The sequence below is a fragment of the Diceros bicornis genome, chromosome 21, assembly GCF_020826845.1.
Source record: "Diceros bicornis minor isolate mBicDic1 chromosome 21, mDicBic1.mat.cur, whole genome shotgun sequence".
Lineage (NCBI taxonomy): Eukaryota > Metazoa > Chordata > Mammalia > Perissodactyla > Rhinocerotidae > Diceros > Diceros bicornis.
In genome coordinates this window covers 33413688-33481393 of record NC_080760.1, presented here as the reverse complement: position 1 = coordinate 33481393, position 67706 = coordinate 33413688, and the positions used below count along the sequence as shown (strand labels likewise).

Below are 67706 nucleotides of genomic sequence, written 5' to 3'. Positions count from 1 at the left end.
GAGTGCCAATATGAACTGAAATGAATTCTCAGATCTTGCAAGTGTAATACATTGTTCTTCAGAATTCACAAAGGTAATTAGTGTATATCTGAATAAACCAAGAATCTTCACGTTTTATAAGAAAATATCATTACCCTCATTTTCTAAAGGAGAAAACAGATCTCAGATTAAGTGACTTGACCACAATCACAGAATTATTATTGCAAAGCCACCCCCAACCTTCATCTGTGTGATTTTAAGGCACAGGTATTTCTCATGATAGTACATTGCATCTTCTTCCAGGAGAGAAAAGATCCCAGAAAACCCATATTACCTGTAGAGAGTTTGTGACACTGGAGTTTGAAAACTTAGACTCTCCAACCTGCAACTAGCCTGAGGTAGAAGCACCCCAAATTGCTGGATGTGTCACAGCATTTTTTCCCTTTACTAATCTAAAAATCTATAATTGTTAAGTTACATTGTTTAGAAAGAACTATCACTTCTAACTCTACCTGGTTATGCTTTATAACCTATATGCCACCATAAGAAAACTACTGTATATTTTATCAATATTAATCATTTTCAGTTGTGGACTTGGTTTATTTAGGTGCATACTCATTACCCCTGTGAATTCTGAAAGACAAAGTATTGTACTTTGAAGATTGGAAAATCCAGTTCAACTTGACGGCTCAAGGTTATAGAGGTGAAATGTAGCTTGATCAACATAGAAATCAGAACATATCATACTCTTAACTATCAGTGTCCTGAGGGGAAAATCTTCATGGCAACATGGAGAAAAATGTATGACTGGATAAGGAGTTGCTTGCTTCAAGGAGTACATATAGAACAGTGCAAATTAAATTAATTTCCCAGGCAATTTAATAATCATATGGAAAAGTTATTTTGTTGTTCTTTAATTTTTTTATGCTGACTTTTCATTACCTCCTTTTCTCTTCCATCTTCTTTTTATATAAGCTAAATTGGAATCACCAAGGTTTTATGGGTTTTGTGTTTTTAAATTTAGACTATCACTTAAGACTAGGAAACCTTAAGCACATATTCACTCCATATTTTTAAAAGTCCATTCCTTGACCCTGGGGGATTTTTATTTGAGTCTCAACAATGTCTTGGTTCTTTATCTAATGTACACCTTTACTTTTCTCTTGTGACAATGACAAGATATAGCTGTTTATTACTTTTCAAGGTTTAAAAGTAGAAGCTAAACAGTCAGAAACACTCAGGGAATGAGAATAGATTACTGCAAATTATCCTTTATCTCCCTTTGGTGAATGAGTCAGAGACTTGTCTCATTCAAATCTTTGGGCCTTGTATCTAGACGCATATTTTGAGGATGGGAAGCTAGCAATAAAGTGTTTTCTGGGACCCAGTTCCATTGCCTTCATGGCACGGACAGGCTTTTTGTTGTCATTGTTTTGTACCTGAGTAACAACACCCTCTCCTCCCTTATTTCCCTGGTAATCTTCTTCTATAATTGGGCAAGTATTTCACAAGAATCTGATGTTCGTCCTGGGAATATTAATATTCTCATTCCTATTTTCTAAAATAGGTTATCTATAGACAAATTCATCAGAATCTCTATCTCTTTATAATTCATTGATCCTGGAGAACCTAAAATGTGACAATTTGAGAGGCTGATTGTGAAAGTGGGAGAAAAAGGAGAAAGACATCCTATAAAGTGACTCAAAGTTATTACAGACTTTTAAGATTGCCCTTAAGGCAAAACATTTTTCCACAATTATGGCCTCATTCCCTGCTTCTGTCCCAGAGGACTGAATGAACTTGGGAGTGTTAGAAGCTCCAACTCTCACGTAGAGGAGGCCTGAGGAAGGCAGACACAATCAAAAAGGGAGGAGCGAGATATCTATGGATAGCGAGGTGGAGCCTGGGAATAAGTGATATCTAACTAGCCATTGAACTTGAGCAAGCCGGAGTCCACTCTGATCCACTGTGTTCTCAACTATAAAATAAAGATGTTAAAGTTGCAAACCTCTCAAGTCCCTTCCGTCTCTTGCACTCACTCTTTCCACGGACTCCCAGTGATTTTAATCAAACTGTCAGCTGCACCCTTAATTTGCTTTACTTTATTAAGAGTTAAAAACATTTTCAAGGAAGAACTTCTAGTAAGGAGATTTCCTACTGGTTAGTGACAACAATTATTCAGGAATTTTTCTGCTCAACGTTCATATAAAGGAAGAATACAATGTTGTTTAAGCCAAAATTAACTTGAGCCTGTCAGTTTGTTTGTTTGTTTTTATTCCGCTAGCAGAGACTGCTAGAAGAAAGAAAAGAGAATGCTCCATAAGCAGAACTAATTCAGAAGCTAGAGTTTAGAGTAGTGAATAGGCAAAGGGTAAGGCCCTCAAAATCCTGGGAAGGTGCGGAACTCCCACGACACCGACACCAACACTGGGGGCTTGGGGGTACGGTAGAATGCATTTGAATCTCAAAGGACAGAATGACTTCCGCTGACATCTAGGTAGTGAGCAGATAAATGTAATATATTTTTAAAATAATCTGATGTGTGCTATATCTTGGCTTGGAGGAGTATGTTTTTTAATTTTTAATATTTGTTATTGTGTTTACCTTTTCTTCTTATTTTATCATAAGGTAACTGGCATATTAGCAAGATCTCAGACTTTAGAATTAGCTATCCTTCGATTTGCATTTCAGCATTGTTGATTTTTTATACTTTGGAGACCCAGTTTCTTCATTTCTAAAATGAACATAAAAGTACTATCTACTTTGCATGGTAGCTGTGAGGATCTAAAAATAAGAAATGCAAAATGCATAACATATAGTAGGTCCTAAAAAACTTGATGCTTTTAAAACATATTCACAAGTGTTTACTGGGTTAAGGTATGTGAAGGTACCACCTTCCCCAACAAGGCACTTGAGTAGGTTATGGAGAGATTTTGAGTAGAATCAGACAATTTTGAAATGAGAAAGAAAAACACAGACAGAGCTCTTGATATCTTATTTTGGCTTCTGTGCCTGCTGTAAGAGCTTCTACGGACACCCTAGTCCGTGATACAAGTCTTGGATTGATTCAAGCCTAGAAATGGGTTTTTCCCAGAGAGGCTGGCATCCAGAAGCTATGGGGAGAGGTGCCACATAAATACTTTACTAGTTTGATGAGCTCCCCAAAAAGCACCATGTGGGCCAAATATGTCATAGGACCTGTCTGTCCCCCTTAACAGGAATTTTTAAAACATTGTGTACAACCATCAAAATAGTTCAAATCGGTTTTTCACTGGGTTATCTCTCAGAGACCATTATGGAAGTCTGCTAAAATACCGCAAATATTATCTGTTCAGCCACACTTTGCTTCTGCTTTAAATTAACAATAATCTTGGGTTTCACTTCATTAGAATGTTCTGAATAGAGATAAATTAATTAAAGGATTTAGCAACCCAAATCAGTGTGCCCATACTTCAAAAGGATAGCACTTTTTTTTTATATCTCCAATATCTCATTAGGTCAAATCGAGGCAAATAATTCAACTCAATTTGTCTCCTTTCAGCTTCAGGTCTTCTAAGATAGTAAAAGCTCACACCTATACAGATCAGGTTTCATGTAAATTTATTGAACTATCAAACTCCTTGCAAACTACACTATAATGAGTGCCTGAGTACATAATACCTTTAATTTATACAAAGGCTGCCTTCAGAAGGCCTTTAACAGTTTCACAAAGATTATTAGTCCTCAGAACAATCTTTTGAAGGTGAGGGGGAGAATAAATTACCGAGGTTCAGGGTAGCCTTGAAAGAAATACCTTCTCATTAAAAGTAAGTTCCGTAAAATGATGCAGCTGCTGTGGCAAGCAGTTTGTGATTCCACAATAAGCTAAATATAAAATTACCATGTGACTAGCAATTCCATTCTTGGTTCTATACCACAAAAAACTGAAAACAGGTGTTCAAATGAAAATTTGTATGCATATTTGTAGCAGCACTATTCACAATAGCCAAAAAGTGGATCCAAATGTCCATCAACTGATGAATGGATAAATAAAATATGGTATATCCATATGATGGAATATTGTTCAGCCCCAAAAGGAATGAATATGCTGATATGTGCTACAATATGGACGGACCTTGAAATCATTATGCTAAGTGAAAGAAGCCACACACAAAGCCACAGAGTGTATGAATCCACTTATATCCAGAATTAGCAAATCCATAGATATGGAAAGCAGATAATGTTTGCCAGGGTCTAGCCAGAGGGAGAAATGGGATGTGACTGCTTAATGGGTATGGGGTTTCATTTTGAGGTGATGAAAACATTCCGGAACTAGATAGTCATGATGGTTGCACAACATTGTGAATGTACTAAACATCACTAATGGTAAATTTTATGTCTTTTACTACAATTGTTTTTAAAAGATATTTTTTGAGTAAGTTCGAGTCTCATGTTTCTGAAAGGTATAACTACAAGCCTGCCTGAAATTTAAGGGGGAAACTTCAGACAGCCTCATGGTTCCCTTCAGACCTGGTGTTCCAGAGAAATAAATGAAGCCCAATTTAAATAATTTCCCCAATTCCATGAAGTGTTCTTTCTCCTTCCAGGCCTAAAGTTCTCCTGAGTGAGTTTTTAAATAAAGCATTCCCTGACCTCCCCAACTCCCAGTCCAATTTAGGTGCTTATATAATACCTAAATATAGGTGTTATACAATACCTATATTAATAGCACCATATTACATCAAAACTGTTTGCTGGCTTATCTCCCTTCCCCACCAGAATCTGAGTTCCTTGAGTCTTGCAACTTTTTCTGTGATCCTTGCCCTCAGCCTTGGAACATGGAAGGGATTTCAGAAATCACTGTACCTCATGTATTAAAATGACAACTATTCACTGCTCCCAAATTATGAACCTGTTAATGCACTAAATAATCCTTCATAAAACGGTATGTCCGTTTCCCTTCCACTAAACTGAAACCAGATCTTTGCAGGGCAATGGCACACAAGAAAACAGTGCCTTTAGAAATGGCTGTCATTATACTATTTACTGCCTGGTGAATAAATGTGTTAGGAGCAAGATGAGATTTTTGTGACTTTTATTGATCTTTCTTTAATTGTTAATTCTGTGAAAATGAATCAACTATTGGCTAAACTGAATAAACTCAAACTACTCCCAGGCTATTGATGCTCATAAAATGTCTCAAATTTAATGCCATGACTAGAGTAAGCATCAATAAGAACAGTTTTGTGATGGGCTGGGGAGAATAAAAGCTATGATGGGATAAAATCTATGTTAATGTCTTGACATCAATGTAGAATGAGAAGGTGAAAATGGAGGTGGGAAAAAGGGAGCTTAGTTAAAAGAATTAAGACAATCATTTTCTTTACATGGAGGTGGCATGGCTTTTATTGGTGTAACAAAAGATTGGCCAACACAAAATATTGGTCTTTATTTTTAGTTATTGCTCTCTAAGGCCTTCTATTCAACTATCCTAAAGCCAAAAGTCATCATTTTTGGCAGACTTCATTGGACTTAATTGCTTTACAGTTAATGAGCCAATAAAATGAGTTAACGTATTCAGTTCCTAGGCAACTATATTGCAAACAATTTGTCTTCGATGGTATACTAGAAATAGATTAAATTATCTTGTTGTTGTTTTTGTTGTTAGCTGTTAGAAAGCTCAGGGTTCGATATTCAACCCACTGGTTGCAAATATTCAAGACTTAATATTTCAAGTGTTGACCCTACCCTGGTGTCAACTGTTCATCCTTGTTTTATTTGTCTTCATCCCACTTTATCATTTGTATCTTTTTTCTGCCTTTACATTGTGTATATTTTTGTAGGTTGCCATAAATATTTTTAAAATAAGGTATTCTATTATACATGAATAGAGGAGACTCCACTATATCTTAAATGAATGAGTGAATAAACAAATAGCTGTACTAAATTTTTCTTTCTTTCCTCTTTCCTTCCCTTCTTCCTTCCCTTATTTTGTACTAAGAATATGGAGGAAATCTCAAGGATAGTCAATATTTAAGATAGGAGAGCCATAAAGAGCAGAAGCATAAAACAAGTCACAATAGTATGCAAGCGTTAATATCTTCCACATTCTTTAAGATAAAAATCAAAGAGGAGATTTTTCCTAACATAAAATTCTCATTAAAGATGTGGAAACCTGCATTTCCCTCAGTTCCTCAGATGTGATTGCTTCAATTTCTGTAGAATTCCTCTACCCCTTTGAGTCTCCTAAACAAGTATACAGAAACTATGAGCACACATATATTATCCCAAAATACTTAGCCAATTACCTTAATGAACTTACAGATTTGTTTAAAAATAACTGATGTGTGGCTAAATTCAACCATTTGCTATCCCTTACTACTATGTTATGTGTGGAGACCTGTCTGTGGACTTCTACAAAAAGGAATGCTTTCCCCCATTCTAATATTGGGAAGAGTGAAGGGATTAGAAGGAGGGTGTATAAGAGAACTAAAATTCTCCTTTATAATAATAGGAAATCATAGTGTCTAAAATCAAGAAAAGAAAGAAGCATATTTACATTATTTAGAAGATAAAAGAATTGAAAATGGTCTCCTTTGGGGTGGCAAGGGGATACCATTAGGGCACTGATCATATTTAAGACCTTTAGATTTTATTATTTTTTATGTATTATGCGCGTGTATTACTATAATAAAAGTTAAATTTAAAAATATTCTTTTGGGCCAGCCCCATGGCCTAGTGGTTAAGTTCGGTGAGCTCTGCTTCGGCAGGCCATGTTCGGTTCCTGGGCACGGACCTACACCTCTCATTGGCAGCCATGCTCTGGCAGCTACCCACATACAAAATAGAGGAAGATTGGTGCAGATGTTAGCTCAGGGTGAATCTTCCTCAGCAAAAAAAAAAATATATATATATATTCTTTAATGGCTACCCTTGCTCTTAAGTGTCAAGTCGAAAATCAAAAGCATAGCTTGCAAGGCCTGTCATCATTGGGCCATCTCTGCTTACAGCTCCAGCCAAAACTCTTGACATCTTACCTCTTCCTTCTAAGTCTGAATATATTGAGCTTTTTTCACCTCCTCCTAGTCGATGATGACTTTGCTCACCTCTGGGACTTCCCATGACCAGCTGCTTCTGCCTCAGACCGCCTGCTCCTCCTCTTCCCTCCTCCAACCTTCTCTTGTCTATGCTTCCAGAAGGCTTCCTCTCCCATCATACGCAGGTTAAATGTGCTTCCTACTTACTCCCTTAGCGCTCTGAATTTTCCCTGCCACAGCATTTTCACATTGTGTTATAATATCTGATTGAATTACCTGCCCCCTCATCTGGAGTGTAAATGCCACGACAGCTAGAACTCCATATTTCATGTTCATTGTCCTATATTCAGCACCAGCAATATGCTTATTTCAAAGCTGATGCTCAACACATACCTAGAAGAGTGCCTGACACTCCGGAGGAACAAAAATAAAGTTGAATGAAAGAAAGGAAGAAAGGGAGGGAAGGAGGGAGAGAGAGAAAGGGAGAGTGAGGGGAGAGAAAGAATGTTTGGACTGTTAAGATTCATGCTGTTAATTGAACTTAACCCAAGGCAAAATTATAAGATACAAGGAATTTAAATATAGTATGTTTCCTTTTTTTCTTTTTCTATTCCCTTCCCCTCTTTAACTGTTCACTATAGCACACGCTAAAGCTCAGTGGTTTCAGAGCACCACTTAAGCTAACTCACACTAAAGAGTTGGTGACAACATTGTTGCAAAGGGTGGTTCTAAAAGCATTAGCTGGAGACAGCAACGCTTCACTGGAAGAATCTTAAAGATCATTTTGAGGTCAGTCCTTCACTTTAGAAATGAAGGCATGAAGCTTTTATGAAACTGAAACCCAGAGATGTCAATGACTCACCAGATATCACACAGCAAGTTCAGCTCAGAGCTGACATCGACAGCTGGATCTTCTGACTCCCCAAACGCCAGGTGTTACCTCCTGGAAGTAACACCGCCTACTTAGGGAGAGTGACATCTTGGGAAGCAGGATGAGGGTGATGTTTCCAAAGTCAGATAGGCAAGTTTTCTTGCTGTCTTGTCTGTCTATCTGTCTTTCTTTCTTCCTTTCTTCCTTTCTCTCCTTCTCTCCTTCTCTCCTTCTCTCTTTCTCCTTCTCTCCTTCTCTCTCTCTCTCTCTTTCTTTCTTTCTTTCTCTTTCCTTCCCTCCCTCCCTCCCTCCCTCCTTCCTTCCTTCCTTCCTTTCTCTCTTTCTCTCTCTCTTTCTTTCTTTTTTTCTTCCTTCCTTCCCCCCTCCCTCCCTCTCTCCCTTCCTTCCTTCCTTCCTTCCTTCCTCAAATTTCAACAGCCTCAAGTAACACCCACCTCAGAGAGTTATTGTGGGTTTAATGAACTATTGGCTGTGACAACACCTGGTAAATTGTAAACTGTAAACCACTTGAAAAACTGTAAGTTTCAGGGTAAACGGTAAACCTTAAAGCCAGCACAAATGCTGGTAGATTCCAGAGGACATGGGCTGTGTTCTCAGCAACCTGACAATCCAACCTCGAAATCCCGAGCTATTTCTTGGCATAACAATCCCTCTCCGAATCCTGTAGAAGTTTAGAGAGACTGACATCCTCAGTACCAACTTAGAAGCAATTTTTGTAGAAACTCGATTTCAGGCTATTTTTTGACAGTTTACTAAACTTCCCTGATGTAAAAATTTAAGAGATAATGAACGATCTATTGTGTTTTGCTGGGACACTTTAGGAAATTATTTCATCCCCACTCCTTTAGTTGCTGAAAAATGAAGTGGCTTCTCTGACCGAATCAGATAAGCAGCAGGTTCCACAGGCATTAGGACATCCTTAATGGAGAGTGAGCATGGGGAAATGTTTTCAACAAACTTTTCCTGTGGAATTCAAGAGTGGGTTCAGGAGGGGTTCCTGTTAGATCAGTTTCTCTCCAATATGCTTTCGTTCATCTCCTTTGGCATAGGAATGGGTCCCCACGAAAGGCATGTGTGAAACATTTAAGCATCAAATGATGTCTCTGGAGTCCTTTGCCCCTAGTTTGTTTCTGATGATATCCACAGTTGCAATTAGACAATGCACCAACCTGAACCATCATCCCAAGAGGTTATTGGGGTTCAAGTGTGTCAGTTAGGATGCTTCGGGTGCAAGGAACTGAATACCCAAATAAAAGTGGCTTAAACAATTAGGTTTTATTATTGTTGTTGCCTCACACATCAAGACTAGCCATGGGCAGGCAGTCTCTGGGTTGGCTCGGCAGCTCAATGATGCCGTCAAAGACACTGCTTCTTTTCATATCTTTCTATCTTTCCATCCTCAAAGTGTCATATATCTCCCACCTCAGGCACAGCGTGGCTGCAGCAGGTGCAAGCTTTACAGTCTCATGTGACAATGTTCCTAACCAAGAAAGGAAGAAGTAAGGAGGAAGAGAGTTTACCTCTTATCTTTCCTTTTGTAAGAAAAGAAAATGTTTCTCAGATACCCCTCAGCAAACTTCCCGTTATGTTTTATTGGTCAGAACCGGATTCCATAGCCATCCTGAGCTCCAAGAGGGCTGGGAAACTGAAACTGTCATTCTCAGTCTCTGTCTTGGAATTGGGCATTTCTGATACACAAGAAGGATGAGCAAATGTTTGTTGGGTAGGCTGTTACCATAATGAACACTACTTGAGAATGATCTAAGCACTTCATATACATTCATCCATTAGACCTTCACAACAAGCCCATGGAGCAGGTGCTATTATTATCATTTTGCAGAGAAGCAAACTAAACTTCAGAGATGTTAAGAAACATAGTGAGGCGGTGAAGGAGCCAACATTGCAACTCCATCGCCTGACTCCAGAGGCTGCCCTCTTGATTACATATTGCGCGGCTCTCAGTCGGCAGTGTATGCCACAGCAGGCAATCCACCAGGCTGCTTCTAGAATCTAACACATAAAAGGCCTGAGTGATGCTTGTCTCCCTCTGAAGTGCAAATGTGACATTTTCCCTGGCTGCAGTCGTGGTTTGGGTGAGAAGAGCAGAGAGGCATCCAAGAGTGAAAAGAATTGCTTCCTGTCATCATCAAGGCTGCAACAGGTTGGGCCATGATTAGGGCAAGGGCTGGGACCGGGAGAGTCCACTTCCTTGCCAGGGGCCAGTGATAAACAGCCAGCAGTGCTACCACAGGTATCAGAAAGTCTGGGCAAGTGGGGGTGAGTGATTGAAGGGTCCAGTTACAAGCAGGCAGGATTCTAATAGAAGAGAGCTTCTAAGTTAGAGGAATGTTTTAGAGGCCACTCTCAGTCTTCCTCTCATTTTCAAATGAGAAAAATGAGGCCCGCATAGTGTGGAGTAATGTGTCCAAGATCACCCAACTGGTTTATGTAGAATGTGAAACACAAAATGAGGGCTTTTTTTCAAGTGGACACAAATAAGTTGGGGGCATGTCCTCAATGAAGCCTTCTTTGTCTGACCCTTGCAAAAAGCATCCCTAGCACTTCATACAAGCTTCTGTTATAATATTGAATTTATTCACTTGTGCAGGGGTCTCCTCCATTACTTTGGGAGGGTCTCAATAGCCAGACCACACCCAACCTGAAGGCGAATCTTGACAGCTCCACTTGCTAGCTGAGTGACCCATGGCAAGTTGAATAACCTCTCCAATACTCATTCTCCTCCTCTATAAAACAAGGAAAGCAACAGTTCCAACCTCACAATGTCGTTGGGACAATTAAGTTTTGAATGCACACAGCACTGTGTGCCAGGCAGACTCGGGGGTTGATAAATAGCAGTTACTGTTCATATTATATCTCCCTGGGCCTACTCCCAAGTCTGGTAAATCAATTTATCAATCAACAGAGGAGACTCGGAGTAATAGAGCCAGATGGCAGAGTGTTAAAGAGACATAAAGCTGCAATGAAGGAAGAGGTACAGGAAAGGTCTAAGTCCAAAAGGGTAGTAAGATCATGTAGAACTGAAGATACGAAAGAAAGAAACACACAGAAAGTAGAAGAGCCTTCACCACTCACTCAGTCTCCCAAACTCACTTTGGGATTCTTCAGTGGGCTCCTTAAGATTTAGATAAAACAGGTACCATCACTAGCTTCTTTAGTCAGACCTAAAGAATTTAAAGGAATTTACTTTAGGTCATATTGCTGGTAAGTGGCAGAGCCAGGACTAAATAAGAAGGCCAAATGATTCCAAAAATATGTTCCACACGCCTGCAAATCATTGTGAGGATTAAACAAGCTCACAGAGTTCTGGGCACAATGCCTGGCACAGGAGTGGTGGCTCATGTCATTGCTAGTTTCATTGTCATTATATTCCACGGGTCCTTCCCACTCTGGTCCCAGCAGAGAAAGATGGTCACGCTATTGCTCCTAAGGAAGAGGCGGAGCCTCTTGTTCATCAGAACCATCATCAGGAAGCAGCGAGAGGTACACGGCCCCCTGAGAAGCAGCACCCGACTTGAGCTGCTATAAGAGGTACGCACCCATCTCAGAGTTCTATTGTCCAGCACTTGCTTCAGGTGAAACCAGAGGCCGCCAGACCCAGAAGTAGGCAGAGTGGCATAGGTTCAACCCCAAACCTACCCATATTTCTAGTCTTCCTCCAACCCTTATTAATAACATGGCCAAGAGGCAGGAGAGACGGTGGCGGTGGTGGCAGTAGCAACAACGAGAGAGAAAGCAGCTGGCATTGCAGGGCCTTGTGCCAGGCCCGAGGCCGGGAGGGACTCCAGCAATGATTACAGCAGTAAATAAACAGAGCTGACGGCTGCACCAGGGCCCTGTACCCTGCCAGGGAAGGGACCAGGGGAGATGGGATTCTTGTAATTACTATGGTGCAGGCTCAGTCGTCATGGGTTTGCCCACATCAGACTCTGATCTGTCCCCAGGCTGGGAGCTCCTGAAGCACCTGTTACAGCAGAAGTAGTTTGGCAAGCCAAACAAAATGTGGATTCATCCAGGCCACCTGTAAAGGGCTTTAATGCCTAACAATCTGTGCAACGCGCCTGTCATAATTAATTTGGCACCCTTTCACTAGTAGGTGCCGAACAAGTATCATATAGCAAAAGCCCATTTCCTGCTAACATGGTTTTTCTCCCCATAATTAAAGCTGTGAGAAATTGTGTCATTTGAAAAACCTTAACACCATATTTTCCTCACTAAACTGCTTTTTTAGTTTCTCTTCTCTTGGCCCTCTCTATCCGCTATCGGTATGAACATCTTACTTTCTTTGGCTTATCCAGTTACTGCTTCCCTGTTGCATCATTTAGGTTATAATTATTTGCTCATTTTCTCCTCCAGCTGGCAGTAGTTTGGTCCCTTCCACCTCCTATTTCTTTAAAATGTCACACTGTTGCTCTAGCTTATCTCCTTCTTGGAAAGAAGGGAAATGTAGCCATTGTAGGCACATCCCCACATCCTTTAGAAAAGTGACCCTGCTGTCTTTCCATGTGCCACAGCCGACAGAACCAGCATCCAGCAAGCTAACAACAAACAGCTGAGTGCCGTTGCAAAGAAAAAATGGGAAAACAATCTGGCTTCTGCTACTTTAAAAGAAGGGGAGGGGTGAGGGATATCATATGAGAGCAGAATTCACATTATAAGGGGAAACAAAGCAAAATATTTGATAACAACAGTGTCCCATGTATCGAGCTGTCATTGTATCTCCCTATTGACAGCTAATACCCCAGGCCAACTCCACAATTAGGGCTTCCAAAAATAAGAGACTTTTGAAACAAAGAGTTTCTTATTCTGTTTTAGCATCCATCACTCCTGAAAGACACAGTGATGCAAAGTTTATCACTGAAAGATAGGAAAAAGAAGTAGTGACCAAAAACTTTACAATAACTGGTGGACATTTTTTTTTGTCTGAAAAAGTGAAAAACAATGCATCCACTTTCAGAAGTTGTCGTTTTAAGTTTCTTTCTTTTGATTCCCAATAGAGTACATTATCAGTATAATCGAATTATTCACATGAATACTAACCAATGTCAGCTTCTCTGTATTCTGTAAGGAATTGAGCTTACAAAATAAACCATCTTGAGTATTTTCTAGACAGAAAATCACAACAATTTATAAATATTGACTTTAAAAATATATTTGAGAATGACCACTCCAACATTTATTTAAGTAGAATCTTTTTCAAAGAACAGATCAGAAGGAATTCTACCAACTCTTTCTTGGGAATTTCTATAACTTTGAGGAAAAGACATATAGGAAATCTATTTTACAGATATAATTTAAGAAATCACTCTGTATATTTATATGCCAAGAGCTCATATGCAGAACTTCTCAAGAAATCCAGTGGTCAGATATCAGAATGCTGCCAACTGCTCATTGACAATGTCCTGTAAGTTGGACATAATAATACTTCAGTTTTACAGAGGGAAGAAATTAAGTACCGAAGGGCTTGGATAATTCATTTATATTCACTTACATTCATTTCCAACTATAGCAGGGAAAAAAAAAGTTAAGGACAAACTAAATTTCGTCCAGTTAACCCTTAAATCCTCATACACATAAAACAACTTGTATTTGTTTTAAGAGAAAGACAACGTCCATTCTGTTCTCCTTTGTCTTCAAGAACTAGTTTTTATTGTTAATTAAATGTTAAAATTACATACAATTTATAAATTAATTTTTATTTTTACAGATAATGACCATTATAAATATTGCTTAGATCTGCAACTATTTTTTATTAACTCGATTTTCTGCACTAAGAGGGCAACATTTTTAGGGTAGAGGTAGATACTCTAATTCAACATGAACCATTTTAACTCCTAAAAACTTAACAAAGGAATTGCACTAATTAGGAGTCTTTTGGGTACAAGTCATAAAAGTCCAACTCAATTGACTTAGGCAAAAGGAGATTTTATTAGGAGGATATTAGAGTATTTTCATATATCTAAATGACAGCAAGGGCTGGAGTTTTATACAGGTCGACCCCAGGGACAAGGAAGATCAGCTCTCTCCCTCTCCTTTCGTCCCCTCGGTGGTTCAGTTTGAGCCTCCTTCATTAGAGCTCACACTTTCTCACATGGCGGGCATCGGCAGCTTCCAAGCCCCGCTGACCCACGGCTTCTACCATCAGGAAATACTCATCCACTCCCTTAGTTCTAGTTCAAAGACTCCCAGGAGAAGCTGATCAACCTGCCTTGATCTGCCTGACTATACCCATGGGGGGATGGAGAGTGGGACACTTGCGGGGGGTGGGGGGCGTGGATACTGAATAGCTAACTGGACAGACAAACCAAGAATAATCAAGAAATACAAAATCATGCACAGATTCTGAAAGTTCAGGTAATGCCAGAAAATTAAGGTGGCACAAGACAAAATGCTAGAAATTGGCATTAAAGCATTCTTCAATACATTTTATTTTTACTTCCCAGCCGAAACAATGAATAAATAACGTTAAAATTTGGTAATACATCATTTTCTATCTTCCCCCTCTTAGATGTTTTCTGTCGCTTCCCCGTGGCATCTAAGTTTTTGGCCCACAAATTGACCCTAAAATCTTATGCAAGGCATCCATGATGTTAGTGTCAGAATTGTTTTGGAGATGTCTATGTTATTTTTAGGGTTCAGATCTTCAAGTGTGCATTTCCTTATTCCAGATTCACAGCATTATCTTCTGAGCTTTGAGATTTTGATGCAATTTCCAGTTCATACTCCTTTTTCAATTGCTGCATTTTCATGTTTAAATCCAGTAAAGTTCTGGCCAGCTGGCGATTTTGGAAACGCATTTCCAGCTAAAAGTTAGAAAAAGAATAAGGATTTTTGTTAGCCTGAGATATGGATCAAATGAAACCGCTCTCTGCACAGGAAAAAATAAGGAGTTTATAAGAAAGGAAAATAAGACATCAAGAAAGATGTACTTCTCATCTTATTCTCCGGTTCTGACTGTTTGGCCTGGATATAAAACAGACTTTCTATATGACAAAATCCAGATAGACACATAGCTTTTGAAATGGCCTTGAAATGAAAACAAAAATAGCTGATGCACAAAGCTGTCCATATGAAAAATTCTTGTGCATGGAAGGCTGTTTTCAAGCAATGGCATGTGATCTGTGATGAAATCATTTATCTTTATGAGCTTTCTGAGCTACAGGATAACTGCCTGGGCCACCTGAGCATTAGGGACCGGGGCCTACTTACTTGATTACTTGTCATTTCAAGTTTTTAGGATTTTAAATGGTCTCCCAGTTGAGCAAAAGTATTTAACGACACCTTAGAGGCACATGTACAGTTATGTGTACTTACATAATCTAACAATTTTCACTCTAGAGTGAAATCTCTTATACACCAAGGCTGATTTATTCCCTCCTCCAGTGGGAAATTGTGAAGGTCTTCATGTATTAAAAAAATAGATCTCTAGGGCAGTTTACCTAAGAGGCAGTCCACCAAAGCTTAGTCCAACATAACCTTTGTATTATAGTTGAAAACTAATACTCAACTATTTGCAAATTTCTTCAATTAGGACCTTGTTTAATGCACTTCACGAGGACCCTATTCTCCCTGCTTAAGACCCTTCAACTCACCAAAGAAAACACCCCGGGATGAACCAGGGTGTTCTGTGGTAGAAAGCAAATATTGATGATCCCCTCCCAGTTTGCAAAATAAAGTCATTGGATAAAATTTTCTTTCAGTTTTCCTCTGACACATTTTTCTTCATTCTTTAGCACCTGGAACTACTTCTCTGATAGCAAGAATTAGCAAGGAATAAGTAAATGAGCATCCAGCAAACAAACATTGACAGTAACAACACAACAACCAACCTAAAAAGCCCCCTCGCCTTGCCTACAGGAAGCTTCAGCTCTCCAGGGCGGCACAGACGCTCTATAATCCTGCCCTGCTTTTCTGGCGTCACTTCCTGGCACTCTCCGTGCCAGCCCCCACTGCAGCTGGTCGGAAACCTTGCCTGCTCCTAAATAAACACACCGTGCTGGGCCACGTCTCCTTCTGCCCCCTCTGCTTAAGAAGCCCTTTGCCACTCCTCTTCCTGCTGAACCCAAATGCCAACTCCACTTAGAAGCCCCTTCCCTGTTGCCCCTTATCTGTGCTCCCACAACATTCTGTACGTGTGCCTCTCTTAGCACACAGACTGCACTAGACTGATGATTGATAGCAGAGTTTGTTTCGTACTCATAATTGTATCCCCAACTATGGGTCACTGCCTGGGCACACAATAAGGCAGGTTCTCTGTGTGTTTGTTAAAAGACTGAGTGAATGAATGAATGTATGAATTGATGAATATCCATTCTGTCCTCTCATGCAAAGAGTCGACGAGTAAAATTATTGATGATGGTTCACCATCTAAGTAAATAAGTATGTGTAATTCACACCTATTTAGGAAATTCAAACACTAACGGTCCCCTAACTTTTCTTTCATCATGGATCCCTTTGAGAATCTGATGAAAGCTATGCACCCTCTCTGAAAAAATGCACTTATACACATACAAAATTTTGCATGCAATTTTAGATATATAGAACTCCTGAAATCCATTCACAGTCCCTAGAAATCAATGCATCCCACTAAGAAGACCAATTCAAACAACAAATAATAGCATAAATGATATAAACAGCAACACCTCTAAATTAATTAAACCTGTTCATTATTGTTCCTTACACAAGTACCACCCTAACGCATGACTCATGTACATATGTGTATTATTGTATGCCAATTTCTATAGAAATCTGGTTAACGGCCCATTATCAGAAACTTCCTCTTCTAGTGGTGATGATGTTAAGCTAAAGCAGTCACACCTTTTGCCTCTTCCTCATGCCCCGTCACACACGTTGGTGAAATGGTTGGCCAAGATGTTAACCACACTCTAGAGCCCAGGAACCCAGCCTCTGTGCATGTGTGAAATTCTCTGGCTCCTTTCCAGAAAAACCTTGATCTTGGTACCGATGTATTTGTCATTTTTTTGGTACAATCAGTCTCCAAGGTCTTAATAATAATTATCATCATAATAAGAGCCACTGAATAGTGCCTATGTTCTAGGCACTTTATATAACATTATCTCATTTAATCTTTACGGTAATCCTATAAGATTATTATCTCCATTTTACAGATGAGTAAACTGAAACTCAAACTTGCTAATTAACATTCCCAAAGTGGTAGAGCCAGCAAATGTTCGCAGAGCCTTTAATTGTTAACACTGGGATTTGAACTCTCATCTGTTTGGAATTTTATTCTCCACTTCCTCCCCACCCCCCATAGGTATTACTTGCCTAAAACTCCTACTGGTAAAGCGCCTTGTTAGAATGCTAAGGTTGGAAGGTGTCTCAGAGTTTAATCAACATAATCTCTCTATTTGAATTAAATATGAGTCAACTGAGGTGCGAGAGAGGTAGTGACATCCCACGTCAGCAGCACAGAGATGGCTGAGCCAGGTCTCAGGCTTCCAGTTTGCCCTGCTGGCCCCCAGCACACCCCTCCAGGCATGTATCTCGACTAATGAGGTGTCTCGCCATCCAACTGCTCAGGTGCTAGAAGAAAACCACGTGTTTCCTCAATATGCTTGGGTCGGAGATAACTCATCCCTTGTCAAATTCAAATTAACATGGATAAAATTAGATTTATTACCTTAATACCCTTCTTAAACTCAGAAACAAGATAAATATTCTGTTAAGGTTCTTAAGTCAGACAATTTTCTGATGGTTGAATCAGTTCTAAAGTAAGTTAATATTTTATTAGTATTCAGTGCAAAAGAGCAGAATTTTCCAAGTCAAGACTCCAATACACACGTTCATAGGCAGCACCATTTTAAAGTTTGAATTGCTCTTATTCATTTAATCCTTTTCAAATTTTGTCTTTTTGGAAATTGTTTAAATTAAAACAGTAATCTATAATATTTACCTACGCATTCCCTCCTGTTTAACATTCGGACCTGACCTGCATAACGTTTAAAAGCTACAAAATATCCTATGGTACAAAATATCTGATTATTTCCTGTTTTCTGAATTCTTACCAAGGAGAAAGATGAGACTAAAATTTTCGGCATAAAAGAAATGGTTGCTGATGGACTTGCTCCATCAAACCTATGAGTTTATTTCACTGCAATTTCCTCCTCCACGCCCCATACACACACATACAGTTCCCTATAGTGTAGAAAGATACAGAACAAGTTGGGGAGGGAGTCTTGGGCGTGTCACTAGTAGACTCAGTCCTCCACAGTTGCCAGCACCCCGGATGCTCAAGGACCCCTTCCCTCCCAGATGCTGCTGGGGAGCTGGTGGCTTCGGCACCCCCTCGGGACGCAGACCGGCCTTCCCGGGGAGATCGACGGCCCAGCTCCTTCTCGCTGCCTGCCCGCATACTCTCCCTCCCTGGGAACAGCTCCCCTCGGCCTCCCGAGTCCTGGAGTGGGCCACGTGGCCCCGGCTCTGGAGCCCAGGAGAGGACCTAGGAGAGGGCAGCCCCGGGAGCCGGCCGCCCAGCGCGCGCGCTCACCAGCTCGGCGCGCAGCCGGCCCGGGGCGCTCTCGACGCGCGCCCGGCTCCGCTCCTCCCGCGCCGCCGCCTCCCGCGAGCGCCTCGACCCCCGCGCGGCACCGCCCGCTGGAAGGCGCTCGCCAGCCGCCGCCTGAGGTTTTCCAGCAGCGGGCTGGCGTCGGGGGCCTCCTCCTGGACGTGCACGCTCCTGCTGCCCCCGGGGAAGCCGCGCGCGGGGCGAGGGGCTGGGGGCCAAAGCCCCGCTCTGCCTGGGACTCCGTGGGACCCGCGGGAGGGTCTCTGTCGGCGGCGGCGGGAGTCCCCCGGGCCCATCGCGGAGATGCCGGGTCCCAGCCTTTCAGGCATGTGTTGCTAACGGCTTATTTCCCAGAGCGAGAATTAGGGCGGGTGAGGGTGGGAGCGGAGGTAACTGACGACACCGGCGGGACCCCTGCCAAGTGGCACGCCGCTATTGCTCCGCCCTAGAGGCGCTCCGTTTCTCCCAGCCTCATCTCCGTCCTTCTTCCCCTCTTTAGCAACAAACGAAGGAGGTGGTTCCCATAACTCTGAGAAGTTTCCACTGGATCACGTTTTCTTGCACCTAGGAGTGTCATTCTAAGGGGAAGACGGGTCCATCCGGGTAGGTGGAGGTTGAGGTAGGGATGGGGGGTTTGAGATCTAAGGTAGACTATTTTGTCACAAATATTTGTCCGGTTGCCTTGATTATTTAATACTTTATCGCTTTAAAATAACTTTTTTTGACTTTCTGCTGTCAGGCACTGTGACAGGTGCTGGGGATATAAAGTCTAATTAAGCCCCTTACCTCTCCCAAGTATTCCCCCAGTCAAGTGGCAGAAGCTTGGCTCTGTTCATGAGTTAGAAAAACTGGTTTTTCCGTAAGCCCAACAAGGCAGAAGGCACTAGGCATTCTGAAACTCATGCTCCTTTCTTTACTTGACTCCTTCCTACCACTTTCACATTTGTGGAGTTAAAATGAAAAATAAAAATTCCCCTTACCCCAAAGTGTGTTATTTTGTAATTCCCAATTCAGTGTGATCATGTGCCAGTATTACTTGTATATCCTCTATCAATAAACATAATCATCTGCCTCTTTGTGATCTAATGAAGAGTTTCTAAAAAGGAATAAACAATCAAAACTTTTGTGTGATCATAGAATGCAATTACCTCCACCGCAAAAAAAGTGGCAGAGATGTTCATTCAGTACTCTCATCTTAGAGCTGTTCATTTACCAATTGTAAATTGATAAAGATTTACAAGTCACCTGCAATGTTGCAGATCCGTGATAGGCATTGAAGGCAATAAGAGCTACTTTTCATTAGTGCTTACTATGTGCCAGGCATTTTTCCTATATTAACCCATTTTATCTTCATAACAACCCTGTGAGGTAGGTGCTGTTAGTTTCTGCTTTGTAATGATGAGGAAACTAAGGTAGAGGTTAAGCCATATGCCAAAGATCACAAAACTGATAAGTGACTGCCTGACGATTTGCACCTGGGAAGTCAAGTGCTCTGAACCACTGGGACATACCCTGGATACACACTACCTCCCAAAGAGAAAAAGTCGCTCAGTTTGCATGTTGCATGAATGAGTGTTCAAACTCCCTACGCTCATAAAATTCAGCTCTGCTGAAATGGCTTAAGGCTCCATTGGATAAAGCGGAATACAGGTTAACAGGCCTCTGCAGCTAGTCTGCCGAATTCAACATCTTACAATAGTTTACAACCTAAGCACAAATACCTATCATTGAATATTGTTTCATAAAGATTCTCTAGAAACCTTTGAAGATGTGTTCTATTGTTAGAAATTATGAAAACACATATGGCCTACCAGGAACCAACAGAGTATAAATGTACGGTTTTTTGTTTGTTTTTTCTCTAATGGTTGATGGGGCTTGAAAACCAGCACTAGTCAATGTGCAGTATAAATGTTTAAAATGAGTTTTCTGCCATGATTTTTCACTTGTGTTTCCATATCATTTACTTCAACAAGAATTTCAGTTAATTCACGAAATAGCGAAGGGTGCATGTTCAGTGTTAAGCATTGTACCACGTGAGGGAGATAAAAAGGCACAGTTTTTGCCATCCAGAAGCTTAGAGCCTAGAGGAGCAAATTCATTCATTCGTTCATAAAGCAATATTTATTTAATGTCTTATGGCTTGCAATTGGCACTGGTGGTTGGTGGGAGGCCTCAGTTCCTCTCCAGGTGGATCCTTAACTTGGACTGCTTGAGTGCCTTCATGATATAGTAGCCAGCCTCCCTCAGAACAAGACAGAGAGAGAGAGAGAGAAAGAGCCAAATGGAAGCTCTTTGTATGTGCTCTGAACTACATTTTTTTTTTTTTTGGTGTTGAAGATTAGCCCTGAGCTAACATCTGTTGCCAATCCTCCTCTTTTTGCTGAGGAAGATTGGTGCTGGGCTAACATCTGTGCCGATCTTCCTCCACTTTATATGGGACGCTGCCACAGCATGGCTTGATAAGCAGTGTGTAGGTCTGCGCCTGGGATCCAAACCTGCAAACCCCGGGCCACCAAAGCAGAGTGCATGAACTTAACCACTGAGCCACTGGGCCGGGCCCTCTGAATTACATTTTTATGACCTAGTCTTGGAAGTCACATAGCATCACTTCCATCATATTCTGTTCATTAGAATCCAGTCTCTAAGTCTAGACCACATTCGAGGGGAGGGGAATTAGGCTCCACCTTTTAAATTAAGGAGTATCAAAAAATTTGCAGACGTATTTTAAAACTACCCAGGGAAAAAAATGATACCTTACATATATGTAAAAAATGATTCGAATGACTGCTGACTTCCTGTCAGAAAAAAATGAAGGCCAGAAGATATTAGGACAATAAATTTTTAGATTCAGAAAGAAAATTTTAACACAGATTTCTATATGCAGCAAAAATATTCCTCAAAGGCAAAATATAAATGTTTCGACATAAAAGAAAATTAGGAGAATTTGTTACCAGCCAACCTACACTATCAGAAATCCTAAAGGAAACACCTCAGTGAATTACATGATTCAATGACGGGTCATGTCATCAGCCCCAAATCCAACAAGCTGACATGCCTGAGCCCAGAAGTCTCAGTTAACTTGCTCAAACCATGCTATACCTGGACTCATGTGGTCTGTGTATGTCCGTTTCTCCTTTTAGCTTCTTGAGGACAGTGTCTGGGTATTAATCACCTTTTCATCATCTCCAGAAACTAGCACAATGCTGGCATGAAATAAACACTTAATAAATGTTGGTTAAATTAATAAATTGATCGATACAGCAGGGGAGAAGGCAATTGACATTCATAGAGCACCTCTTAAGTACTAGATAGATAAAGATATGAATATGGACATAGACATAGACACAAGTCCAGATGCAGCTATAAATGTATTTATAGATATAGACATAAATATAGATATAGATACAGATATAGATAGGTATACTATTTATTTAATCTTCACAAAAATCCTGTTAGGTTTTTTTTTTTCCAGATGGGAACCTAAGGTTCAAAGAAGGTAAGACACTTACCTAAGGTCGTATAGTAGACAAAGATATGGCTGAGGTGGGATTTGATTCCAGATTATATGACTCCAAGAGTTATGCTCTTTCCCCTATACCACACTAGGCAATATGTAGTTGCAGAATCATTGACAATCTGCTAAAAGAGGTTAAAACTTAGAATTTCCTTTATTCTAGTTATCTAGACCAATTCTTTACTAGCCCAAGTGCCATCCTGCTCCTACTCTTTACATTTAGCAAGGCCACCTTCTCTCAGGCCTTTTGAACCCCAGAAAGAGGTTGAATGCACAGATCATACTCCTAATTCATGCAGAACAGCAGCAAAACAAAAGTCTGAAATTCCTTATGCAAAAGCCTAATCTCTCTAGATCCTCTTACATAATTCATAAGCATTTATTAGCTCTCATGGTTTCTATTTGCAAGAATTTGGGAACAGCTCAGGTTATGATCCAGGACTTTAATGAGATTATAGTCCAATGCCAATCAAAACTGCAGTGACCTGGAGCTGGATGTGGCTGGAGCTGGAGGATCTGTTTGCAAGTGAATCCCTCACATGGTTAGATATCTCTAACAAAATATGTACAAGATCTTTGTGAGGAAAACTCTGCTGAAAGAAATCAAAACCAAACTAAATGGAGAGATATTCCATGTTCATGGATAGAAAGACTCAATATTGTCAAGACGTCAGTTCTTTTCAGTGCAATTCCAACCAAAATCTCAGCAAGTTTTTTTGTGGATATCAACAAACCAATTCTAAAGTTTTTGTGGAGAAGCAAAATAGACCCACATAAACATAGTCAACTGATCTTTGACAAAGGAGCCAAGGCAACAAAAGGGGAGAAAAGATAGTCTTTTCAACAAATAGTCTTGGAACAACTGGACATCCACATGCAAAAAAATGAATCTAGACCCAGACATAGTTACACCCTTCACAAAAATTAATTCAGAATGGATAATAGACCTTCATTATCATAGACCTAAGTGATCAAAACTATGAAACTCCTAGAAGATAACGTGAGAAGGCTACCTCTCAATCGTTTTGAACACTAAAAGGAAGTTGAATGCACAGATCATATTCGTAATTCATACGGAACAACAGCCAAACACAAATCTGAAAATCCTTATGCAAAAGCCTAATCTCCTCTCTAAATCCCTTAAATAAATTCGTCAGTCAATATCTACCTTTGTTGCAACTAATTTCTTTTTTTTTTTTTCCTGCCTGTTCACTTTTCCCTGGGAAACCTGGATCTCAACTCTTTTATGTGTTCTTTGGCTATGCTTTGGGATCTTAGATCTTTTGCTTCCTCTTCAGCCATCCACTCTGAACAAGTATTCTTTTAAACAATGGGTTCTGTGTGTTCCCTACTGCAAACAGAATGTCTCTGATTGCTTTGTGCAAAGAGAAACAAAGCCTTCTCCAGGCTTCAGAGAAAGGAGATTTTTTTTCTTATAAAAAGATAAATATTGTAATTTTTTCAATGAGCAGCTTCATGGTTTGAGCCATTCGAGAGTCTGTGGGGAACTTGGTCATGTTGTTTTTTGGCTAACAAATAGTTGGCAAAAATTCCTTTTTGGTGGTGGAATGTCCAAAATGTAGTCATTGTCTTTCTAACTTAATTTGCCAGAACTCTGAGGTCAAAATGGTGGTTTCAAATTCTGGCTTCACTCTTGATGGCCTGTGACCTTGTGTAAACTCTCTGGGTCAATTTGTTCTCAAGTAAAATAGAATAATCTTTTCCTCCTCACTCAGTTGCTGAGTAGCTTGACTAAAGCACCCAGGAGTGCACTGAACCAGGTAGTCCCTTCATAAATGTGGTTCCTGCTTCTCACATAAGGATGTGATTGGGGTTCTTGCCATGGAGACACATTTCTGAACATTGCATTAGTGAACATCACAGTGCTACGTGTGTAAAAGATACAGGAGAATTGGTATTAGGATTGCAAGGGAAACTGAGTCAGGTCTGAACTACAATAGTAAAACCTAGGCTGAAAAATGCCCATTCCAGTGGGTTGGATGACCATTTTAAATTGTCAGTAATCACATGGAACCAGTATAATCATCTCAATCACATCCTTTAAGTACGTAAGGTGAGTTGTATTACTGTTCAAAATATTCTCTGCCCCTTGCATTGGGAAGAATATATTTCTCCACTCCACTGACTACAGGCTTGGCCGTAGGACTTGCTTAAGCCAATGAACTGTGAGCAAAGGGACACGTGTGATTTCTCAGTGAAATATTTACGCATCACACAATCCACCCTCCTCTCTTTTCCAGCAGTGTCTCGGGGAGGCACTCCTTCACACTGGGTCCTGGAATGCAGATATCATGGAGCAGAGGAGAAGCTGGCCTGTCATGGGGAATGGGGTGGGGTGTAGTTTGAGTGAGAAATAACCATATGTAGTAATCCAAGGAGATTAGCATGTTTGCTTTCTTGAAAGCCCTTTATAAATATCCAATTTTCTCTTTAGTTCCTTCTCCTAAAAGTAGAGTGCAGAAGTAGGCATCCAGAGGACTGAGAGTGGGGCTGGCCCAGTGGCATAGTGGTTAAGTTTGTGCACTCTGCTTTGGGGGCCTGGAGTTCGCAGGTTCGGATCCTGGGTGTGAACCTACACACTGCTCGTCAAGCCATGCTGTGGCGGTGTCCCATATGCAGAACGGAGGAAGGTGGGCACAGATGTTAGCTAAGGGCTGATCTTCCTCACCAAAAAAAAAAAAAACAGAGGACTGAGAGTTCTGGTAAATTGAAGTTTTACTGAATCATTTCTGTGAAGAGATGTACAGAAGCTTATTTGCCTCAAACAAGAAATATCTAGTTGTTGGAAGGTACAAAAAATTTCTAGTAACTGTCCAAATGCATTTGCTCTTTTATTAGATGAATTTAAATGAATTATGAAAGTCATACATGAAATGTAGATAACAGTAACTGTTTTTTATTGACAGAATATACAAAGGCATATGCAGGATACCGTATAATTTTAGACTGTCAGTTTACAGTCTGAGAAGAACATCACAGCTTCATTTCCACACCAGATATAAAAAGGGATGTGTTTCTTTTAATATGGTTTTGACTGTTTATCTTGTCTTCATGCTCTGTATCTTGAAGACATTTCAATTACAGCCTTCTTCTAAGATTCAACTAAATATGACACTAGAAAAGCATAGAAACAAGACAACTTATGGCAGTTTTCTGCAGGGCCTTTTGTGTACTGTGATATTGGAGTTTTGAGAAATAGAATAAATGTCAAATTTGTCCAAACAGCAACTTTGATACTGACTCCAATAAATATATTTATATTTTAACATAAGGTACACAAGTTAGCTATTTCCTTTGGCAATTTCAATTCTAAGAACAGTTATAAGTATTTAGGAAGCAATATCTGCTAGAGAACATTATTACCTCCTTTAAGATTGCACTTTCTTTTCAGTAAAATTAAAATATTACCCAGTCAATCAGTATATGTTGGTTGAACTGCACTTAGTGCAATGCACTATTTAAAGAATACCCAACCAGCGAAATATGTTAACAAATGCATTCCTTTTGTGATTGATGACACAGATTTAAATTGAACTGGTGGTTAGTGCCAGAAACATTTTTAGTACTTGAGGTAGGCAGCCTCTAAACTGGCCCCCGCTTCTGAGATTAGGTAACAAGAAGACTGTGAGTTTTGTTTTGCTCACGCTTTCTTGCTTTCTTGCTCATTTGTTCTGAAGGAAGCCAACTGCTATGCCATGAGCTAACCAATGGAGAGGCCCACATGGCAAGAAATAGAGGGAGGCCACTGGACAGCAGCCAGTGAGGAACTGAAGCCCTCAGTCTAGTAGCCCATGAGGAATAGAATCTCAGCACAACCATGTGAGCGAGGTCAGTGAGAATCCTCCCCCAGTCAAGCCTTCAGATAACACTGCAGCCTCATCCAACACCTTGATTGCATCCGCATGAGAGACCTTGAGGCAGAGGACCCAGCTAAGCTACAGCAGATGCCTGAACACAGAAATTTTGAAATAAAAAATGTTTGTTATTTTAAGCTTGTAAGTTTTTTTTAAACTTTTTTTAAATTAAAAAGACTTTATTGAGGTGTGATTGACATACAAAAAGCTGTATGTATTTAATGTATACAACTTGATGAGTTTGGAGAAAGGTATACCCTGATGAAACCATCACCACTATCTATGCCGTAAACGTATCCATCACCTCCCAAAGTTTTCTCTTTCCTGTTTATTATTATTGTTTGTGATAAGAACATTTAACATAAGATCTACATTCTTAGCAAATTTTTAAGTATACAAGATAGGATTGTTAACTATAGGCTCTATGCTATCTGTACAGTAGGTGTCTAGGATTTATTCGTCTCATGTAACTGAAAGTCTGTATGCCTTAACTAATACCTCCCATTTCCTCTCCCTCCAGTTCCTGGCAACCACTATTCTACTCTCTGCTTTCATGAGTTGGACTATTTTATATTCCTCACATAAGTGGTATCGTGTGGAATTTGTCCTTCTGTGTCTGACTTATTTCACTTAACATGATGTCCTCCGGTTCATCCATGTTGTCACAAATGGATGGATGGATGTCCTTCTGTCTCATGGCTAAGTAATATTCCATTGTGTATATATATACACTACACTTTTTTATCCATTCCTCTTGTGATGGACGTAAAGGTTGCTGCCGTGTCTCGGATATTGTGAGTAATGCTGCAATGAACATGGGAGTGCAGGTGTCTCTCTGAAATCCTGATTTCAATGCCTTTGGATATATACTCAGAAGTGGGATTGCTGGATCATATGGTGATTCCATTTTTAACTTTTTGAGGAACTTCCATACTGTTTTCCATAATGGCTGTACCAATTTACATACCCACCAACAGTGTACAACGGTTCCCTTTTCTCTCAATCCTTGCCAGGACTGATCTATTTTTTTTTTATAATAGCCATCCTAAGAGGTATGAGGTGCTATCTTATTATGGTTTTGATTTGCATTTCCCTGATGATTAGTGATGTTGATTACCTTTTCATATACTTGTTGGCCATTTGAATGTTTTCTTTGAAATTACGTCTATTTAGTTCCTTTATCCATTTTTTAATCAGGTTATTTGGATTTTTGCTACTGAGTTGTAGGAATTCCTTATATATTTTGAATATTAACTCTTTATCAGATATATAGATTGCAAATATTTTCTCCCATTCCATAAGTTGTCTTTACATATTGCTTATTGTTTCCTTTGGTGTGCAGAAGTTTTTCAGTTTGATGTCTATATTTATTTTTGTTGCCTATGCTTCTGGTGTCATATCCAAGAAAACATTGGCAGGCCGGCCCCGTGGCTTAGCAGTTAAGTGCTCACGCTCCACTGCTGGCGGCCCGGGTTCGGATCCCGGGTGCGCAGCAACGCACCTCTTCTCCGGCCATGCTGAGGCTGCGTCCCACATACAGCAACTAGAAGGATGTGCAGCTATGACATACAACTATCTGCTGGGGCTTTGGGGGAAAAAAATAAATAAATAAATAAAATCTTTAAAAAAAAAAAAAAGAAAACATTGGCAAGACCAATGTCAAGAAGATTTTCCCCTATGTTTCCTTTTATGAGTTTTACATTTTCAGGTCTTACTTTTAAGTCTTTAATCCATTTTGAGTTGATTTTTGTGTATGGTATAAGATAAGGGTCCAATTTCATTCTTTTGCATATCAATATCCAGTTATCCCAACATCATTTATTAAAGAGACTGTTTTTTCTCCATCGTGTATTTTTGGCACTCTTGTCAAAGATTAGTTGATGGTATATGCATGTTTATTTCTGGGCTATCTATCTGTTCCATTGGTCTATATGTCTGTTTTTATGCCAATACCATACTGTTTTGGTTACTGTAGCTTTATAATAAAATTTGAAATCAGGAAATGTGATCCCTCAACTTTGTTCTTCTTTCTCAGGATTGCTTTGGCTATTTGGGATCTTTTGTGATTCTATACAAATTTTAGAATTTTTTTTCTATTTCTGTATAAAAGTGCCATTGGGATTTTAATAAGAATTGCACTGAGTCTGAGGATCACTTTGGGTAGTATGGACATTTTAACAATACTAATACTTCCGATCCATGAGCAAAGAATGCCTTTCCATTTATTTGTGTCTGCTTTAATATCTTTCATCAGTGTTTTATACTTTTCAATGCACATATATTTCACCTCGTTGGTTAAGTTTATTCCTAAGCATTTTATTCTTTTTGATGTTATTCAAAATGGGATTGTTTTCTAAATTTCTTTTTTCAGATAGTTCATTAGTATTATATAGAAATGCAACTGATTTATGTATATTAATTTTTCATCCTGCAACTTTGCCGAATTCATTTTTTAATTCTAACAGGGTTTTTTTGTGTGTGTGAGGCTTTAGGGTTTTCTATGTGTAAGGTCATGTCATATGCAAAGATAATTTTAGTTCTTCCTTTCTAATTTGGTTGATTTTCTTTCTTCCTTTTTGTCTAATTTCTCTGGCTAGGATTTCTAGTATGACGTTGAATAGAAGTGGTGACAGTGGGCATATTTGCCTTTTTCCAGATCCTACAAGAATAGTTTACAGATTTTCCACTATTGAGTATCATGCTAGCTGTGGGTTTTTCATATATGGCCTTTATTATGTTCAGGTAAGTTCTTTCTACACCTGTTGAGCTTCTATCATGGAAGAGTTTTGAATTTTGTCAAGTGCTTTTTCTGCATCTATTGAAATAATCATGTGATTTTTATCTTTTATTCTGCTAATGTGGTGTATCATACTGATTTATTTGCATATGTTGAATCATCCTGCGTCCCAAGGATAAATCTACTTGGTCATGGTATATGATCCTTTTAATGTGCTGTTGAATTTGGTTTGCTAATATTTTGTTGAGTATTTTTGCCTCCATGTTCATCAGAGATATTGGCCTGTAATTTTCTTTTCTTGTGGTGTCTTTGTTTGGCTTTGATATCAGGGTGATGCTGACTTCATAAAATGAGTTTGGAAGTGTTCCCTCTTCTACATTTTGTAAGAGTTTAAGAAGAATTGATGTTAATTCATCTTTAAACATTTGCTAGAATTCACCTGTAAAGCCATTGGGTCCTGGGCTTTTCTTTGTTGGGAGATTTTTGATTACTGATTCAATCTCCATATTTGCTATTGGTCTGTTCAGGCTTTCTATTTCTTCTTGATTCAGTCTTGTTAGGTTGTATGTTTCTACAAATTCATCCATTTGTTCTAGGTTGTCCAATTTGTTGGCATATAATTGTTCATAATAGTTGCTTATGATCTTTTTTATTTCTATGGTATCAGTTGTAATGTTTCTTCTCCCGTCTCTGGTTTATTTATCTGAGTCTTCTTTCATTTTTTCTTAGTCTAGCTGAGGGTTTGTTGACTTTGTTTATCTTTTCAAAAAAACAACTCTTCAATAGTTTTATTGATTTTTTTCTGTTGTTTTCCTATTCTCTATTTCATTTTTTTTTTTTGCCTTAATCTTTATTATTTCCTTCCTTCTGCTAAATTTGGGCTTAATCTGTTCTTTTTCTAGTTCCTTGAGGTGTAAATTTAGATTGTTTATTTGAGATCTTTCTCTTTTTTAATGTAGGCATTTACTACTATCAAAGTCCCTTTTAGTACTGCTTTTGCTGTATCTCATAAGTTTTGATATGTTGTGATTTCTCTTTAATTTGTGTCAGGATATTTTCTAAATTCCCTTTTGATTTCTTCTTTTACCCACTGGTTGTTCAAGAGTGTGTTGTTTCATTTCCACGTGTTTGTGAATTTTTCCATTTTCCTTTTGTTTTTTATATCTAGTTTCATTCCTTTGTGGTCATAAAAGATACTCAGAATGATTTCAATATTCTTAAATTTATTAAGACTTGTTTTATGACCTAGCATGTGATCTAGCCTAACGAATGTTCCATGTGGGTTTGAAAAGAATATGTATTCAGAATATGCTTTACATGTCTGTTAGGTCCATTGGTCTATTGTGTTGTTCAGTTCTGCTACTATTATTGTATTGCTGTCTATTTCTTCCTTCAGATCTGTCAATGTTTGCTTTATATATTTAGGTGCTCTGATAGTGGGTGTATATCTATTTATAATTGTTATATCTTCCTGTTGGATTGACCCTTTTATCATTGTGTGATGACCTCTTTGTCTCCTGTGACAATTTTTTATTTAAAGTCTGTTTTGTCTGATATAAGTATAGCCATTTCTACTCTCTTCTGGTTATTATTTGAATGGAATATCTTTTCTCAACCTTTCACTTTAAGACTATATGTGTCCTTAAATCTAAAGTTAGTTTCTTGTAGATAGCATATAATTGCATCTTGGTTTTTTATCCATTCAGCCACTCTATATCTTTTGATTGATGAGTTTAATCCATTTACATTTAAAGTAATTATTGATAGGTAAGGACTTACTACTGTCATTTTGTTAATATTTTTCTATCTGTTTTGTAGTTCTTTTGTTCTCTTCCTTTCTTGCTGTCTTCCTTTGTGATATAATGGTTGTTGTGCTATACTTTGATTCTTTTCTCCTTATCATTTTCATGTCTATATAGGTTTTTACTTTGTGGTTATCATGAGGCTTGCATAAAACTTCTCATTGTGGTAACAGTCTGTTTTAAGCTGGTAACAACTTAACCTCAATTGTATACAAAAATCCTACACTTTTACTTTACACACACACTATGTTATTTATATCAGAATTTACTTATTTGTATATTGTGTATCCATTAACAAATTTTTGTGGTTACAGTTATTCTTAATACTTTTGTCTTTTAACTTTTATATTAGGGATGAAAGTTATTTACACACCACTATTACACTATTATACCATTACACTACTACATTATTCTGTATTGGTCTATATATTTACCTTTACTAGTAAGATTTATAATTTCATAAGCCTTCATGTTGTTGTTTAGCATCCTTTTGTTTCAACTTGAAGAACTCCCATTAGCACTTCCTGTAAGGCAGGTCTAGTGGTGATGAACTCCCTCAGTTTTTGTTTGTCTGGGAAAGTCTTTATCACTCTTTCATTTTTAAAGAGATATTGCTGGGTATAGTACTCTTGATTGGCAGTTTCTTTCAGCACTTTGAATATATCATCCCATTCCTCCCTAGGCTACAAGGTTTCTTCTGAGAAATCCACTGATAGTCTTATGGGGATTTCTTTGTATGTGATTGGTCATTTTCCTCTTGCTGCTTTCAAAATTCTCTCTGTCTTTGACTTTTGACAATTTAATTATGAATGTTTCTCATTGTAGACCTCTTTATATTCAACCTATTTGGGAATCTTTGTGCTTCAAGAATCCAAATGGCCATTTCTTTCCTCAGATTTGGGAAGTTTTCAGCCATTATTATTTTTGTGTGTATATGAGGAGGACCAGCCCTGAGCTAACATCCAAAGCCAATCCTACTCTTATTTTTGTTTTTTGCTGAGGAAGACTGGCCCTGGGCTGACATCTGTGCCCATCTTCCTCTACTTTATATGGGACGCTGCCACAGCATGGCTTAACAAGCGGTGAGTCGGTGTGCACCTGGGATCCGAACCGGCGAACCCCGGGCCACCACAGCGGAGCGTGCACACTTAACCGCTTCCACCACCGGGCCAGCCCCTCAGCCATTATTTTTTTAAATACACTTTTTGCTCCTTTCTCTTTTTCTTTACCTTCTGGAAATCCCATAATACATATGTTGGTTCGCTTGATGTTTCCCCAAGAGTCCAATAGGCTTTCTTCACTTTTTTTCATTCTTTTTTCTTTTTGTTCTTTCTACTGAATAATTTCAAATTACTTGTTTTTGAATTTGCTGATTCTTTCTTCTGATTGATCCAGTCTGCTGTTGAAGATCTCTATTTCATATTCAGTTTAATCATTATATTCTTCATCTCCAGAATTTCTGTTTTGTTTCTTTTTATGATTTCTATATCTTTGTTGAACTTCTCATTTTGTCCATGTACAGTCATGTGTTGCTTAACAATAGGATACATTCTGAGAAATGCATCATTAGGCAATTCAGTCATTGTGCAAACATCATAGAGTGTGCTTACACAAACCTAGATGGTGTAGCCTACTACACACCAAGGCTATATAGTACTTATCTTATGGGACCACTGTCATATATGCAATTTGTTGTTGACTGAAATGTCATTGTGTAGTGCGTGACTGTATTGCTTTCCTGATTCCGTTGATCTGTTTTCTTATGTAGCTCACTGAGCTTCTTGAAGAGTTTATTTTGAATTCCTTGTCAAGCAGTTTGTAGATCTCCATTTCTTTAGGGTGGGTTACTGGAGCTTTATTTTGTTCTCTTGGTGGTGTCATGTTTCTCTGATTCTTCATGATCCTAGTAGCCTTGCACTGGTGTCTGCATATTTTAAGGAGCGGTCACCTCTTCCAGTCTTTACAGACTGGCTTTGGCAGGGAAAGCCCTCCACCAGTCAGCCCAGCCAAAGAGTCTAGGTGGGCCAGTTGGCAAGGTCTGAGGTTGGGCCAGCTGCCAGGGGCCCCAGGCCAGATATTGAGATTTGTATGTTGGTTGTTGAGAGCCTCTGATCTGTATTTTTGTTCTTAGCTACTCCCAGGCAATCCAGCCATGCCAATTCCCTCCATGTTCTGGGTGAGGTGCAATAGAAGTGCACTACTCAGATAGTTCCCTGAAATGCTGGAGACATTAGACACTTACTTTGCTCTCTTTTTCTCCCATGGGAGAATTTATGGGTCAAGGGGATCTTACTTGGTGCTGTGCTGTGCTGGCTTCATAGAAGTGTGATGAAGGTAAAATGAAACTGTTTTTCTTACCCTTTTAAATGCATTTTTTCTCATTTCTCTGCTCCACCAGGGGACTGTAACCTCTCACTTGGATTCTGAAGCTCTTATGAAGGTATTTTATCCATGGATGGTTTTGTGTTTCTTTTGGGTACAAGGGCTAGAACCTCCTATTCTGTCATCTTGCTGACTTCACCATTCTACCCTTCTCCCTTCTGAAAGAACCCTGATTGTTTGAGGTGTTCATATGACCTGTTAAAATGTTACATTTCCCCTAATTCCTTGCAGAAAGGAATGGCTGTGTGTTAAGATCTGATCAACGAGATCTAAGCAGAAATTGTTAGGTAGACTTGTATAAAAGTTCTTTAAAAAAGTGACTGACTTTACTGGCACACAGCTTTTGTTCCTTGCTTTCCACTTCTTCCTGCCTGGAATAAATTTGATTGCTGGAGCTCCAACAGCCATTTTGGGACCATAATATTACTTTGACGATGGGAGCCACACTCAGTATTAGAACACTGAAAGCAGTCATTCCTGAAGACATCATGGAGTCATTGCACCTGCCCAGGACTGCCCAACTCTTGTTACAAGAAAAATAAAATCTAAAATCTCTAATGTTTTTGTGCCACATTTTTTTTGAGTCTTTGATACTAATAACTGGAAGTAATTCTTAACTAACACAATGGGGAGAAACATTTAATAAATTATGGTATATTCATAATTTAGAATTCCATAGACCTAATTTTTTTAAAGGTAGATCTGTGTGCTATCGTGGTAAGAAATCCAAAAGGTATTATCAAGAGAGAGAAGTTAGCTGTGGAATAATATGTGTCATATGATGTATATATAATTTTTTTGCAAATTATATGTAAATGTGTTTGCATATGTATTTAAAAGGGAGGTTAGATAAGTAAATACAAAATCATTAGCAGTGGTTACCTTTTGGGGCCGGGGCTAGGGGAATGAAGACAGGAGTCTTTCATTCTCTAATTTGTATATCTCTATAATTCAATTTTTAACAAAAAATATATGCTGCATTATTTGTGTTATAAAAATAATAAGGGTGAAGAAAAAGAGAAGTCAATCATAATCCATTCTACCCTAACTCCCTGGGATTTCTCTAGACAGAGTTCTGCCTCAGTGGTACAGGAGGCAACTTGAAATGAATGCTTGTGCCATAGTCTGAACACATCAGTGCACGGCATTGAAAGAGAGTCTGAAAGTTCAGATTCACTTGTGTTGACATTCCATTAATTTTCATTTCTCTTTGGAGCTCAGTTAAGTGTTGTGTATAGACATAAAATATAAATATTTAAGCTATACATTAACCTGTATTTTTTCAATTTCTAGAATGGGTCCCCAATTTACGTCTTTTAAATAGGTGTGAACCAGAAACTTGGCAGCTATATGCTGCAAGACTGCCCTTCCATTGACTCACTCCTCTTTGGCATGGACACCAATGTAAACAATAGGAGAAATTTACCTGACTTGGAAAACTCTGCAAATGCTGTGGGCTTGGTAGAAAATATATATAAATGCATCCCTTGTGAATTATTGGTTAATACAGGAAGCCACTGGAAACTTTCAGTTACATTATTGCCAAGCATACAATGGCTCCTTTGTTTAATCCAAAAGGACACCCACAGTATTTATATGAGTTGATTTTTTTAAGGGAATACCAAATATATTCTATGTGTATGTCTGCACAAGAACATTTTCAAAATGCTCCTTTACCATTTATTAGAAGGAGTTGAGGAACCCCAAGATCTGAGATTCTCTTCTTAAAGCTCTGAATAGAGAGGGAAACATACCTTCTTTCTTTTTTATTGTAGCCTTTGTAGAATCCACCCAGATTGAGGAGTAAAATCAAATTATACAGATCCTAAACATAAAATTTTAACCCCCCAAAATTATTTCTTTTCATCAATGTAACATTGAACGTTAAATTAAAATTAAATAACATTAACATTAAATGTTAAAAATATAACGTTAAGTTTCTAGAAAGGAAAAACAAGGTGATATTTAACTGCAACTTATAGCAGTGCTCATAGATCAACAGAACCAAGTGGCGTTTATTGGGGATACATAAGCTTTCTCCATTGGACAGAAAAGGGCCATTTCTTCTGCCAGGAGACCATTTCTATCTTACTCATATCAAGCTGATCAGAAAGAGAATCAGAATTTCTAAAAAATTGTGTTACTCATTCTTTTACCTCCTTTCTCTTGAATGGAGAAATGAAGGGCATTGCTTCTTATACCTCATTTATATATCAGTATTACTTTTTATGGGATCCCTTTATAAAGGAAGAGTTAACAGAGTCATAACAATACTGACAACCTCTGCAGAGAATAGAAAAACACTTGAGAAATGATGATGCATGTAATAGAGAAAAAGAGGCAGATATTTTAGATGGACATGAAGATAAGAAGAAACAAGTTGTACTTCAACTTACAGCTTGCTGTTTTTAAAATACCACCAAGACTATCAAGTAGAAGATTAGTTTCTGTGCAATAGTAAAACAGCCTGGCATCTAAAATCAAGTGCACAAACTCACACTGATTTTAATGTTTGTGGAGCTGAGGAGCAGAGCACCAACATTCATTCATTCAACATTCCTTCATTCAAGAAGTATTTTGGAGTCCTTATTATCTGCCAGGCACAGTGCTAGATGTTGGTATGAACATTTTTACATGGCTGAAACTACTCCATTAATAAAACAAAAACAACAACATCACTCTTTCTTTAAATTAATCTAGTGATTAGACTCTAAAGTGTTCACAGACACCTGGCTTCTTGGTTGAATTATGAATTTCTTTGGCTGCAAGTATACTCACATTGCTTAGGACAGGTAAGTGCTAAGTGTGAACCAAGATGATGAAAAGTGAGTACCTGGAGTGGATTCTCCTTGTTTGCTAATTTAGTGCAGACTAAGACTACATAGACAGACACCCACTTTTCAAGTACTTCTTTTTTAAAATTACAGAGAAATATTAAATAAAAAAATAAGAAGTCAAAATTAGAGAGGAAAGTGATTTATGAGACCTGATTCTTTGCAGGAGGGAGAAAATAATTAGTAACTTAAAACTACCCTGGTAGAAATACTATATCTAGAAATTGCAGGATCAGTAATTTAGTGACCCATAGTTCTATAACCCTATAGAGGGAAGCAAAACAGCAAAGTGAATGAGAAGGTGCTAGAAATCTACAGACATGTGCTCTTTACTCACTTGAATTTAGACTTCTCTTTTTCTTGTTACTTTTCTACAAACTACGTTTGCTGCTCCTGGAACGTTTCTCAGACACCTTCACTCCTGCATCCCTTTGCACATATGCTGTTCCTATGTGTGGAATGACCTTCTCACCTTGCCCAACTCTTCTGATGAGACTTCTCCAAATTCCCTAGGCAGAAATAGAGCCTCCCTCCATCGTGTGTTCCCATTGCTGTATCTATAACTCCGACTCTTACTCCTTGGCATGCTAGACTCTATTCCTTTGGTATCCCCTTTAACCTGTGAGATTCTGAGGCACTTTGTCTTATTCATGGGGTCTATCCCACTGTTCCATGAATGCCTTGGGAAGGATGGATGGATGTTAACTAAAGACTGAGATACACTTCAGCCCTATAAGGGTCAATGGAATTCAAGTACCTAACAGAGAAAATTGCACATTTGTAAATCTAAGAATACACAACTTCTTTTTAACCACGGCATCAGATGAGGCTAGCTCACTTTTGCCAGCTGTGAGAAAGTCAACTGAGCGAAGTACCGAAAACAATAGGAGACTCTTGCTTGTTGCTTTTCAGTACCTGGGAGCCCCCTGCTGCCCAGAAAAATAAGACACTGCAACCTCTTCCCAGGCTAATAGAGCAGCATTAGACACACTTAACATGCAACCTTAAAAACTTACTTTTACCATTTCATACACCAGATCATCATTATCAGCTGTTTTTGTCATCCTCCTTCTGAATCAGCCAAGTCCTCTTTCTAGGTTTTCAATTTTTCTTAATGGTACCACCATGATCCAAGTCATCCTGGATCAAACCCTCCCTCCTCCTGCTTCTCCTTCTCTTTTTTCAGCAGTATCGATATCATGTATTGAACTTCTGCTATGTGCCAGGTACTGTGCTAAGCTCTTCACATGGATTACATATCATTTAATCTCTCAATAACCCTTATAAGGCAGGTTATTATTCCATTTTAGTGAAAAGAAAAGTGATGCTTAGGATGGTTAAGTAACTTGCCTTAGATTATAGACAATGGCAGGGGATAGAGCTGGGATTTGAACCAGCCGTTCTGGCTGCAGAGCTCTTAACCACTGCTTCCTTCCAAGCCACTGCTTCTGCACCCAGCCTGAGTCCTCCTTTCAAAGCCCACTGCTACTTCAGTTCAGCTACTCATTACATCGCTAGAGCTTTATGATCAGAGACATAGCTGTGTTCCTCACCTCCTGCCTCTCTCATTCTACTGACATCTGATATTTCACCATTAGGCTTTTATTAATTTGGTTAACTAGTTACCTAACATTAGGGAGCTGCCTACTCTTTCTAGACTCCTGGACTTAGACCTTTAAAGCCCTAGGGCCGTGTTTCAAGTCCAAGAGAGTTCCCTGATCTCTCTTGCCGTTCATTGTAGTGAATCTGCTCTGCTCTCTTCTAACACCGAAAACACTGCTCCAACCCTTGTGTTCTTCTTCCACTAACCTGGATGAGCAGTGGCATCATAGGTAGAAGAGTTGATTTTGGAGACAGACAGGTTTGAGTTCTTGCTTAGCCGCCTGTTAGTTGTATGATGTTGAACAAGACTTATCATCTATCCTAATTTGAAAATAGAACTGAATATTTGAAAGTTTTTCTCCCCTTAAACCCAAGTCATTGTACAGATAACAGACCATGAATTTTAAGGATTCCATAGCACCATACTCTTAATACCCTCTTTCCCAAAAACTTTGAAATAATATCTATTATTTACTGACTACCTAACTTGCACCGGCAATAGCATTCACTAAGTGTTTTGTGAAGGATGAGATATCAGCATACAGAATAACCATTAGATAAACTAACCTCATAAGAGCAAATACAAATGACATTAATAATAATTTATGGGTCTGAATTATTAAAATATTTTACTAGCAAAATGCATTAGTGCTGGTTGAAAACGCATGCTGGTTGAATATAGATGGAACAATTGTTCACTTTGCTAATTTTCAACCCAACATCATTTAGCTGATAATTTCAAGCAAAGGAATAGCACACAAACTTGAGGAGCATTTTGATTTGATTTTTTTTTTTATTTCTGTAGAAGATACATTTCAATTCACTTGAGTATGCTGAGCTAATTTTCCTTCCTCACTCTCAAAATTATCTTCCCTCTCCCGTCACATACACCAAGACGGCTCCGAATTTCTCGTGTCTAGCCAGAAAAAGGGGAGATTGGATGGGAAAGAAGGGAAGAAGTGGTGGGCAAAGATGGTCTGAGCCTCCCAGATTGCAGACCCTCCATAACTTTCCTGGCCCCTGAGAAATGTTTATTTTAGAGACGGAAACAAACCTGAGAAGACCTCACTGATTCTAACGTTGCTCAGACGCATTATAACAAAATAGCTAGTACTGAGTCTAGCTCTTCTACCTCTGGTTGTCTATTTTAAAGTACCTTTCGTTAAAATTGTATACCTAACTTTGGTTTTCTTATAGACTTACTCCAAAGAAAGAGGATTGAACGAAGAGAGTGTTGGGCAAGGACCCAACATACGTGTGAAAACTGTGTGTGTTTGTTTGGTGTTTATTTTGAGCAATGTCTTCTTGGCCAGCATGTTGTGGGAATGGGAACTGGAAAGCAGAACTAAAATGTTCCATAATTTGGAACTTGACTTTGAAGCTTACAGTCAAATATAATATGGTAATTTTTTATCAAAAATATACACAAAAACGATGTGAGCTTTGGGTGATGTTTATTACTCAACAGTGATACCTATTCATCAATTAAACCCCACTACTTCCAGAAAGAGGCAGCTTACGACGTTTGATGAGCTTCCACGGATGACACTGTGATAAATCTCAGATGGCAGTTCTCTGGGTTCTAGGAAAGTACAAGGAGAGAGAGCAACAAATGCAGATGGACTGATGGCTGGGAACGTGGAAGAACTGCCAAGAAAAGTCAAGGCCAGAAGAGTAAGCAGAGGCCAATCATGAATACTCCTCTCTGCCATACCAGGAGAGCAACCTAAATAAGCAGTATACAGAAAATGCTTAATTAATGATCAGAAACCAACTATGTTTGCCACTTTGAATAATCCTCAAACAGGCAAGAACCAAGATAAAAATAGCTCCCAGTGGTCTGAAATGTCTAACTCAACGTCAGTATTGTGTCCTGATCATGCACGTTCAGAAACCTGAGTCTCCACAGCCTCAAGGAAGCTCCATCCTCAGAGAATGCTACTGCTGTTTTTAACTTGCTCTGCCTGTTAACCAAGGAGGGGGAAATTGGCTGATATATTTTCAAAAGATCTTCAGCAAGGATTTTTGAGAGTTTTCTAGTTAATTCTAAATTAACAAAATAATATTTCAAGGTATCTGGGTACTTTATTTCCCTGGAAACTGTTCATCAAGATTTTATTTCAGTGATTCAAGGCTTTAAGTTGAAGCATAAATATACATCTGAGCTAGAATCATGGGGAAGATTCTTCATCACAGGTTTCAGTAATCAAAGAGGAAGAAAATGTTATTTGAAAACTAATCATTTCACAATACATACTTATATTAAATCCTTATGTTGTACACCTTAAACTTATACACTGTTACAATGTCAATTGCATCTCAATAAAACTGGAGAAATAAGATGTCAAGGATAGGAAAAAAGCTAAGAATAGAAATGTTGGTTGAAAACAATCAGAGAGCACTCAATAAATACATTTTGTTCCGTTAAAGAAAGTTTATGATTCTATAAAGTCTTTTTTAAGTTTTCTGATAAAAGCTAACAAATGTTGATTGAGGAAAGATTGAAAAATATAAAGAGAGAAATAAATACCCCCCAAATTTCACTACTCAGACATGACTGCTGTTAATATTATGGTAGTGTCTTTCAAAGTTTCTTAGCCTCTCTGAGCTTCAGTTTCCCTATTTGTCAAATGAGGTTAATAATAGTATTCTGAGAATTAAAGATAAAAACACGTGAAAGATTAATGTTTTGTACAGAGTAAGCACACACACAAAAAGGTTGGCTGTCATTATCTTTCAACGCCTATCTCCATTTTTTTAATTTTATAAATCAGGGTCATACTTACCTTTGGTTTCATATCATGATTTTTCGTTAGAAATATTATGAACATTTCCTAGGTCATGAAAATTCTTTACAATGTATTTTTAATAGCTTCATAGTATAGTATTCCATCTTATAGACCAATGGTTCTCAATCAGGTACAGTTTTCTCCCCAAGGGACATTTTGCAATGTCTAGAGACATTTTTGGTGGCACAAGTGGGGAAGTGAGGTATAACTGGCGTCTAGTGAGCAGAGGCCAGGGTTGCTGCTAAACTGCCCACAATGCACAGCACAGTCTCCCACATCAAAGAATTCTCCAGCCCAAAATCTAGAAAATGCTGCAATTGAGAAACCCAAGAATGTATCAAGATTTTTCTTTAAACCAAGCCATTCTTATTAGACATATAACTAAATTTTATTATTATTATTATTATAAGTAACACTGGAATGAAAAGTCCTTGTAGTTCCTATTTTCTGAGGCTGTTCTGTGGTCTGCATGATAATTTACTTTAAATTGCATCAATATAAGCATTTTGCGGGGGGAGGGGGTGTGTGTATGTGTGTGCAGACTTGCACTTAGGAGCATAATGCAAATTATCCCTAGGCCCTATCCTAGGGACAATTAACTAGCTTTCAAAATGTCCTAAAAGGGATCAACATTTTGAGAGTAGATTATTTGATACTTAAAATATTCTTATTGATAGCTGCGCCGCAGGGTGTGTTATTTAATACAAAAGTAGAAGTATTATTTTGACCTTGGGCGTGTTATCCAGCAGATCAATTTGAGGATCTGGAAACTGACCACCAGAGGTATATGTACCTCAGTTTGAAGACTACTGAGTTAGATGAAAGAGAGGCTGGTGTGCCAAGCAAAGGGATTTTCAATTTATCCCACAGACCAGAGTTTCTCAACTTCCACACTATCGACACTTTGGAAAATTTGGGGAAATTCTTTGTTATTGGGAGGGAAGGAAGAATGTTTAGCAGCATCCCTGGCCTTTAACTACTAGATGCCAGTAGGAGCACCCCCCTCCAAGTTGCAACACCAAAATGCCTCCAGATATTGCCACATTTCCCCTACAAAACAAAAATCACCCTTAGTTGAGCAAGATTTCCCTAGACAAAACGTAAGTCATTGAGTGGTTTGAAGCAGTAAGACACAATCAAAATTGCAAGATTATTTTATTGCTTTTAGAAGCAATTGCAATGTTAATATGGAGACAGGCCTAGTAAACTTTTCAGAGAACTGGTCAAAAAGAGGAAATCTGGGGACCGGCCCAGTGGTGTCGTGGTTAAGTGTGCGTGCTCCGCTTCTGCAGCCCAAGAGTTTGCAGGTTCAGATCCCGTGTGCACACCAACACACCACTTGTCAAGCTATGCTGTGGTGGCATCCCATATAAAGTAGAGGAAGATGGGCACGGATGTTAGCCCAGGGCCAATCTTCCTCAGCAAAAAGAGGAGAATTGGCAATAGATGTTAGCTCAGGGCTGATCTTCCTCACCAAAAAAAAAAAAAAAAAAAAGGAAGAATCTTTGGGGACATTTGCCTGTCCAATATCAAAACACATTCTAAAGCTTTGTTATTTAAACTATGGTACTAATGTAGGAATTAATAACAAACAGTCCAGAAATAGATTAATGTTAGAAAGAATAGTGAAATAAGCATTCTCAGACAATATGATGGTGTCATAATGGTGTAAATTAGTACAATCCTTGGAAAGCTATTTGTCTATATATATCAAGTTAATAAAATATTCATATCTTTTGGGGCCGGTGCCATGGCATAGCAGTTGAGTCCATGCGCTCCACTGCTGGTGGCCCGGGTTCAGATCTTGCGCGTGCACCAAGGCACTGCTTGTTAGGCCATGCTGCGGCAGAGTCCCATATGGAATGGAGGAAGATGGGCACGGATGTTAGCTCAGGGCCAGTCTTCCTCAGCAAAAAGAGGAGGATTGGCATGGATTTTAGCTCAGGGCTGATCTTCCTCACACACACACACACACACACACACACAAACACACACACACTAAATAAATAAATTTAAAAATTCATATCTTTTGGGAGAATATACATTTGTCAAAATATTGTGAAGTTGTTAAGAATTATCTTGATGAAGAGTGTGTTATAACATGCAAACATGCTTATGTTACACTGATAAATGAATAAAAATACAGAAAAAATGTACATTCATATTGAATACAGAATACAATATACATTTTGAATGTATATTCAATATGAGCACAATAAAGTTAAAAAACAATAAAAGTTGGGGTCAGCCTGGTGACATAGTGGTTAAGTTCGCACACTCTGCTTTGGCAGCCCAGGTTTCATTGGTTTGGATCCCGGGTGCGGACCTACACATCACTCTTCAAGCCATGCTGTGGTGGCGTCCACATACAAAATAGAGAAAGATGGGCATGGATGTTAGCTCAGGGACAATCTTCCTCAAGCAAAAAGAGGAAGATTGGCAACAGAGGTTAATGCAGGGCCAATCTTCCTCACCCCCCCCCCCCAAAAAAAACCACAATAAAAGTTTAGGAGAGTGTGGAATAACATTTACAGTGCTTTTCTTTAAGTAATAAAAATTTCATAGGCTATTTTTCTGCTTTTGGTTTCTCTTTAACATTTTTTTCTAAAATGAGCATGTGTCAATTAAAGGGAAATTTTGAAAAAAAATTAGAAATAAATTATAATTTAAAAATTGAATGGAAAAAATTAAATGGAAATAACCTAGTGTATGTTTTAAGCCTTCATTGAATGTTTCTCTTGACAATTTACCATTACTACCAAAGCCTTCTTGGAGAGACATTTGGTTTTTTGTTGGAAAAACCCCATGCTCACTGACTTATCCAGGAAAAATTGAAAATTGAAGAATATGTGACAAAGGGTTTATTTTGGCCTGATTATGAGTCAGTGTTTTGGGGAAGCTGGTGATATGGGTTAATTTTAGACTTAATTTGTCTTGTTTCTCCTCACATGGATGGCATTCCATTCTAGGAGGAGCTTCAGGACGGTTTAACTCAGCCAGCATTGTCATCCTGGACAGTATTCATCACCAAATAGAGATGTATTGCTGCAGCTCAGGGTAAGAAAGAATCTAAATTGAAATTTGTTGGTTTGAAGTTAAGTCTGGTTATAGTTATGAACTTAAATTTTTCTTTATCTGGAACTCAACTCTACCCATCCACCTTGCCTTAGATTTAGAATGCAATTCGTCTTTTTTATTTGATGTTCACATTTTTCTTCAACCCATGTAATTTATTTTTATGATTGGCATCTTGGTTAGATTACTTTTTATCATTTATTCTCAGATATGTTAACACTTACCCACAACTTTATTATTTCCTGCCTTGACATAGTACAATTTATACTTAATTAATGAAATAGCCTACCTAGGCTAAATGATATTCATAGAGAATTGTAATAAAAGTATCAGAGAAATGAAATATATTGAGTTATTTTTAGAAAGTGAATCAAGATAAATTTTACTCATGAATACAATTATTTTATATATCCACCTCATCTTTAATAATACTGTCTGATTCCTATTACTGTTAAACATGTCACTACAATGTCTCTTAATTAATATAATAAATTACTTCTGCTGGGTTTTATAATCTCAAGTAGTTACTAGCAAGACAAAATTTGATTCCATAGTCCAAGAATTATAAATATCTATTGAGAGGTGCTTAATAATTAAAATAACTCCTGGAAGAACAGCTTTTCACTTTTCTATTTAAGTAGACATGTTTCCATTCTGGTGAAAAATTTTAAAATATAAGATAGAGCCTATCTCTAACGCTGGCATTGGAAGAAAGGCTCACACTTGATTAATAAGCTTTATGTATTATGTTTAGAGAGAAACACTGTTCTAGAGGAAATTTATTTGACTCTCAAACTGATTCCATGAAATATGAGCCACATTTTTGCTTTCTGATTTGATAAAACAAAAGAGCCACCCATTAATTTGCCATAAGAAGTACAGCAATCAATAGTCAATAAGAATGTTCTTATCAGTTAATGTCATCTTCCAAGAAGAAAAAGTCTAATTAAAAAAAACAAACTATTAGATCTTTCCTACCCCACATGGCCTTTTAAATGAGTGAGGTTTTAAGAATCCAATGAGTAACATTACTTTCTTCTACTCTTGAGCTTGGCACCCACTAAGACAGGATTGCTGGCAAAAACTTTATTGGAGGATGAGGCTTAGAAGTGCAGCCATGATGATCTTTCTTACACTGCACTTTTCAGTGATCACAAGCACCTGTGAAGTAGCTACTCTTACTACCCCCATCTTACAGATACGGAAACTGAAGCAGAGAGAAGTCAGGTAATCTGCTCCTGTTCAAAGATGTACTAGATGGTGGGGCTGGAAATTGGATGCCAGGAAGTCTGACTCTAGAACTTACATTTAAAGCACTAGCTGCCTCACTTCACAATCTCTTTTTTTTTTGGGGGGGGGGGGGAGATTGGCTCTGAGCTAACATCTGTTGCCAATCTTCCTCCTTTTTTCCTTTTTTCTCCCCAAAGCCCTAGTAGATAGTTGTATGTCATAGTTGTACATCTTTCTAGTTGCTCTATGTGGGATGCCACCTCAGCATGGCTTGATGAGCCATGGGTAGGTCTGCGCCCAGGATCCAAACCTTCGAACCCTGGGCCGCCAAAGCAAGTGTGCGAATTTAACCTCTACACCCTGGGGCCGGCCCCCACAATCTCTTTTTGATGTCAAGAGGATTCTGATAGCTTGAGAACAGAGGTACAAGCAGTAAGCTCTCTTGTGCACTACTGGGTTCTCAGTCATTTTGACAACTGACTGTTCCTCTGAGAGAGTCACTTCTGTTCAGTGGTAACGACTCAAATGAAGTCAAAATTGTGAGGGCCACCGAGTGTAAATTGACCACATCATGACCATGGCCATCTGTGACATTGGCGACATGTTTGTACAGGTTCCTTTGCCTTTATCTGGACTGAATCTTCCTACCTTGTCTCCCTCACAATTCTCAACCCTTCAAGACTCAGTTGAGGAGGAATCAATTGCCTATTGTAAAAAGCGTGCTCTGATCCTCCTGGGAGGTGAAATGAGTCACACCATCCTCTTGTCTCCATAGCACCCCAGGAATTTTACTCATCTAGCACTCACTGCATGTATTTTAGATGACGTATGTACTTGCCTGCATAAAAGCTCCATGGAGACAGGACTGGCATTTTATTTATCTTGCCATTCCTAGGACTTAGCACAACAATTATGTGCCTTAAAAAAAGATAAAGATATATAATAAATGTTGTAGAATCATAAAATCTAGCCCAATATTTTTTCTGGCTGTCTGAATTCCTTCTACAACTCTACAGTTCTTTTAATATATCTATTGTGGGCTATGTACGTGTGAGCTCATGGGGTTTGGAGGTTATGTGAGTATTTAGCTCTGGGTATGAGAAAACTCAGGAATTGAGAAGAAACGAAGTAAACTTTAGGTGTAAGATATTTTTACAAATTCTTATATAAAAAGTAACACATACTAGTTGTAGAAAGATACAAAAATTATAAAACACAACTCTAACCACATCACCTCACTTTAACATCAATATATTCCTTCTAGCCTTTTTTTTTTCTTGTTTTTGCTGAGGAAGATCCACCTTAAGCTAACATCTGTTGCAAATCTTCCTCTATTTAGTATGTGGGTCGCCATCACAGCATGGCCGACGATGAGTGGTGCAGGTCCTCGCCCAGGAACCGAACCTGGGCCACCAAAGCAGGAATGCACTGAAGTTAACAACTAGGCCACGGGGCCGGCCCCTCCATCTAGTCTTTTTAATAGCTGTTGTTAAGCCATTAAAAAATAGAAAAAGGGAGTAATACAGTCTCTTTAAAAAGTAAAATATTTTAGTTAAAATGATATGTTAAAAAGAGAAAAGGAAATGTGAATGATATGTCTCCCAAAAAAGAGACAAGGAAGATTTAATTTAAGTCAGCCAAAAAGTATTGAGTGGTTATTAAAGACAAGACAAATATGGTGATAGTAATGGAATCACCTTTGTAACCTCAGAATCCTCAGCTCTCAGATGACGATCAGTAGATAATTCCATTCATTCACTCATCAAAGCACTATGACTCGGCACAATATCATGTACTAGTTAACCCCTAATAGATTAAAAATAACTGCAGAACACATTTTCTCATTTATCCAGTAAGTTCACCCAACAAAAAATTTCAAATTGCCTACTTATCAAAGACAAATTAAGCATGATCCCTGCCCTATTTGAATTTATGTAGTAATCTCTTGTTAACCTCTGGGGTCTACCTTCCTGAAAAGTTTTACCTCCATCAAACTCTAGGTTGGCACAAATCAAGGTCTCCTATAAAATAGGGAGTTAAAAATGACTTAAGTGGCATTAAATATATTTTTAAAAGAATAAATAAGTATTCCAAAAAAGATCTGCTTCCAAAGCAAATCAGATTCATGGCATTAAAACCCACTTGTATTAGATAGCCCTTCCCATTAATCGCCTTCTTCTATTGTTAAGAATACATTGCTGTGATATGGTTTTGCTAAGGAAAAATCAATTTCCCCACAATTTTAATATCTTGCAAGTCTTTCAGGTTTTCATGTTTTTGAACTAGCCCTTACTGGCTTGAAATGTAATGTCGTTAACATTTGTATCCTTCCTGTTCTGTTTCAACATGCTCTGCAACATCCGCCTCATCATGAATGAGCACAGTGCTTGAGGGCACAGTTTTCCTGATCTTGAATCCATAGATAGAGTGGGTGGAGTGTACACACACAAAAAAAATTCTCTCTCTATGATATCCTCATAAATACACACTTGTGATCTCAAAGAGTGGGGAGCTAAATTTGGGTTCATTAACAAGACTGAACTGAACCATACATATTTGTTTTAATCAGCGTTGTTTATATATAAAGGACCCCGTTATCTCTTTTTAAAAAATTGTCCAAAATTGTCTAATATGGGACAGAACCCTATTTTTTTTTATTTTAACATTGGCTACGTTCTTTTCGTTTTTTGTTTTTTGTTTTTTTGAGGGAGATTGGCCCTGTGCTAACATCTGTTGCCAATCTTCCTCTTTTTCTATTTTTTCTCCCCAAAGCCCCAGTATATAGTTGTGTATCATAGTTGTGGAGTTGTAGCTGTTCTATGTGGGACGCCGCCTCAGCATGGCTTGATGAGCAGTGAGTAGGTCTGCGCCCAGGATCCGAAACGGCAAACTCCGGGCTACAGAAGCAGAGCATGTGAAGTTAACTGCTACGCCACCGGGCCGGCCCCAGAATCCTATTTTTTAATATTATTCCAAACCTCCCTCTGGAAAGAAATTAGCCCTCCTGATAAAATGCATGAGCAATTTTCTCATGAGGTTTAATGGGTTTAAGACTTGTTCTGAGAAACCAGTCATCCAACCTCCCAGCTGACTCTCACTCAGTGACTGTTACAAAATATTATTTTCTATATTCCAACAAAGATTAGATAAGCATTCTCTTTTCCTGTAAGTGTCCTTATCAAGAGTGAATCTTTGAGCTGGCCTTCTAGAGGCCTTTTTGCTTGCACCGTGCTCCTAATTAAATCCTCCAAAAACTTTTTTTTTAACATCTCAAAACCTCTGTTAGCAAGTCATAGTTTACAAAAGATTCTTCTAGTAAAGAAGACAGCAAAGTCAATAATTACAGTGCAGTGTAATAAATGCCACTTTATAAATACACCCAGTGTGCCATGAGGAGGGAGGAAAAGTTGCAGACTGGGGCCAGGTTAACACAAGGGAAATTGAAGATGGGAGAATTATTGTGAATATTTTATGGACCACTTTTCATTCAACTTGTTTGCTTTTTTTAATTTTAGTTTTAAGACAGCTACCATTTCCAACTATTTTTGCTAAAATATCTAATTACAGCTCAAACAAGCTTTTATAGAATAGCTGGAATTTAATCACCTTGGTAATATCATTACTAGGGGAAAATGTTACAAATTCTAACCAAAAAAATCCCAAGTCGACATCTGAAACACAGCCAATTGGTAAATCAAGACTTCTTGCCAATCTGTATATGAGAATTCAAAAGAATGAAAATAATTCTTAGGTGAATTCAACGTGATTTTGCTCTGCAAGATCATTCTCAGAAAGCAATTTTCTGATCACTGAGTTGGAGTCTCGGGTATCTTATAATAGGAAGGAGAAGTTCAGCTGATGGACACGATGATAACGTTAGTCACAGCAGTTAAATCTTCTGTTGCAAATTAATCCATTGGCATTCTGGTGTATGAATTAGTCTTTTGTAAACTAGAAAAGTGTACGTTAATGCTAAAGTTGAGTCCGTGTATATATACACATGGTAACAGAATCAACTCAACTGCTTTAACTAGATATTGCCTCTGCCCTTGGTGCTGTCCAGTTGATATTTCTTACTTGCTTCATCGTTTTCTGTTAATGACTTGGATAAAGTTATAGCCAAAAAATTTCCAGATGACACTGTTAACAAAATCAAAACTGAAAAAGACCTACGTGAACAAAGATGAACCAAAAATCCATCAATAAGAGATTAACTAAGGACAAGTATATGAAACAATTGCACACATACAGGAGGATGTGACTTAGCAGCAGTATGATAACAACAAAAAAAATCAGAGGGGCTTTGATTGACAGTAAGCTTGGTGTGGGTTAAAAGTAGGATATAGCAAAAAAAAAAAAAAAACTAATATGAACTCAGCCCATTTTCAAGTGCGATTAATATTCAGTAAACTCTTATTTTGCACTATGTTTGGGTCTTCCATATCATCATTAAAGGTTTGTAACGAGAGAGGGGATCAATCAGTTTTATTCTGTGAAGGTCAGACCCCATCTGGAGAACAGTGCTGTGTTTAGAACAAAAGAGAATAGTTTTGTATGTTGGAATTGCAAGTTTTTAGTGAAATAAACTCTCCACAGAAAATGTTTAACAGAGTATTTACTATAGAAAGTGTTTGATAGAGAATTTCATGTTTACCGTTTGTTTTAAATTCTAAAAGGTAAAATCGTTAATATAAAGGAAAGAACTTGTATGGAACGTTCAATTTTTACCATGTGAAGAGTGCTCTTGAAAAGTATCTCTTAATCTCAGGTCCCTTCAGCCTGACAATCCAATGACTAAATCAACAATCTCTGATGTTAGCTAACAACTAATTCTTGTCTGCATCATATCTCTATTTAAAAACATTCACTTAACTCCATAAAGACATCTTCTTAAAGTAAAATAGAATGAGAATCACCTAATTAAATCAATGAGCAAAATTGCAATCTTTGGAAAAACCAATCTCAGGATAGCAGCGAAGCTTTTTTCCATCAAGGAAAAGGACTTTCATTCCACCCTGAATTTAGGACGAACTCTACAGAACTGGAGTTCCATGAGCTATTAATTTAACAGATAACCAACTCCCAGATGTTTCATGCTATTTGAAGTGAAAGATTCATTTGCCTCTGAGCTACAGTCAGAAAACTCAGATAGTAAAAATCTCCTCAACATAAATGAACTAAGAAAATTTCATGAAAGTCAATTTGCTTTCCTACTTGGAAATTTTTGACTTCCAGGAAGAAGAAAGTGAGTACAATTTTCTATAAATTTAGGGACTCAACTATATGAATGCAAGCACTGATAATATATCTTAATGGAAACATGGGAAGTTATTGCTGGCATCCTCTACTTCCCCTTTAGAAAACTAAAAGACGCCTCCTGCTAGCCCATATTTCATGAGGCAGACTACTTGGCTTCTATGGCCTGTATTTGGAACAAGAGTAATAAATGCAATCTGGGATGAGTTGTAAAACCACACTAGATATGCTGGAATTGCACAATTTAAAGGAGACATTGGGTTTTTCATCTCATCTTTGGGCTTCAGGCAGAGCTGTTTTATTTCCCTTTACTGGGAAAGACCTGCAGGATGCAGCAGAGACCACCGGCAAAACTAAATTTCCAAAAGCTAAGTTAGTGTTAGCTGATAGTTGAGCCCATTGGTTATAAAGTCAGATAGACCTCAGTTAAAGAGTGAGTCTGCCACTTACTAGCAGATACTTAAACTTCCCTAAATCTCAGTTTATCCATCTGTGAAATGGGACAAAAATATTACCTATAGCAGAATAAATAATATATAAATATATATGATATATGCATATAATGTTTTATTTCTTTCTAGAAACTAAATGGTGCCATGTCTAGTTTCACTCACCACCTAAGTGCCTTTAATATAGCAAATACTCAAGAAATAGCAGTGATTATCAATACCATTTTTATAATTATTGGTAAGAATTAACATTAGCCCAATGATTAAAAGCACAGTCTGCAAAGCTAGTCTTTCAGGGTTTAAATACAACCTCCACTCTTTCCTAGTGATCTCAGATAAATTACTAAGCTTCTCTGCTGTCAATTTCTTTGTCTGTAAAATGAGGATGTTGATGGCACTTAATTCATAAGGTTTTAATAAGGAATAAATAAATAAATACCTAAAATGTGCTTAGATTTTCAACAAATGATGCTGGAACAACTGGACATCCACATGCAAAAAAAAAAATGAAGCTAAACACAGACCTTATGCTCTTCACAAAAATTAACTCAAAATGGATCACAGACCTAAATGCAAAACACAAAACTGTAAAACTCTAGAAGATAACAGAAGAAAATCTAAATGACCTTGGGTTTGGTGATGACTTTTTAGATAAAGCACGAAGGTACAATCCACGAAAGAAATAATTGATAAGCTGGACTTTGTTAAAATTAAAATTTTCTGCTCTGCAAAAGACACTATCAAGAAAATAAAAAGACAAGCCACAGACTAGGAGAAAATTTTTGCAAAATACATATCTAATAAAGGACTGTTATCCAAAGTATACAAAGAACTCTTAAAACTCAACAATAAGAAAACTATCTGATTAAAAAATGGGCCATGCGCGCGCTCCGCTGCGGCGGCCCGGGGTTCACTGGTTCGGATCCCGGGTGCGCACCGAAGTACTGCTTGGTAAGCCATGCTGTGGCGGCGTCCCATATAAAGTGGAGGAAGATAGGCACCGATGTTAGCCCAGGGCCGTCTTCCTCAGCAAAAAAAGAGGAGGATTGGCGGATGTTAGCTCAGGGCTGATCTCCTCACAAAAAAAAAAAAAAAAAATGGGTCAAAGTCCTTAACAGACACCTCATTAAAGAAGATATACAGTGCTTGCTTTGGCAGCACGTACACTAAAATTGGAACGATACAGAGAAGATTAGCATGACCCCTGCACAAGGATGACATGCAAATTCATGAAGCGTTCCATATTTTTACAGAGATTGGATTGGTGGTTACTAGAGGGGAAGGGGGGAATGAGGAGGGCAAAAGGGATGATTAGGCACATGTGTATGGTAATGGATTGTAATTAGTATTTGGGTGGTGAACATGATGTAATCTATGCAGAAATAGAAGTATAATGATGTACACCTGAAATTTATGCACTGTTATAAACAAATGTTACTGCAATACAGGAAAAAAAAAGAAAAAATAAGATATACAAATGGCAAATAAACATATGAAAAGATGCTCCACATCATGTCTGATCAGGGAAATGCAAATTGAAACAACATTGAGATACCACTACACGCCTATGAGAATGGCCAAAATCCGGAACAATGACAGCACCAAATGCTGGTAAGGATGTGGAGCAACAGGAACTTTGATTGCTGATGGGAATACAAAATGGTACAACCACTTTGGAAGACAGTCTGGCAGCTTCTTACAAAACTAAACATATTCTTACCATATGATCCAGCAATTGTGCTCCCTGGTATTTACCCAAAGGAGTTAAAAACTTAAGTCCACACAAAAACCTGTACACAGACGTTTATAGCAGCTTTATTTGTAATTGTCAAAACTTGGAAGCAACCAAGATGTCCTTTAATAGATGAATGAATAAATAAACTGTAATAGATCCAGACAACGGAATATTATTCAGTGCTAAAAAGAAATGAGCTATCAAACCATGAAAAGATATGGGGAAACCTTAAAAGCATATTACAAAGTGAAAGAAGGCAATCTGAAGAGGCTACATATTGTATGATTCCAACTATATGACATTCTGAAAAAGGCAAAACTATGGAGACAGTAAAAAGATCAGTGGTTGCCAGGGTTTGAGGGGAGAGGAGGGATGAATGGGCAGAGCACAGAGGATGTTTAGGGCAGTGAAAATAGTCTGTGTGATACTGCAATGGTGGATGCATGAGAGCAGACATTTCTGTTGCCCTAGCATCTATCATCCTGGACATGTTTAGAGAACTTTGTTACTGATCATGTTGGATTCCATTGTCCATTGAGCAGATGAGTCCTGTCTTTCCACACTTGCCCTTCTGCAGCAATTCCTTTTATTAATTTAGTTGTTTTTCTATAAAATTATTCACAAAGAATAAACTATCCAGGTTCTAGCCATGAAGAGAAATACAAACTACAGAGTAATTTAACCATCTTCCCGTGATGTTTTGGAGCCATGAGAACTGAAGGGTGAAACTGAGCTCCTCGCTCTCTCGATGAAATTACTTGGGCCTGATGACTTCGGGGATTCCCCAAACTGGCTTTATCTCCTTTATATTTCACAGGGTAGTATCAAAGCCTAAGGATTACATATCATTCCCTTTCTAAACATTTTTTGACCTTGTACTTTCCTGGTTCTCCTCCTTCCTCTTTGATTCCTTCTTCTCTGATCCATTTTGCTACCTGTTCTTCATTGTCCTGTGCTCTGATACCCAGTGTCTCCAAGGCTCTGGCCTCGGCAAACAACTCTCCTCTTGATTAATTTCTTTAATAGTAGTCTAATCCACTCCCTTGGAAGATGATTTCCAAAAATACATCCTTACCCGTATCTTCTCATGAGAATTCTGGTGTCATATGCATAGAGGATATCTCCTTTTGACTGTTTGGTTGCCAGACTCATACACGGCATCAAAGATCCTCTTAGTTTTAAAATGCCCAAAGCTAAGTCCTATTATGACAAAGCAAACTCTTATTGCCAATAAACATTGACTACCTTTCCAACTAACCATTCCATCAACAGAACTTTGCTTATGCTGTTCACCATATCTGAAATCCCTCATTCATTTTTAATTTCACCTGCTGAAAACCTGTCCATCCATCAAGAGGCCGTTCCAGTTCTACTCCCCCTCCCTTGGGAGTCTAGTTCATATTCTTTTCTCCCTTCTTTGAACAGAGTCCTTAGTACCATGGAGTTTATGGCTTATTCTTTAAGTGTTGCATGTACAACAGTTCTTTTCTGTGCAACTAGGTAATGAACTATTCTAAGAAGGGACTCAAGCCGAAATCTTCACTTTTATTTCCAAAGCACAATAGCTCGTTGCTAGACCTATAATAGCAATGCAATAAATACCTGTTGGTTGACTTTAGGATTGTGATCTGACTATAACAATAGGAGACACAGTCTCTGCTCTCGTGCAGCTTACAATCTGCTGAAAAAAACAGATATGAAACTAATTATTATTACCAATAATTATTTAGCTAAAGTTGCAATTAATACTAAAATTGTCTCTAAGATACAGTTTTAAATTATCTAAGTCTTCATTCAGTGAGTCTCTCTGCACCCAGATCCATAGAAGGAGCTGTCTCTTCCAGATTTCAAGCTCAGATCAACTTTTAAAATTATTTCACTCTTCAGACTTTAACTTAGTGGTCCTCAAACAAGGGTGATATTGCCCGCAGGAGACATTTGGCAATGTCTAAAGACAATTTTTATTGTCGCATAGGGAGGGGGAGATAGTACTGGCATCTAGTAGGCAGAGGCCAGAGATGCTGCTAAAGACTCTAGGCAACAGACAGCTGCCACAACAAAGAATCATCCAGCCCAAAATGACAATAATGCCAAGTTGAGAAACCGCACTCTAACACCTTCTCTCTCACAGATGTCTTCTGTGTAGTTTTCTCCTCAGCCCCGCTCCCACGTGTTCCTTTTAATCCCTAGACTAATATATGATTATAATGATCAAGTAATGGCTGTTACAATAAGATCACTTTTGTCTCAGACAAAAACTAGTATTCTTAGAATAAGTGTACTATGTGTGAGGGTGGAGTATTTTGTCAAAGGAAGATAAATGTAAGTTGCTCTCTCCTACAGAAATGAGTTTATTTTCTCACTTTTAGCCTTCCATTGAAAAGAGGTAATGTGTCGAAGCCAGCCTGTTTATTATTCTCCACCCTTAAGACATGTTTCAGTGATGACAACTTATACTCAGCTTTTCTTCCGATGTAATAACTGTACCATAATAAAGATGAAACCTGTGGTAAGGATCTTCCAAGAGGTAGAATTCAATCATACAGCTCATTAATTTCTTCACACAAAAACGTTATATCAAAGACAGATATGTATTTTTCAAATTATGATGATGATTAAAGCTAAAAAAAAAATAAGGAAAAAACACCAAACCAGATAATGACATCTTTAATAGCACAGAACATTATTTGAAAGCACAGTGGCTTCAAATATATTGGTCTTATTTCTGTTCTTCCATTTCAAGAACATGTATTAGTTTGAATTCTATCCAGATCTTTGAATATCCTCGTTCAAAATATTCAACCTAGGGGCTGGCCTGGTGGTGCAGCGGTTAAGTTCGCGTGCTCTGCTTTGTCAGCCCAGGGTTCGTAGGTTCGGATCCCGGGCGCAGACCTATGCACCGCTGGTCAAGCCATGCTGTGGTGGCATCCCATATAAACTAGAGGAAGATGGGCATGGATGTTAGCCCTGGGCCAATCTTCCTCAGCAAAAAAGAGGAGGATTGGCAACAGATGTGAGCTCGGGGCTAATCTTCCTAAAAAAAATAATTTTATATATCTATATATATATGCACAACCTATACAGCAAACCAAGTGATGAAGTACTTGAGAAATCTCCAAAGAAATTTCTACTTTGAAATAAGTGTGATTCTCTAACAGAGGGCTCATCCTCTCACCCCACTCCAGCCACACTGGTATCCTTGCTGTTCCTTGAAACTTCCAGGGAAGCTCCTGTCTCAGAGCCTTTGCACTTTCTATTCCCTTTCCTGGACACTCCTTCTCTAGAGACCCACATGGTTCATCCTCTCATTTCCTCCAAATCTTCACATAAATATCGCTTTCTCAGGGAGTTTTCCCTTCCGCCCTCAATTCTCTCTACTCCCATCCCCTGCATTATTTTTCTCCATTGCACTTATAACCTTCTAACATACTATATGTTCTACTAATGTGTTGTAGTAAGTATTCAATAAATATATGTTGCCTTCTTTTAGCAAATAAAAGGAAAGACAGTTGAGGGTGCCAGCAACATCCATTTTGCTGGAGTAGATTTAGTAGGCGTGGTCCAGCTCTGGAGCTCTAGTGCTGGTGGCAGCTTCTAACTCCAGTCCATAGCTAAGGTGGTGTGATTCTGGAACCGAGTGTTCCAACAATGCCTTCCTGATCCCCTAGCTTCCTGAGAGTTGCAGAAGTAGCCCCTTCTTTAGAGGGTGGTTCTCAGTTGACATTCTGGGAGTCACTCCTGGAGACACAGCTGAGCCAACTCTCCTCCACAAACTGTCTCATTCATCTTAAATTATCCAGATGTTTCCTATTATCTACAACTGAGCCCTGACTGATGTTATATCCCCATTTTACAACAAGAAAACTGGGCATCAGGAACACTAAATGACAGCAATAAGTCAAGGCCAAGTTTATATGATCCACAAACAAAATGAACCATTCTAGATCCCTCTTCCAATGACTCCGAATAGTTGAAACCTACTCAGTCCCAGAAATTCTGCCTCCTAATCCCTCAGAAACATGGATTTCTGGAAGTGAAGAATAAATATATTCTTTCCAGCCCAGTCCTCTGCCCAGAATAGTTTGCACATGCTATGGATGCCTGTTAAGACTGCTCCCGGGAGGCAAGAAAATCCTGCATCTCAATATTGGAGCATTTTGCATAATGTATCCTGGATGACATTTCTGTGGAATTTTCAAGATACGTTGTACTGGGAAACTCAGTCACAAAAATTGGCTGTTGGTTATGAAACATCCACTGTGGGTTTGCAGTGCATATTACAGATTCAAATCTTCTTTAAACTAAAAATGGCTTGTTTTCCTCTTCTGATTACTCAGTTGATGACTTGTGTGATTTGGGACAATCAGAAGCTGAGAATCTGGCTGTTGCTTCCTGTCTTTTGCACATTCTGTTGAAGCAGCTAAAGTCTTTCCACGTCTAGTTATTTTTTGTATATCTGTGGAGTCTGCTTTTGAAACTGAAAACACTTTCGAAGAGAAAACCATCTCAGAAAAATAGCATAGGGGGAAATCTTCTCTATTATTTATATAACATTATACAGACAAGCTGAGAACAGGCTACTCCTCTGAAAAGAAAAACCTGGTAAGAGGAGATTCCATAATATAGGAAACAAATGAAGAAGGAGGGATCAGAGGATGAATAGGGCCAACATATTTTTTCAGAGATATTTGGAAGTTAGTAACACAAATAGTAATACAAATTAGTTAGTAATACAAATAGTTATCAAATAATATGTGAGTTAATTATATTGCGATTTTAACACACAATGGGTTTTTTTCCTACTTATTTAAACAGTTATTCCATGAGTTTTTAAGAATTGATCCAAGAAAGTACAGAAGGGATGAACAGCCCTTCTAAAGTTGTAAGTTAGATAATGAGAAATTGTCATTATTATTAAAAGTCATTAAAAGAAAAGAGATTCCCTCTTTGCCATCAAAGTCAACAATAATTTTCCCACTGCTCAAATGGAAATCAGACCCTAAAAACAAAGAGAACGCCCCTTAAAAATAGCAGTTTCATATTATTTAATATAATCGTTTATTAGGTTTACAAGAGGAGAGAGAGAGAGGGAGAAAAAGAGAATAAAATCTTTGCTACCATCAATAGAAATTATATTTTCAAAAAGGATTTTATATGAGAGAATTCTGTCACAAAACACCATTACATAAAATGTCATCCTAAATATATTATATAGTATAAATAAATAAATAGGACAACTCCCAGAATGTACCAGGAAGACTCAGGGCTGATAAATTGCAGTAAGTGTGCAGGGGTTAGAAAAGGACCCTGCTCTGTGCAGAGTCAGGCATGCATAAGATGGAAAAGGAAACCCTGGGAAGGCGAAGTCTCACATTTGGATCTGTAGGATTTGCTAAAGGGCCCAGCTTGTACATTTTTTGATTAATCATTAAATTCCACAGCCTGACGCATTACCACACACATGATGGTTCACTAACTATTTGTCAGACAGTTTGAGACCAATGATGTCTGCTGAGCACAGATGCACATGGCAACTCCTTTCTTCCTTCTTCTTGCCTTAAATGGTGAAATGATGCCTAGAGCAACAGGCACCATGTTCCAACCATGAAGCAACAAGCCAATATTCTAAGGATGACAGAGCAGAGAGATGTAAAAGATGTGGGTCTTTGAGGCTATCAAGGAGATGTTCCCTCCAGATGTTTTTCTTTGTGAGAGTAAATGTTGTATTTTTTATCCTTGAAACTATTTATTTATTACTTGCAGAGAAAAAAATCTTAATTGACATACCCATAAAAATTTTTTTTTATCTTTTTCTCCAGGCCCTCAAAAATAGGCTCGGTCTGATTTCAAGGCTCCTTCACCACAGCACTCTGAGACAAAACAAACAAACAAACAAAATCACCTGCTTGCTGATATCTGTAATGCTTCATTTAATAGAACCCTTTATCTAGAATTATGTGACATTGACTCATACTTAATTGTATAGCACCTGCTTTTGGCATTGTCTTTGGGTCTGCTCCAAGACAGAATTTCCTGTTTTGGGAACTTTTTGGCTCACAAATTCAGATAATCCTCAACATATCTACTTTTTAATTATTACAGGCTTCCTGCTTCAGCCATTACTAAGCTTTTGTCCCCAAACTCATCACACTGCTACCGTGTATAGCATAAATAACCACCTTTGAATTTTTCCCTCATAAACCCATCTTTTTTCCTGATTTTTCCCTCAAATAGTCACAAAACGCCATCTGTTCCCGTTATCAAGTTGTCTCGCAGCTCCAAATCCACCTTTCTTTGTCTTGCTTTGTGGTACTGAAGCTGAACTCTAAATATTTCCCCTTTGTCAGCTGGTGCAATGTTAGCCTTTGTCAGCAGGGGGCGTGGAAGGGGCATTGCTGGAGGAAGGGGCGTCTCTTCCTGGTTCTTGCATGCGGTTTTTGCTCCTGCATCTCTTGAAAGCAAGCAGCATATGGGACACCCAAGGGCACACACTCTCCAGCAAGTTTTGCCAACACCGCTGCAAAGTCTCACTAGCACCTCCGAGGGTGGCTTCCCAGTGAGTTTCCCCAACATCCCAGAGGGCTGGTTACCAGCTAGTTTCATTGGGGCCCCAACAGGTGGTTTCCAGCCAGCACGGACTGCTGGCACTTCAGCAAATTTCTCTGCCATTAATAGGCCACAGCCACACCCTCTCCAACAGGGTCTGGATGTCAGTGTTGGCCTCCTTCCAAGTCTTTTCCTTCCATGGGTACTTAGCCTCAGCTGTAGAGGTGGTAGCTACCTATATCTGCTATTCTTGTATTCTGAGTTCTCTTTATTGCTTAGTTGTTAATTTACTGTTATTAGTTAACTATTAATTACTTATCCCTTAGTAGTTAATCCCCTGCTCTAAATTCGTTCATTATTAAATAATAATTTTTTATTAAATAATAATTTTTCATTATTCGTTCATTATTAAATAATAATTTTTTATATTGAAATGTTCTGCTCAAATTATTGAGAGATGTCTGTCTCCTGGATAGACCCTGACTGATACATCATCTCTAGGTCATTCCTAGGAATTCTGCATGGGGTATCTTTATTTTACACAAATGTCAGGAGTCTAGTGACTTCCAAAATAAACCAACCTATCAGCTGTAATATCAGGCATGTAAGGTCAGATTTCTAAGCCTGGTAATCCAGTATATTAAATTTAATCAACATATATTATTTTGCAAAGGTCTAGGAATCAGGAAAAATTCAAAGACATTGAATCTCTGTTGGGGTAGCCTTCCTTAAATCCATTAACATTTATTTTAATTGCGGTTCCAAGACAACATTTCAAATATCAGTCTGAGAACTAAATTGCACACCTAAATACTTCAATGTTTAGGGAAGTGTTTGGGTATTAGAAATGGATGCTATTATTGCCTACAACTCAAGGGTTTGAGATATTTTTTATTTCTGCTAACATTGAGCCTATAGGCAAACTAAATTTCTTAAATTACACTTTCAACCCACACAACTGGATGTCAGATCATCTGAGATCCTTCGGCTTTGCAGCATCTTTCGTCAAGAATGACCAATAGCGGAGGAAATATTTGCAAATCGTATATCTGATAAGGGTCTAGTATTCAGAATATATTAAAAACTCATACAACTCAACAACAAAAAGACAAACAACCCAATTAAAAATGGACAAAGTACTTGAATAGACCATTCTCCAAAGAAGACATATAAATTGCCAACAAGCCCATGAAAAGATGCCCAATGCCATTAGTCAGAGAAATGTAAATTAAACTCACAATGAGATACCACCTCACATCCACTCAGATGAGTAGAATTAAAAAAAAAAAAAAACAGAAAATAACTAGTATTGGTGAGGATATAGAGAAATTGGAACCCTGATACATTGCATTGTGTCAGACTCGGATGTATCTAAAATGGTGCAGACACTGGGAAAGAGTTTGGCTGTTCCTCAATAATTACCATGTGACTTAGCAATTCCACTCCTAAGTACCCAAAAGAATTGAAAACAAGTGTTCAAACAAAAGTTTGTACACAAATGTTCATAGCAACACTATTCACAAAAGACAAAGGTGGAAACAATCCAAGTGCCCATCAACTGATAAATGGATAAACAAAATCTGGTATATTCAAAACATTATTCAGCCATAAAAAGGAATGAAGTACAGATACACACTACAATGTGAATGAACCTAGAAAACATTACACTAGGTTAAAGAATCAGGTACAACATGTCACTTATTATATAATTCCATTTATGTGAACTATCCAGAATAGGAAAAGCCAGAGATTAGTGGTTTCCATGGGCTGGAGGAAAGAGGAAAAAGGGAATGACTGCTGAATGGGTGGGTATGGGTTTCCCTTTGCGGGTGATGAGAATATTCTAGAATAGATAGTAGTGATTGTTGTACAACATTGTAAATGTACTGAACTGTACACTTTAAAATGGTGAATTTATAGTATATGTACTTTACCATAATAAAAAGATAGATTATGGGAGGGGAAGAATTGGAGGTGGAAAACATGAACAATGCTTTCAAGAAGTTTTGTTCTTTAGAATAGTTCCTTTAGGGGAGCTGAGAAATGGTGCAGTAGCTGGAAGGGGACATGGGGTGAAAGGAAAGTTTTAAAAATATTGAAGATAGTGTTATAAAATAATAATTATCAAAGAGATGCTTGTTGAATGGATGATTAGATGTATGGTTACCAGACAGACATAGACAGTGGCAGAGTTCACGTCGGGAGGAAAAGATGAAGACTACCATTGATCTGTTAGATCCTTAACAGGTGATATGACCCACCTTTGCCTCTGGTACTCATGGCCTTACCGTGCTAGAGAAATGAATGATGACAGCAGGGAAGCAACATAAAATATGGAAGACCATAGAGACTGATGTGCTGTTTAAAATATCAATTAGATTTCACCCTAATTCATCTTCCTGAGTGAGATAGTGGATAAAGCTCACTGATTTGTGCTAACAGCAAGATGTACGAACGAGAAATCCTATTTCCAATTGATTAATTGTTGGTGAATAGAACAGATGAATAATTTGTGGGATGGTTACATATAAATATACCCTAATAAATTCCAAATGGTCTAGAGTAAATGCTGGTTGGAAAACATTCTGTGAATCTTTGGAAATTTGCTTATTTAAGGTTAAAATTATTCTTCGTGTCTCGATCTCATTTTTTTATTTTTTAAAACTTTTTATTTTGGGGGCCGGCCCGGTGGCGCAAGCGGTTAAGTGCGCGCGCTCCGCTGCGGCGGCCCGGGGTTCGCTGGTTCGGATCCCGGGCGCGCACCGAAGTACTGCTTGGTAAGCCATGCTGTGGCGGCGTCCCATATAAAGTGGAGGAAGATAGGCACCGATGTTAGCCCAGGGCCATCTTCCTCAGCAAAAAAAGAGGAGGATTGGCGGATGTTAGCTCAGGGCTGATCTCCTCACAAAAAAAAAAAAAAAAAAAAAAAAACTTTTTATTTTGGAGAATTTCAAACATATGCAAAGGTAGAGAGAGAATAAAAGTGATCTCTCATATACACTCCACCCAACTTCGACAGCTATCAATTCACAGTCAATCCTGTTTTATTTATACCCCCACCCACTCCTCTTCTATCATTTAACATGTAAATATTTTAGTATGAATCTCTAAATGATAATAACGCTCTTTAAAAATACAACCACAATACCATTTCACACCTAAAATAAATAATTCCTTAATATCATCCTTTTGAACCTGACCTCCCATGAGCTAGTGGACAAAGACTTTGTCCAGTTTGAAAACTTTTCTTCAGCAACTTAACATCCTACCAGTGGTTGAAGTAACACTTTAACATAAATTAAATCCAGTTAATTCCAGACAAGAAGTACACTGTCCATAAGAAAAAGGAAGTGTTATATCAGATGCACCTTTGCCAATTAAGGATGATCGATTCTGGACTGTCCAGAGATGCAGCTATAGTTACCTATAGTCAATATAATGCGGAGAAGGAAAAGGTGCTAGTTAGAAAACTCTATCCCAGGAATAATCCATGACCACTGCACCTTGATCATTCTACGAGATGTGCAGAGACTTTCCTCTACAGACTGGACATGGCCAAAGAGAAGTGCTGTTTGGTTTTGGAGGCAGGCAGCATCTTGGAGAGACATACAATAGAGAGCTTTCCAGGACTCAACAAATTCACCAACTACTAACAATTTCACATAACATGAAATGCTGTTTTCAGAGGACACCTGTAAAGTACTGCCAGTGAGCCTAAAGTCTAGAATAGGGAACTGCCAAGTCTTGGAATTAAACATGTAAATTCAATTCTTCACCATGACAGAAGATGCTGGAGAAGCTGGCTACGGTGGTGGGTTTACAGGTCATGACTTTCTCCCTTATGGTGTAAAATGTTGTGTTTTTAAAAGAAGAATGGAATGTATGACAAAGACTTAGAAGAACACATTTGGTGGCAGACCTACCAGCATGATCAAAAAAATAATGAGAGGGCAGAGGTGCTTGAAAGTAAAGTTTATAGGGGATAAAATTCTCCCAGTGAAATGATAAGATAGTACTCCAGGAAAGACAACTAACTGATACGACATGGAAGACAGAGCTACTTGAAGTTAGAGACTAGACATTCATTTTTTATCCCTTGTATCTTGTCAAGCACTTGAACCAGGTAAGGTTTGTATCAGTGAGGATTAGATACAGCTGCAAATAACAGAAAAAAAAACAAAAATATCAAGACACAACTTTATTTATCAATTACATGAAAGAAGTCTGGAGGTGGGCAGTTGAGAGGTTACGTGAGAGCTTCACAAAGTAATCATGGATCCAAGCTTGTCCATCTCGCCGCTCCACTATCCTTAGCATAACCCTTGTGCTTATGGTCAAGATGGCTGCTGGAGCACTAGCCATCACATCCACATTCCAAGCAGCAAGACAGAGTGAAGAGAAGAAGTGTGGGTTGCTCTTTTTTAAGAAATCTTCTAAGAATGCCCACATAATACTGAGTAGAACATATTCACTTGGCCATGCCTAAATTCAAGGGAGGTTGGGAAATGTAATCTTTTAGCTGGGACCATGTGCCAAACTAAAGAAAAAGGGAAAGATGTTGGGAAGCAATTCTCTAGCAATTGAGTTTTGTTTTTGTTTTTGTTTTTTTGCTGAGGAAGATTAGCCCTGAGCTACCATCTGTACCAGTCTTCCTCCACTTTACATGTGGGTCACCACCACAGCATGGCTGACAAGTGGTATAGGTCCACGCCCAGGATCCGAACCCGTGAACCGGGGCTGCCAAAGCAGAGTGTGCTAAACTTAACCACTATGCCACTGGGCCAGCCCCTCAGCAATTGAGTTTTTGAACTCAATATAGAATAAAGTTCAATAGTGAAGGAGAAAATCAACAGATCTCAGGGGAAAAGAATAGTAAATATGTTGAGGAAAATAAGTATGTCATTAGATATCTAAATATACCAATAATCATAACTACAATAATATTAAAATAGTAACTATTATTTACTGAGCTCAATGTGCCAAGCACTATGCTAGATGCTTTAGATACGTCATCTCATGTAAAGAATACTATAGCCTTGAAGGTGTAGATATAATTAGCCTGATTTTACAGATGAGAAAACTGAGTCTCAGAGAAGTTGGGCACCTTGCTCAAGGTTACACAGCTACTAAATGGAAGAGCCATGATACAAACCCAAGTCTACCTGGTTCCAAAGTCTATTCTATAAAAAATCCTTGCTCCTTGATGTGGTTCATGTACCAGCAGCCTCGGAACACCTACCTGGAAGCTTGCTAAAACAAACGAAAAACAGAATCTTGGACCCCACCCCAAACTACTGAATGCAAATCTGCATTTTAACTAACAAGTCCCTGAGATGAGTTGTAAGCCTATTAAAATTGGAAAAGCATCCCTCTCTGCCACTCTGCCGTGAATATATCAGACCTCACTGATATAAAACTTCAACTTTAGTCTTAGGGAGAGAATTTCAGTCTGTTCTGTTACAGTGTGAGTTTCTATAATAATGTTAATTCTTCACATATGATTAGCATGCTGACAGAGGATTATTTCCAAATAACATGTAAGTTACATTAGTTCAGGTGTGATTTTTTTTCCCTACCACATTAGTTTTTTGCCCCCATCAAGTTAATTCAAAGCACATTAACACAGTTGAGCATCTAGCCATGGAGGACACAGGACTGTGCACGATGCCCATTCACTTCAAGTGGGCTTCTGGCTCAGTTTAGCTATGTGCTGTGTCTTTGAAGTGTTTGCTACAGGAGTTTCTATTATCTCTGTGCATTTTGCCCTTGTCTCGTAAGTCAGCAGCTTCTACCCTTCCTTATACCCCTTCCATCAATCCACCTTCACCTTCTTTTTAGGAAAAGTGCTATATTTACTATATTATTTCCTTGATTAGTGGTCATTTAACATGTCTTTTTAAGTTTGCAAGGATTTTTTATTAAGATGTTACCATTTTTGTTAGTTGCATAAGTTTTAAGAGATCTACCCCAGCCCTATTTTCCTCCAATTTGCCCTGCTATTTTTAGTAAGCAATTTTGCAGAATGAAAGGAACAATGTATATCACGTTATAACAACAAAAATGCCTGCATTCTGGTATGGCTAGAGAGATTCAGAGGAAACACTATCCATCTGCTTTTGATAAGCACCCATTATTCTCAAAGATGCAGCACTAGCACAGAAGAGATGATGGGCTTGGAAATTGAGGAAATGCCTCAAAATAGTCACTGATAAAAACTCTCAGCTAAAGAATTAAAACTGCTCCCAGCGCTGAAATGTTGTTAGTATAGTGAAATTTTCTGAGGAAAGGCCGAGTGATTAACAAAGACCCTGACCCAGCTTCAGCGTCTGCAAACTTCCTCTGGTCTCAACATCAGTCCTTGACAAACGCACATTCCCATCTGGCCCAGAGACCTGCAGCATCTCTGGGCCTGCGCCTGGGCCCTGGGGGTTTCTCTTTTCTGACATCTGTCTGCCTGAGAGACCCTCAGAGCAGGCTTGACAGGGCTGTTTGCAGCCTCTCTCTGGAGCACAATCCTGCCCCAAACCCACGTGCCTGAAGCGGATCTATGAATGAAATCTACCATTTCTACGGCTTAGAAAACTCTCTCACACATACCACTACCACTCATTTATTTAATATCGAGTGTATTAAGAATTTGTGTTTCAGGGCCGGCCCTCTGGCTTAGCGGTTAAGTGCGCGCGCTCCGCTACTGGCGGCCCAGGTTCAGATCCTGAGCGCGCACACTGACGCACCGCTTCTCCGGCCATGCTGAGGCCGCGTCCCACATACAGCAACTAGAAGGATGTGCAACTATGACATACAACTATCTACTGGGGCTTTGGGGGGAAAAAGGAGGAGGATTGGCAATAGATGTTAGCTCAGAGCCAGTCTTCCTCAGCAAAAAGAGGAAGATTGGCATGGATGTTAGCTCAGGGCTGATCTTCCTCACAAAAAAAAAAAAAAGAATTGGTGTTTCAATACTGATGTTTTGTACCTAATCCCTCTGCTTCTTATATAATTTCTGTGTCTGATTATAACATTTTTTATTATGATTGTTGTCCTTAAAATCCATTTTCTTTTTGATCAAAATATTACCATCCCTTTTAGGGATGAAAAAGATATTATTGACATTAGAAGAAAAGCCAGAATCTATAAATTTTTTTCAGTCACTTTCTGTCCATTTTTCTCTGCTTCACCCAAAATCTTAAAGAGGCTATTCATTCTTTCTGGACTTTTCTATAATGAACTTTAAAACTTTATGCAACAAATATTTTATACTTTGATTTTTCTTTATTTAAATAAATTTTTTTTAAATTCTGGTGCAACATACTTAATACTCACTCGTTACTAATATTGAAATACTCCTGAAAATCTATCCATTTGCCTTATTCCTCTCTTAATCTAACCCCTCCTACTTATTATAATTTTTTTATGTTATAGAGAATTATGTTTTAAAAGTTTGGCAATTTGGTGGAACAAGTGTATAAAATTGTGTGTAAATCTTAACTATGCTACTATGTGTTGATCATCTTTTTCTGTGTTGTTTTTTTTTTTTTTTTTTTGCTGAGGAAGATTGCCCTGAGTTAACATCTGTGCCAGTCTTCCTCTATTTTGTATGTGGGTTGCTGCCACAGCATGGCCACTGACAAGTGGTGCAGGTCCACGCCTGGGAACTGAATCCAGGCCGCCGAAGCGGAGCGCACCGAACTTAACCACTAGGCCAGGGGGCCGGCCCCTCTTTCTGTAAGTTTTTATCTCACAAAAAAGTGTCAAGTGTGTGCGTGCACACACATGCATGTCATAGTGAAATAATAAGACATAGAAAGAACGTAGCTGCTTTATAAACATACTCAAGACAGTGGCAGCATATCCATTTCTTCAGACAGTGATTTTCCCAAATCATACAAGTCATCAACTGAACAATCAGAAAAGAAAAGCAGACCATTTTCAAGGGAAGGAAGATTAAATCTATAATTTAAATCTGTCCTGCCACGGTAGTGGTCAAACAAATTCACAATTATTAAATTGACAAATGCACATACATCAAATAAGTATTTCCAAGTAAAGGAGATGTTGACTGCAGCTAACTTCTGTAGAAAGAAAAGTTAACCCGACATTTTAGGACAAGGAGGTGAATGAACATATTGATAAGATGGAACTTCAAGCCAGAACAGAATACATACCTTGTTCAAAAGAACCAAATCCAGCAGATGTAGGGGACTAGGGGTGTATGTGAAGAAACTATATAAAAATCCATGAAAGGGAAGGTGTGCTCCAGTGAACAGCTAACGGGTAAGAATAAATAGTTCAAGAGAAAAGAGTTGACAGGACTTTAGGAGTTCAGTACTGGAGAGAGAAAAAGAGAGAGAGAGGGACAGGCAGAGAGAATAACTTTTTCAAATAAGGATTACAAAATGGACATAGAGCAAAGTATAGTTAAGAGGGCCATTTAGAGTATCCAGGAATTTGCTGATGTTCTTAAAAGTTGAGTATCTGATAAATATTTGCCATACCTTGCTGGCTATTTCATTACTCAGAAGGTAGAAGGAGCAAGAATATTAGTCACAATTCATTGAGTGATTACTCAGTTCCAAGCACTATGCTAAGTACATTGTATATATGATCTCATTGAATTATTTCAACAATCATGAAAAGTAATACCCCCATTTTTATAGATAAAGAAATCAAAGCCTAGAGACATTAAGTAAATTGCATATGGGAAAACAGCTAGGAGGTAGAAGAGATGAATTTAAACTCAAAGCCCATATTTATAACCATCCTTCAAAGATAGAGAAAAAAAGTCTTAGAGAAAAAAGTAAGCCTGTTGATTTAAATGTTAGAATCAGATTTGTCACTAGAAATTAGGAAAACAGAATTGTTTTTATTGAAATTAAAAGGAAATATATGTGATTCCACTGACAAAAACTCTAAAAGCTAATGTAATATAAAAGAGAGAGGAAGTGGCAATGCACATTCATCTGACTGTAGTTTGAAACTGAGAGAGATTTCAACTGAATTTTAATATTAACAGTGAAGAAGAATTCACCATGCAATGTGGTCTTATCCATGCGATCCTTAACCTGACAGGAGACCTTCCAGATGGTTAGTTTCAGATCATTTCGCAGCTAATACACTTAAACTAATGATTTTGAAGTGATGAATTGTTCACTGGCAGAAATAGAATATTCTGTTATAATAATTTGTTAGTGCAAGAGTGTGGGGTTTTTGTTTGTTTGTTTGTTTGTTTTTTGTTGTTGAGATGAGCAACAATTGCTGAAGTTGAGTTTGTTTAAAGCCACACCAGCAGGAAGGATTTAAATGCTTTGAAGGTTTAATCTGTATTGGTTGAGAGACATCACATAGAAAATAGTAAAAATGCATGTACCCCCTCAACTCCCCAGTTTGAGATTTCAACAACCATCCTTAATGTCAGCATCTTAAGTCCCCATTAAAAAAACAACCACA

General features: G+C 38.4%; 1 protein-coding gene and 1 non-coding gene across 2 annotated transcripts; one reads left to right on the top strand and one right to left on the bottom strand.

Moving 5' to 3' along the window:
* Window positions 1-13830: 13830 nt before the first annotated feature.
* On the bottom strand, window positions 13831-19485 carry AARD (alanine and arginine rich domain containing protein). The gene is given in 3 exon segments (XM_058564825.1): window positions 13831-14708; window positions 18416-18504; window positions 18507-19485. Coding segments are annotated over 3 exon segments (489 nt in total). The 5' UTR covers window positions 18763-19485; the 3' UTR covers window positions 13831-14564.
* A 31635-nt stretch (window positions 19486-51120) lies between these two features.
* Window positions 51121-51227, top strand: LOC131419759 (U6 spliceosomal RNA). The gene has a single exon (XR_009223335.1). It is a non-coding gene; the product is annotated as a U6 spliceosomal RNA (small nuclear RNA).
* Window positions 51228-67706: the final 16479 nt, after the last annotated feature.